Source organism: Dama dama, chromosome 12 (assembly GCF_033118175.1).
Source record: "Dama dama isolate Ldn47 chromosome 12, ASM3311817v1, whole genome shotgun sequence".
NCBI lineage: Eukaryota > Metazoa > Chordata > Mammalia > Artiodactyla > Cervidae > Dama > Dama dama.
Window position 1 is genome coordinate 77383261 of NC_083692.1, and position 72089 is coordinate 77455349.

The 72089-nt window shown below is 38.8% G+C and overlaps 8 gene segments (V, D, J or C); all 8 read left to right on the plus strand.

Moving 5' to 3' along the window:
• The first annotated feature begins 2288 nt into the window (after positions 1 to 2288).
• On the plus strand, positions 2289 to 3263 carry LOC133066996 (T cell receptor alpha variable 26-1-like). The segment is given in 2 exon segments: positions 2289 to 2328; positions 2773 to 3263. Coding segments are annotated over 2 exon segments (531 nt in total).
• A 16287-nt stretch (positions 3264 to 19550) lies between these two features.
• Positions 19551 to 27900, plus strand: LOC133066997 (T cell receptor delta variable 1-like). The segment is given in 3 exon segments: positions 19551 to 19658; positions 19867 to 20213; positions 27784 to 27900. Coding segments are annotated over 3 exon segments (513 nt in total).
• Positions 27901 to 27928: 28 nt separating this feature from the next.
• LOC133066998 (T cell receptor alpha variable 26-1-like) lies at positions 27929 to 31146 on the plus strand. The segment is given in 3 exon segments: positions 27929 to 28031; positions 28478 to 28873; positions 31067 to 31146. Coding segments are annotated over 3 exon segments (516 nt in total).
• A 97-nt stretch (positions 31147 to 31243) lies between these two features.
• LOC133066999 (T cell receptor alpha variable 22-like) lies at positions 31244 to 32008 on the plus strand. The segment is given in 2 exon segments: positions 31244 to 31295; positions 31482 to 32008. Coding segments are annotated over 2 exon segments (579 nt in total).
• Positions 32009 to 40565: 8557 nt separating this feature from the next.
• On the plus strand, positions 40566 to 41275 carry LOC133067000 (T cell receptor delta variable 1-like). The segment is given in 2 exon segments: positions 40566 to 40614; positions 40827 to 41275. Coding segments are annotated over 2 exon segments (498 nt in total).
• A 9284-nt stretch (positions 41276 to 50559) lies between these two features.
• On the plus strand, positions 50560 to 51201 carry LOC133067369 (T cell receptor alpha variable 23/delta variable 6-like). The segment is given in 2 exon segments: positions 50560 to 50666; positions 50811 to 51201. Coding segments are annotated over 2 exon segments (450 nt in total).
• A 4052-nt stretch (positions 51202 to 55253) lies between these two features.
• Positions 55254 to 55886, plus strand: LOC133067001 (T cell receptor delta variable 1-like). The segment is given in 2 exon segments: positions 55254 to 55329; positions 55546 to 55886. Coding segments are annotated over 2 exon segments (390 nt in total).
• Positions 55887 to 69558: 13672 nt separating this feature from the next.
• On the plus strand, positions 69559 to 70218 carry LOC133067002 (T cell receptor delta variable 1-like). The segment is given in 2 exon segments: positions 69559 to 69671; positions 69899 to 70218. Coding segments are annotated over 2 exon segments (369 nt in total).
• The last annotated feature ends 1871 nt before the right edge of the window (positions 70219 to 72089 follow it).

Here is a 72089-nt window from a genome sequence, read left to right on the forward strand (position 1 = left end):
CCATGGACAGAGGAGCCTGGTGGTCTACACTCCATGGGATTTCCCAGGTGAGAATACTGGAGTGGGTTGTCATTTCCGTCTACAGGGTATCTTCCTGGTCCAGGGATCGAACCCATGTCTCCCGCATCTCCTACACTGCAGGCATATTCTCACTGCTAAGCCATCTGGGAAGCCCCCTTTTAAAAGATTATATAGTAGTGCTACAGTGCTCAGTCGTGTCCAACTTTTTGAGACCTCATGAACTGTTGTAGACAGCCAGGCTCCTCTGTCCATGGCATTCTTCAGGCAAGAATACTGGAGTGCATTGCCATTTCTTCCTCTAGGGGATCTTCCCAACTCAGAGGCTAAACCTGCATCTCCGGCATCTTCTCCATTGGCAGGCAGACTCTTTACTCCTAAGCCACACCAGTGGGCTTTTGGCCTGGGTTTAGTTCTGCAGTTCACTTAGTCACTGGAGGGGGCTGCTGCAACTGAAAACTGTGGTCCTTTCTGGGAGAGGGAAAGGGAAACGTTTCCCTTGATGTGCCATTGAAAAAGGAAAAACGACATACTTCCATTCTCTTTCTCTTTTTTTAATGTTTAGATGTTTATTTTCATGTTCGAAAGGATGAGTTATCCTGTGGTTAGAATACCTTTATGCTGAACAACAAAGTCACTTTTATTTCTGAAATATTTCCAGAAAAAAAAAGAAAGAAAGAAAAAAGGAAATAGAAATCCAAAAGTAAGGAAGAGTAAGATCAAACTGTTCTGGTAGATTCCATCCACAGTCCCAACAGAAGCCCTTCCCTCTAAAGGCTGCGTCTCTAATTCAGTGCATTTTGCAATATCAGGTTCTGATGTCTCCCACCATAAATTTAGATATTTCTGAGCAGGATGTCTGTACATTTAAAGGCTACAGCTTTGCATGCTTTTATTTGGAAAGGTATTTATTCCAACACACCTTTCAGTGTTTTAGTATATTGCCTATTTTGCACACAAAAAATATCTGCTCTCCGTATCTGAGCATAACTTTTCCACCACCCATACTGGTCCTTTACATAATGGGTTACACGCGGTGTATTACACATAGTACAGTTCTGAGGGAGGAGATGGTTGTTGGGTTTATATACCACCTATCTTGCCATTTGCAGAGATTAGAATGGAGAACTGAGGCCATTTTTGAGTTGATGAGAGTAGAAAGATGATGAAGGAAGGATCCAGACGGAACCACCCTCTGTGGTCAGTGGAGCTGGAATGAGTGGTCTTCCCTGACAGAGACTTTACTGTGGTCCCAACATCCCAACACTGGGAAGATGTTACTCTCTTTTGACAGCTTGTACTTTATAACCCCTGGCTGAGGGTCCACTGCCAAGGGTTGTGGGCATCTTAGCCCAACAACCTAAGTCCTTTCCATGTACCTTCCTGACACTGCTTTCTCTGTTTCCCTCCTCTGATTATCTTTTCCCTTCCCTATTACTTATGCTTTTATCCCTTCCCCTGATTTTTTCTACCACTTACTCCCACCCTACACCCCACCCCGACTTTGTTTGCATTCCTTCCTGTCTTTCTCTCTGCTTCAGCATCTTTGGTGCACAGCGCCTATAAGCATGGGCATAGAGAACATGAGGATTAAAGATCACTCTTCAAGAAGAGTGAGGCGGACACCATCTGAGTCATCAGTTACTATATCAAGAACAGATGCTTTGAGAAATGTTTACCTAGATGGTGGTAGACACATGATTTCAAGGACCTTTACAGGAGCCCAGAATTCCAGATTGTATAGCTTTAGTCTCAACATTATTAATATTTTCTGTCCTCCAGAGAACATCATCGCCTGCTCTGGAGTTTCACACACATTTTCTGGAATGTGGATGCAAATTTTCATCTCCTTACAATACAGAGCTCAGTACAGCTTTCTGGTATTAATTAATGTTTTCCGTAAGCTTCATAGAACACCAGCCAATTTCTTTAAGGAACCAAATGATAGGACAATGGCTCTGGATAGACATATCATTGTGATTGGCGTTCCTTTTACAGAGCCAGACTTTAAACTTCACAGAGGATGGCAACAGACACCGTGTGAGTTGGGGATGTCTCTCCTTCTTTAGGGGCCATGCCTAAACCAGGGCAGGAAGACCTAGACAAGGAACTGCTTGATCATTGGCTGAAAGATCCTGGCAACAACACACTGATACCTGCTCTGGTTCTAAGTCTTTACCAGCAGTAGTTGTTCCTGTTCGGTGGAAACAAGCCCAGGAGCAGACACAAGTCTGAGCTGTGAGCCCTTGATCCTGGTTTGTTCTTGGAGTATGAGGCTGGTGACTGGAGTAACCATGTTTCTGACCTTGGGTAAGTGCTCTGTGTCTACAAGGGATGACTTGAGGGCACAGGGACATGAAGTATTATTTGCTCTCTGCTCTCCCTGTGCTCTATTCAGCCTTGTAATGATGGGATTGAGAACTGATCTATGCATTTGCTAGGGAGCACAAACTTCTACATGACAGGTTAAATCATAGCCATGATCCCAGAAGACCACTTAGCAGTAACCAGTTTGTAAGAAATCCCTGCGTTTACTGAGCAAAGGACCCATGAGATAAAGGTTATAGAGTCTCAGATTCTTGCATTGTGTCTTTGGTCTCTATATAATAAACACCAATGATATTTTGCAGGACATAGATAAAAACACTGGAATAGAGGGTAGGAATTATGGGACAGTTATGGGAATGTTGTATACTTGATCCACAGAATTACACTGATTTGTGGTCAGGGGCTTTTATTTTCTTGACCCTTTAGGGACTGTGATTAATGCTAAGACCACCCAGCCCAGGTCCATGTATTGTGCTGAAGGAGAGGATGTGAACCTGCCTTGTAACCACTCTACCATTGGTGGAGATGACTATATACATTGGTATCGGCAAAATCCCAATCAGAGTCCACAGTATGTCATTCGTGGCTTACGAGGCACAGTGAACAGCAGCCTGGTCTCTCTGACCATAGCTTCAGACAGAAAGTCCAGCACCTTGGTTCTGCCCCAGGTCACCCTGAGAGACACCGCTGTGTACTACTGCATCCTGAGAGGGGCACACGGGGCCAGATGGGGCTGCACCTGCACAGTATCTCTGGTGGGAAGGAGGGGGACACAGTGGGGGAGCAGTCACAAGAGCAAATCTAGAGTCATCTGGAAGGAGAGTCAGAGAGCAGTAAGAGATGAGGAAAATGAAGGGAAGGAAACGGAGAGAAGACGCATTAAGAAAAGGACAAGGAAGAAGTGCTTCATTGATTGATGTGGCTGCGACGAATTATGGGTATACTAAGAATCCTAATTGCAACATATAAATAAAGTGAGAAGCATTAGCAATTTTTCATGGTTCTTTCTCAAGTCAATAAAACGTTAGTTCCAATGTGTTAATCTTAACCTAAGAGTGAGAAAAATACAAATAATTCTCGTTCCAAAGACTTCTTTCATGTCTGACTCTTTGCCAACTCAAGAACTGTAGCCCTCCAGGCTTCTCTGTCCATGGAATTTTCTAGGCAAGAATACTGGAGTGGGTTACCATTTCCTTCTCCAGAAGATCTTCCCAATCCAGGGATCAAATCTGGTCTCCTTTGTCTCCTGAATTGTAGGCGGATTCTTTACCACTGTGCCACCTGGGAAGTGGTCCAATTTATTCTTTATAATGTCTATGTAGTACTCTGAAATGTTCTATTATTAACTACTTTTCCATTAATAAATATTTGTTTCTATTACTGTGCTACCATAAAGAGTGTTGTCTTTATACAGCTTTGTAGATTGACTTTTGTATATGTGGAAACATGTCTATTGTAATGGAATTTCTGAAACTGGAATGGCTGTTTGCAAAACAGGTGCATTTAAAATTTTTTTGATAAAGTGACAACTTTCCATTCAAGTGGTATAAACAATCATACTTCAACCAACAGGAAGTGGAAAGGTGCAGTTTGCATCTTCTAAAAATTGAGAATTATCAGCCATTTTCATTTTAGCAATCCAAATGTACTTTATCTATAGCATTTTACTGATCCCTAGTGCTTTTGAGCAATTTTTTTCTCTGTATATTGGCACTCTTTCATTCAACCTTGGTCACATGCTTATTCCCATCTTTTGACCATTTTTTCCATTAGATTAGTTTTATTTTTATTTGCTAGAATTATTTTGATATCTTACTTGATAATTCAAATTTTATATTTGTTAGTATGTTTTATTCTAACATACTACCATTTAGTTTTTAAATGATGTTGTTTTAGTTCTTATACTGTCAAATCTATCAAAAATTTCTTCTTGGCTTTAAAATTACTGTCTTTTTAGAAAGCCCTAAATGTGTCTTTTAATCTTTATTATCGTTTAGTGAGTTATTCTGAGACCTATGCCACCTATTAGAAAGCTAAGCCTCAAAGAGATTTTAAAAGTTGCCTATCTTCAGTTTTAATATGTCTTAGTCCAGCTGTTACATTTATTTTTAAATCTGCTAATGTCAAGCTCCAAAATCTTGGCATGTGTTACTCAATGTGGCCTCACTGGAAGCAATAGTAAGAAGAAATCCCCCAAATAATGAGTCAACTGGAAAGTCAGTGGAATGAATCACATACCCATCGCAGAAGGTGAAACATTTCAGGGCAAAATGTTCAAGTGTTAGAATAAAAAGCGTATGTTGTGACTCGAGAAAAGCAATAGTCCTTAATCTGTAAAGAAACATGCTAGTCCTCTAAATATCCAAATGGCAGTAGAACTATGTGTTACTGATTGTAGTAAGATTCTGAAACATCCTTAGCTCCCTATTAGTCACACATTTTCCCCAGGTGAAAAGATTTAGAGGAAATTAGAGCACAAGGCAGGAAAATAATAAAGAGGTATTCTGGTCCTTGATGTGAGCAGCATCACTAACATAATATTCTTAGATCATCAAAAAGACAGAAATCTATCCTCCTGTGTAGATGTGTACCTAAATGTAAATTGCTGTGTTTATCAGGCTTTGGAAATTGCTTTGATTCGTGAGTTAGAGATAAAAGAACAGATACTTGTACTGAAGTCCTGGAAAGTGCAATGAGAGGTGCTGTAGTACTTTCCAAATACCAGCATATCTCTCCAGTCACATATAGTAGGTATTCAATAAATATTTATTGAGTAAAGACTGATGATACTAATGATTACTAGGGATGCAATAAAAATTGAAAGGGTGAATTAGAGCTTCTATAAAAATAGAAAAGAGAGTCAACCTCACACAGATTTCATAATGAAGACAGGGTTGTATTTGAAAAATACTTATTTATTCATAAACTCATTAATCCTTTCCTTTTATTTCCATTTCTTTTCCTTCCTCCCTGGCTCTCTCTTTTCCTTCTTTCCTCTCTTTACTCCTTTTTCCTATCATTATTAGTGAAATAGGTCATGTGAAACTTTAGTTTATTCCAATACAAAATTCTTCCTTCCATTAAAATTCCCAGTATGATGTTTTTCTCATAAAGTGGTTGACACCAGATATTTTGAAAAATTAAAATTGTGTTTAACTAGAGTCCCCTGCAAAGAGGCATGGAATTCTCCCGATTTTAGAAAAATGGATGCAAAAAAATAGGTGTTTAGCTTTCAACTGGTATTCTCATTCAATTCATCTTCCATAACTATAAGCCAACAAAGGTGTTAAAAGTCCATGTGGTATTTCAGCAAACCCATGCCCATAGGAAGCACAGTGCTTGCCAACCCAAAAGTAGTGAACAGATTTTAAAAAGCCTTTTTTGATTTCTAATTTTTCATCTCTGTTCAGAAATAATCCTTTCCAAAATAAATAAATAAATAAATAAATAAAGTGCCGTTTTTATACCAAACGTGTCCTGCTTTAAAACGTTCTACTGAATTTATCTTTAGAAATCATAGAATTAATGAGTACTGTTTAATAGAACTGTCATTAGTTCTATCACTAATTCTACCAATAGAGATTCACCATGAGTATATGATCTCACAGGAAAATTAATAGGAGTTAGTAACTTGGAGCTCCATTGCCTCACTGTGTCTTAACTGCTTTTCCTACAGCTAATACATTAGTAAATTGAATCAGGAAAGATTGTTGGCAGTGCACACTGAGGATTCTAATGTTTCACAAATTCTACCTGTTTGCACACCTGAGGGACTGAATCTAAAGTTAGAAGAATATCTAATTTGTTCGTTACACCAGAATTGCATAACACTGGCAACATACTAAGTGATGTCTAAATTAACAATAACAAGTGTATACACAATACAGAACATAGAGAAGAAAGTATCCTGGGCACAAAGAGGATGAGAAAACTTCATAAAATAATTCATTTAGTAGTTAGAATGAAAGTTTAGAAAACTACATCACTCATGTAATAAATACATGATGACTATGAAAGGCAAAAAAAAATTTTAAAAATAGAAGAAAACCTGAAATAAAGGAGAATGATATGACCAGATGGAGAGGGTGACAAAATAAAATTTTGTGATAAAATTAATACTGTAAAGGTATTACATTAAAAATTGGAAAACATTTCCATCCATGTGCCAAGGATAAAGGATTTATAAATAGTAGTCAGAATGAAGATCTGAATGTAAGAATAATGCATGAAGTTAATAGAAAAAATTCAGAACTTGTTCATTCTTTGTGTTAGATACACATTTCTGAAACAGGACACAATAATCACTAAGCATCAAAACTAATTTATATTCACATATGCATTCACTTTTTGTCACTTTTCTGTACAGCAAAGATGGGCACAACATTGTAAATCAACTACTCTTCATTAAAAAAACTTATCTATATTAAAATTATTTCAAGAGTTAAAAGGATAACTAGAAAATCTATCAAAGGATAACTAGTGGATATATTTGCAATATTATTATTTTATAAAATTTAATATTGATGTTCAAAAATAATATATTATCAAACATTATCTATCACATATATCATCAAAGGGATCATTTTGATTTAAAAATATCTCTTTCAAATCAACAAGAAAGCAAGCAAATTGATAGAAAAGACCAAAGTCTGAAGTAGGTTTTCGACAACAGCAGATATTCAGATAGTCAATAAACATGTCATTCCTATAGGATACATAAGCTGACATAGCTAATTTACACTGGCAGAAATCAGAATACTGTTATATGCAGGGCAATATCATAAAGAGAGCACTGTAGGGCTGGTAAAGCTCTGTTTCTTGATCTGAGTGCTGGTTAAAAGAGTGTTGGTTATGTGAAAATTTACCAGGCTGTACCCTTATATTACATTTTCTTATATGACTATAATACTCCAATAAAAACTAAAACGATACATGATGACCTCCTACTAAATATAAGGTAACAATGAACTAAAACTGAAATTTCAGGTGCTTTCATTCTAGTCTTCCTTTTCTGCTCCTGAAATATTTAAGTAAGAACAGATTTGTGAAACAAGCATGACTTCTGACCAGGGGTAAGCCTTCTATTAATAGACCATAGATGAGAAATGTGTTATTGGTCTTTTTCATCTCTCCGGGATACAAATGTGACTTTTGGCCTTTGGTATGTAGTATCAGGACTCCCCTGGTGGCTCAGCGGTAAAGAATCCGCCTGCAATGCAGGAGCTGCAGGACTCTCAGTTTCGATCCCTGGGTCGGGAAGATCCCAGGAGAGGGCATGGCAACCCACTCCAGTATTCTTGCCTGGAGAATCCCGTGGACAGAGGAGCCTGGCAGGCTACAGTCCACAGGGTCAGAAAGAGTCCATAGAGTCGCTTCATGACTGAAGTGACTTAGCACGCATGCACTCATGTATTAGCAAGGTACTAACCCATTGATGGGGTCGCAAAGAGTCGGACACGACTGAGCGACTGAACCGAACTGAGCTGAACCCATTGACATTTGGCATTATTAGGAAAAGTAGAAAAATTTAGTGAATAGAAAAGGGTGATAAATCGCTCAGGATGCTTACATCTTACTGATTAGAACAGAGTTCAAGCTGATCTCAAGCTGTGAAAGTCTGGGGAAGGCATGCATTTTTGTCTAGAAACATTGCTGAAAAACAGAACATAGTAAGGATGAAGAAGTAAATCTACTTGTTGGCAATGAACAGTACCTGCCATAGCCTTTCACCTAAATATTAAGGTGAAAGTGAAAGTCCCTCAGTTGTGTCTGACTCTTTGAGACCCAGTGGGCTATACAGTTCATGGAATTCTCTGGGTCAGAATACTGAAGTGGGTAGTCTTTCCCTTCTCCAGAAGATCTTCCCAACCCAGGTTTCGAACTCAGGTCTCCCTAATTGCAGGAGGATTCTTCACCCCCTGAGCCACATGGGAAGCCCAAGAACACTGGAGTGGGTAGTCCATCCCTTTGCCAGCAGATCTTCCCGACCCAGGAATTGAACCGGGGTCTCCTGCATTGCAGGTGGATTCTTTGCCAACTGAGCTACCAGGGAAGCATTTAAGGGCTCTTGAAACACTGTGGCATTCTGTGCAGTCAATGAGATTTGTTAGCCCACATCTTTATCCTTAACATTGTCTCAGAATCTAGTGTGATTCCCATTTGCTGTAAAAACAGAAAAGGGAGTTCATCTTATCTTTGGATTCCAATGGCTGGTGAAATGGAAGAGAGAGGGGAACATTTATAAAGGAGCTTTGGAATGATTAACTTTACACTCCATGTTAGTTAAAGAAGCAATAGCCTCTGTGAAAATTCCTTCCACATGGCCTTAACTAAAAATTGACCATTTATAATACCTCTCTCTCTCTTGTAGTTGCTCCTAATTCTTTCTCATCTAAAACACTTCCAGTTTAGTGATGGGAACAGCATTCTCTTCACAACCACACCCGTGCAAAAATAGACTCTTGTCTTTGCTCTCAGTCTCAAACAGAGCCCTCAATCATGGACAGTCCAGGAAGGAGCGATTTCCATTCAGAACTGTACTTATGAGAAGAGTGAATTTGACTACTTCCCATGGTATCAGCAATACCTTGGTAAAGGCCCTGCATTCTTGGTAGCCATCCATTTGGTTGTGAATAAAAAGGAAGATTAACAGTTTTCCTCAGTACAGTGCTGAACAGCTCTCACTGCACATCACAGCTTCCCAGCCTGAAGACTCAGCACCTACTTCTGCAGCAAGTGCCGAGTGCTCCCCAGGCACCTGCAGCCTGTGCCCAGATCTGCAGCCCAGGATCCAGCCACACCCTGTTTTGTAGATTAAATACACATGCACACACACAATTTGTTTGTGCATAAGAAGGCTTAATATATTTAAGAAAATTAAAATTATACAGAATTTATTCTTTGATCAGTAGTGAAATTGACTTAGAAAATCAATAGCAAAAAGATATCTTTAGAAACTCCCAAATATTTGGAATTTAGGCAGTAAGTTTTAAAGTAACCCATAGGTTAAAGAAATAATTACTTGGCTGTTAGAAAGTATTTTGAAAGAAAATATAGTGAGAACATGTATACATATACATATTATGAGATACAGGTAATATCTCATAATATAATATCTCATAATAGACTCTGGTAAAGAATCTGCCTGCAATGCGGGAGACCTGGTTTCAATCTCTGGGTTGGGAAGATCCCCTGGAGAAGGGAAAGGCTATCCGCTCCAGTACTCTGTCCTCGAGAATTCCATGAACTGCATAGGCCATGGGGTCTCAAAGAGTCACACAGGATTAAGCTACTTCCACTTTCAATTTCATAGGTAATATTTTACATAGGAGGAGTTCATCTTTTTAAATACTTATATTTCCAAGAAAAATGCTGCAAAACAACTATCTAAGCTTTCAACAAAAAAGATAGAAGAACAAATTACAACTAATATAAACTGAAATAAGAAAATAATAAAAATGTCAAGTTGGTAAAACAGAAGGAAAATGATAGACATACCCATGAGATACAAAGTTAAGTTTGCTAAAATGATTAATAAACTATATATTCCTAGACAGAATTAGCATGGTAAAAAAAAGAAAAAACACAAATTAGAAATATAAAGAATGAAAAAGTAAAATATTGTACAGATGTTACAATGTTAAAAACATAGAGTCCCTCTGCTGTCTACCTGAAACTATCACAGCATTGTGAATTGGCTATACTCCAATACAAGATAAAAATTTCAATAAAAATGAATAAAAAGGGAAAATAAAAAATTATTAACAAGATAATGCTACTGACTCATCCCAAGTGGGGATGTGGGAAAGTGGAGAAATTTGATTTTTTGGCAAGGGTGCAATGACAATTCAATGCAGTAATGATAGTCATATGAACAAATGATTTAGGGACAATTGGATATTCCTAGGCAAATTAGTGAATCTTGGCCTAAATCTCACACCTTATACAAAAATTTGAGGAGAATCTCAAAATGGACTGTATATCCAAGTGTAAAATCTAAAACTCTAAACCTTTTTGAAAAAAAAAATCTTCAGGACCAAGTGTTAGACAAAACGATTTTTGTCATGATGTTAAAGCACAATCAATAAAAAATAAAATATTTCATCAAAAGTAAAAATGCTTGCTCTGTGAAAGATACTATTAAGAGAATGTAAAGGACAAACCACAGAATGGCAGGAAATATTTTCACGATGTATTTTCATCAAAGGATGGTGTTCAGAAAGCAATGAACTGTCTAATCTCAGTAGGAAGAAAACAAGAAGTCCAATTGGAAAATGGTTCATCCAAACATATCATGGAAGAGCTATGTGTTGGGGAAATAAGCATATAAACAGATGTTCAACATCATTAACCACCAAGGAAATGCAAATTAAAGCCGCAATGAGATACCATTCCACATCTTGCTTAATGGCTAAGATGAAAATTACTCATGATAACCAAGTTCTGGCAATGATGTAGAGAAGCTGGACCACTCACACATTGCTGGTGAGTAAATGGTGCAGTCATTCTGGAAGACAGTTTAGCAGTTCCACATAAACTTAAATATTCACTCACCTTACAACCCAGCAATCACACTCTCTTATGGGCATTTGAGTTTCTTACTTAGTAATTTCCAGGTATATGAAGCTGATCAATTACCTGGTCCTGTGCTCATTTTGCAGATTTCCAAATAACCCACCAGTTTAACATCATATTGGGCTTCTGTGATGCTCAGATGGTAAAGAATCTGCCCACAATGCAGGAGAGCTGTGTCTGATTCCTGGGTCAGGAAGATACCCTGGAGAAAGGAATGGCTACCATTCCAGTATTCTTGCCTGGATAATTCCATGGGCAGAGGAGCCTGGTGGGCTGTAGTCCATGGGATCACAAAGAGTTGGACATGACTTAGTGACTGAACAACAATAACATATATATGTATGTGTGTGTGTATATATATATATATATATATATATATACATACAATTAGATTGCTTCCTGCTCATCTTCGGATAATGAGGACCCATTAGAAATTGTAAAGATCAAATTTTATATTAAGAATTACAAGGCAATGTACAATTTTTCCCTGAGTTACTTATAGTAACTCATTCACCCTTTTCTGCCACATACTCTAGATGTACATCAGCCACTTTAAAATAAAACCATTTATGCTGCTATTAAGCTCTTTCCTTAATCTGAACCTTTGCGGATGCTGTCCTCTTTAGTCAGAGTGGTTTTTCCCAAGTGCTTGTTCAAAACACATATATGCACTCAACCTTTACAGCCCAGTTCAAGCAACATTACTTCTTATGTGAAATCTCAGAGGATAATATTGCTAACTTTTAATTATAAATATTCTTGGATCTGCTCCCCTCTTAAGATGGTTTGACAGGAATATTTGCTACTCGGGGCCATCTTATATTTATATTTATCCAAACTGTTTCCTACGAGGCATGAAGAGATTCCTTTTAGTCCACAAACCAAAGCACGGTCAGGTTCCCTTCTTTTCATTTAGCAGATATCTCCTTCACAGCACAAGCCCCGGAGATAGGCTACAGCAAATACGATGGTGTGAGCTGGGAAAGCGCGGCCTTCTCTAGGGGGTGACTGTTCTGTCTTGGTTTACATCCTTCTGTGTAAACTGCGGCAGGGCTCCTGATCTGCATGAAGACCAGGGAACTTTTAAAGCATCCCCAAGTGCTGCTCTAGACCCCTTGCTCTTCTAGGGTCGGAGTGGAGCCTTCACCAACATAGCATTGCTAGATTTGTCTTCATTTGGAGGTTCAAATCCAACATGCCTGAAAAGGAAGAGTTATCCCAGGGATGTGCATTTCAAAGAACTTTGTTAACTCATGGGCTTTTCCTTTTCCATTACATCCTAAACCTGCTTCTCTTTCTGTTTCTATATATAAAGTAATTCAGATTCAGATTTACTTTTGACTTTAAAGAAGTTTTGAGATTTCTACTGTTTGTATAATTACATGGCAACACTTCAAAGACATTAAGGATCCTATAGTGGGTTGGAGGGCGGGTCCCGAAAGATACACTCACATCCTAACCCACGGAAACTGTGAATGTGAACTTATTTAACAAAGAACTTTTTCAAATGGAATTAAGCAAAGGATATCAAAATCCAATCATACTGGATTATATTGGTGGGGCCTCAATCCAGTGACAAGTGTCCTTTTAAGAGACACACAGGTGAGAAGGCCTAGTGAGGTCTTTTTGATGGAGGAGGAGACTGGAGGTGTACAGTCACTAACAAAGGAGCACCTGGAACCACCAGAAGCCAGAAGAGGCAGGAAGGAGTCTCTCCAGAAACATTTGGAAGCAATGTGTTCCTGCTGACACCTTATCATCAGACTTCTGCCCTCCAGGTTGCAGGGAACCAATTCTTGTTTTTTGGAGCCATCAAATTTGTGATGATTTGTTATGGGAGAACTAGGGCTACTGGAGCTAAAACAGTTTTCAAAAGGTAGCATTTCTAAATAGCTGCAAGCAACTCCTGACTGTTTACATTCATGGAAGGGCACTTTTAAATTGCTCTTTGGGACATTTGTATTCAAATTCTCACATATGCAAACATATATATTTATTTATCATTCAGCAAATATTTGAGTAATCACTGTTTACCAGGTATTACTGGATCAGCAATTTTTGATCCAGTCACAGAGGGGCAGCATCTGCAAACATAGACCCTCCGTGGGGAAGATGGGTGGATAATAAGGTGGTAAATCTGATTGGCTGTCCCAAATTGCAGTCACTCCTTTCTATTTTCTTTCCAAAAGGCAGTATAGACCACATTTCTATAGGTCTGGAAGAAGCTGATACAAGGGAAACACTTTTAGGAGCAGGCAGATTCAGCAACTCTTTCTGAAGAGGAAGAAAAGGGAGATGCTACTGTTAGCACCAGTGTTGATCTTATGGATGCAAACATCACCTGAGTTTGGGGTGTCCCTGATTGCTCCTTGAAAATTCAGCACAGAGGAATCTTATCTGCAGGCCACTGTAGGAGGGGGATTTTCTGACGGAGAGCAGGATGTTGAGAAGAAAATGAAAACTAAAAAGTGGGAGATAGAGTTGGGGAGAGAGACATGGGAAGAAGGAGAAAATACACAAGAAGAATGAGAGAGACCATGACAGCTGAGAGAATAAACATCTAATCAGACTTTCTCTGTTACTTCTCACTGCTTTTCTGAACAGAAATGAATGGAAAACAGAATTCATTTTCCTGAATTCTTGCTCCTGCAAGAAGGAAAGAACTTCACCACATACTGCAATTCCTCAAGCACATTTTACAGTTTACAGTGGTATAAGCAGAGGCCTGGGGGAAGTCCTGTCCTCTTGATGGTATTAGCTGAGGGTGGAGAAGTGAAGATGGCGCAGAGACGGACAGATCGGTGTGGAGAGTCCAGACAGCACAGCTCCCTGCACCTCGCCGCTGCCCAGCTCTCAGACGTAGGAACCTACTTCTGGGCAAGGGGACAGTGCTCTGGAAGCACCTGCTGTCTGTCCCCAAACCTCACTGTGGGCTCCAGGGTCTCTCCTCCTCATCTCTCCTCAGAGCAGGGGCCAGAGAAAGCTGAAGTCATGATGTCTATGAAGAAATTGAATTTTTAATAAAAAAAAATCCCCAGACTCAGTGTCACTGAAGAATTCTGTCAAACGTTGAATTATACACAATTTCTTGCAGAAAATAGAAAGAAAATAATTCTTCACTCATTTTATGAGGCTAATATTACCCTGATACCCAAATCTGACAAAGACCATTAAGAACCAAAAACTACAGGGAAATATCTTTTATCTTGAAGATAGACACAACATTTCTGAAAATATTTTAGCAAGTTAAATTCATTGATATATAAAATGAATAATATACCGAGCACAAATGTAATTTCTCTCAAGGGCGCAAGACACTTTAATATTGAAAATCAATGGATGGAATTCACCATATTAACAGGGTAGAAAAGAAAAATCATATCATCATATTAACCTAGTCAGAAAAAAAGGATTTGCAAAAATTCAGTAGTCAGTTATGTTGAAAACTCTGAGCAACACAAGAATAGTGGGGAATCTCTTCAATAACTAATGGTATTCTTACTAGTAAAAGAGTATGATTTTCTCTAATAAAGAGAACAAAACCAGACAGAATGTCCATTCTTGTCACTCCTTCTGTACAGTGCTAGATGTTGGAGCCAGTGCAATAAAGAAAGTAGATGTAACAATCTTATAGAGTTGAAAGAAAAAGTGAAACTGCCACTATTTGCTGGTAACATGATCATCTATGTAGAAAATCCAAAGAATACACTCCTAAAATTATATTAGGGAAATCTAAATTAAAATTACAAAGAGAAACCACTTCACATCTATCACAAGGGCCAAAATTAAAATTACTGACAATATCAAGTTCTGGCAAGGAAGCAGAGAAGTTGGATCACTCATTCATTGCTGGTAGGTGGGTGAATGGCCCAGTCATTCTAGAAAACAATCCATGAGTTTCACATAAACTTAAATATTCACTTACTGAACAACCCAGAAATCACACTCCTGGGTATTTCTGCTTGAGAAATGAAAACTTTATGTTCACACAAAAATATGTACATTAGTACTGGAAATTAACCAGTGATCTTCACTGAATGAACAGATAAATATTCTGTAGTGCATTCACACAATGAAATATTATTTATACATCTTTCTCAACTTCAATACGGTTATTTTGCAATAAATCATTTTAAGTTGAAACAATAGTAAGTCAAAAGTTCATTTAATATGGGAAGGAAACCTAAAAAAGAGTGGAGATAAACATATGCATGTATAACTGATTCTCTTTGCTATACTGCAGGAACTGACATTGTAAAGAAACTTTACTTCAATAAAAATAAATTAAAATTAAAAAAATAAAAGAAAATCCATCTAATATTTTTAACCTAGCTTCCCTTGAAAGTGAAAGTCACTCAGTCGTGTCTGACTCTCTGTGACCCCGTGGACTGTCCATGGAATTCTCCAGGCCAGACTACTGGAGTGGGCAGCCTTTCCCTTCTCCAGGGCATCTTCCCAATCCAGGGATTGAACACAGATCTCCTGCATTGCAGGCGGATTCTTTACCAGCTGAGTCACAAGGGAAATCCAAGAATACTGGAATGGGTAGCCTATCCCTTTTCCAGAGGAACTTTCCAACCCAGGAATCAAACCAGGGTCTCCTGCATTGCAACAAATTCTTTACCAAATCAGCTATCAGGGAAGCGGTAGCTTCCCTTAAATGTAGCCAACAATTACATTAGCCTACAGTTGGAAAAAAATGTCTCACACAGTCTATTTTATACTAAAATGATGAAAATCTTATGAATGTGTTGAGTACTGCACTAAAAGTGAAAACCAAAATGGTTATATAGGTATGAAATGGCTGTAAATGTGTCAGTTGTTTACACTCATGATTTTGAGGCTGGCCAGGAGCTCAGCTCACTGCTGCTGCCCAGAATCACCAGGAAATATCATACTGCATGTTGCTAGCCCAGGAAAAGATAAAATTTCCATATTCCAGGTATGGTTTCTACTGAATGCATGCCACTTTCTCACTACTGTAAAGTCAAAAATCTTAAATTGAATTATCCTAATTAAGTTGGGGACAGTCTGTAGTGATTAAAAGGAAAAGATTATTGACATATGCAATAGTCTAGATGGATCTCAGGATGTTATGCTGAGTAAAAAATAATCAATCTCAGAGTCTACATGGTGTATGGTTACACTTACTGGATTATTATGATTGTATAAATAGTGTGATTCTACTTACACAACATTCTCAACAGGACAAAATACAGAGATGAAAGGAGATCAGTAGTGACCTGGACTGTAAAGAATTGCAGGCCTCGGGAGTGTGTGCAAAGAGGGTTTCTTTAGAGAGATGGAAAAATCCTATGTTGTGATTTTAATGGTGGTAACAGGAGCCTATACATGTGATAAAGTTTCACAGAGCTATGCATCAAAACCAGAGTGCATATAAAACTGAGGTATCAGATTACGATTTGTATTTTAATAAAATTTTAGCAATATCAATTTCCTGGTATGTATATGTAATTATTATATTACCACATATATTTTAGAATATCAAGCTGCTCCCCAGGCTGTTGTGGGCCTTTGTGGTCTCTTCTGCCTAGTTACAAATAATTGGAAACCAAGGCATCAGCAGTTTTCAAGGGTTGCAGTGGTGGGGATGGTTGGCAAAACAACCTAAAGTTCTTTAGGGTGATAGAATGGTTCTGTATCTTAATTTTAGTGGTAGTAATAAGAATTTACAGATGTGATCAACTTCACAACTATGCATAAGAAAGTGGATATAAAAACATGTGATAAATATAATATATTGATACATATATGTATTATCTTGGTGTTCCCCAGACTGCTCTGGGCATTTGTGGTCTCCCCTGCTTCCTTGTAAATAATTAGAAACCAGGACATCAGCTGCCTGTCACTCAGAGTTCAAATGGGACAGAAGAAGAGATGGTTCAACCTCATATAAACTCTCCTCCCTGCATCACTCATTAATGAGTTCTTTTGACCTTAAATTCTAAGAACTGGCACTGTTTTGGAGACTGTGTCTATACTTCCTTTTCTACTTGTTTGTTTGCTTTTGGTTCTTTTAAATTAATTCATCTATTAAAATGATGAAACCAAGTGGAAGATTGAGAGATACATACTTCATGATCATGTACAGTATACAAAACTTCAATCATTAAGTTCTGTGGTATTGACATATACTAAGTGTTTGAACAGGACTGGAAAAGGTCAGTTTTCATTCCAGTCCCAAAAAGGGCAATACCAAAGATTGTTCAAATTATTATGCGGTTGTGCTCATTTCACATGCTAGTAAGATTATGCTTAAAATCCTTCAAATAGCCTTCAGCAGTATGGGAACCAAGAACTTCCAGATGTACAAACTGTGTTTCAAGGAGGCAGAGGAGCCCGAGATCAAATTGCCAACGTTCATGGGATCATGGAGAAAGCAAAGGAATTCCAGAACAACATCTACTTCTGCTTCATTGACTACACTAAAAATTTTGTGTGGATAACAACAAACTGGAAAATTCTTAAGGAGATGGAAATACCAACCCACCTTACTTGTCTCCTGAGAAACCTGTATGCAGGTCAAGAGTAACAGTTAGAACCAGACATGGAACAACCAACTGGTTCCAAATTGGAAAAGGAGTACGTCAAGACTGTATTGCCAGTCCTCTTATTTAACTTATATGCAGAGTATAACATGCAAAATGCCTGGCTGGATGAATCACAAGCTGGAATCAAGATTGCTGGGAGAAATATAAAAAACCTCAGATATACAGATGATACCACTCTAATGGGAGAAAGTGAAGAGGAACTTAAGGGCCTCTTGATGAGTGTGAACGAGAAGAGTGAAAAACCTGGCTTGAAACTCAACATTCAAAAATCTAAGATCATGGCATCTGGTCCCATCACTTTATGGCAAATAGAAGGGGAAAAAGTAGAAGTAGTGACAGATTTAATTTTCATGGGCTCCAAAATCCCTATGGATGGTGACTAAAGCCATGAAATTAAAAGATGCTTGCTCCTTGGAAGAGAAGATATGACAAACCTGCAGGTGAGCTAAGTTGCTTCAGTCGTGTCCGGCTCTGCATCCCTGTGAACCGTAGCCCTCCAAGCGCCTCTGTTCATGAGATTTCCCAGGGAAGAATATGGAGTGGGTTGCCATGCCCTCCTCCAGGGGATCTTCCTGACCCAGGGATCAAACCCACATCTCTTATGTCTCCTGCATTTGCAGGCAGGTTCTTAAACACATGTGCCTCCTGGGAAGCTTAAGATGGCATATTAAAAAGCAGACACATCACTTTGCCAACAAAGGTCTGTATCATCAAAGCTATGGTTTTTCCAATTGTCATGTGTGGTGTGAGAGTTGGACCATAAATAAGGTTGAATGCTGAACAAGTGATGCTTTTGAATTGTGGTGCTGGAGAAAGCTCTTGAGAGTCCCTTGGACTGCAAGGAGAACAAACCAGTCAGTCCTAATTGAAATCCATTTTGAATATTCACCTGATGGACTGATGCTGAAGCTGAAGCTCCAATGCTTTGGCCACCTGATGTGAAGAGCTGACTCTTTGGAAAAACCCTGATACTGGGAAAGATTGAAGTCCAAAGGAGAAAGGAACAGCAGAGGATGAGGTGGATAGATAGCATCATTGACTCAATGGACATGAATTAGAGCAACTTTGGGAGATATTGAAGTACAGTGTAGCCTGGGGTGCTGCAGTCCATGGGGTCACAAAGTTTGGTTGTGATTTAGTGACTGAACAACAACAAAAAAGTGTTTAAAATGTGTAGATACCAAGTTTCGTAGGAGAACCTTACAGCATTATGTCACAGAAAGATCTGGTGTACTTATTTTGAATTTATTTTACAAACAGAAAAATAATGAGCCACTAACAAGGGAGACTGAACTCATTGGACCAATGACATAGAAACTGTGACATCAGGACAATTCCAGGACACATGGTCTAATAAATGCAATTCTGCTTGGGGAGGGGACAGGACCGAATATCCTGGTCTTCCTCAAAGTCTAATAAATAAGACTCAATTCCAAATTTCAAAAGAACATTTTATTCCTGTATAATTTCATTCAAAATTTAAAACTGAATAGACTCTGAAAGTCAGATGGACTGATTATTTTTTGTCATTTTATGGTGAAGTAATTTTATTTATTGAAAAACCTAAATAGAGTCACAAAACTCAATACAAAGACAGAGATACATTAATGATTTTGAATAAAATTTCCATTCACCAAGAAGCCTAAGATCTGCAAGTTTTTAAAAGAGTCATTAGATTCTGGATGGGGAAAAGTATAGGCTAAATGAATGACCTGTTAGTGGATTACCGAAAGTTTCATAGGCTATAGTAAATTATATCTTAAACAGAATGGCAAAACTATTTTGCTGAAGAATTATCAATGTATGTCAACTTGTCTAATATTCAGTTCTCCTCAGCTCAAATTTTAATACTGATTGCTTTTTTCATGCCTTCTTTCAGGATCTGCCTAATTTAACAACCTGGAAAAGACAATCAAAGTAAAGTTTTGTGGTGAGCCAGACTTTTTCCCATGCATGCACAGACCACGTGGTCTATGAACATGACCAACCTCACTTCCTGTCGGGGGGAGTCACACAGGTACCGGGTAGTATGTATATGTGCTGCCGGGCACTCAAAGACACTGAACTCTCAGCTTGAGGCAGAACTGAGCACATTTGTGTAGGGGAATCCATGCCTCATGCAGCTCTCCAGCCTGCTCTGGGTGTTCCTGGCCTTCACCTTCTCTGGTAGGGATGCTTTCAAACGTGGGTGCAAGTATTCAGGATGAAAGGACTGCACACAGGCACGTGGTGCTTCATAGGGACTTGGGGAAGAAAGGACAGATGGAGAAAAACAAGAATCTTATGATTTCAATTTTTTGTCTTTGGGTCCTAAATAGCTCCTACACTATTTTATCCACTGCTTCATCTTTGTTTTCTGATTTTTTCCCCACAGGATCTGCTGTGGCCCAGAAAGTTACTCAAGTCCAGCCAGATGTATCCAGACAAGTGGGGCAGTCAGTCACCCTGAACTGTCGGTATGAAACAAGTTGGACCGCTTACTACCTTTTTTGGTACAAGCAACCTCCCAGTGGACAGATGACTTACGTTATTCGTCAGGGTTCAGAAGTCACAAATGCAAAGAATGGCCGCTACTCTGTAAACTTTAAGAAAGCAGACAAATCCATCAGCCTCACCATTTCAGCCTTACAACTGGAAGACTCTGCAAAGTACTTCTGTGCTCTCCGTGAGCTCACAGTGCTTGAAGTAATAGGAAAAGCTGTACAAAAACCCCAGAGCTTAGTAAGAAAGAGCCCCCCTGCTGCAGGACCCCAGCTGAAATGCACACACACCCAACCCCAGACAAGAAATGATAGTCCTGTGGTTATTTAAGTTGTGGTCTGAATCGGAAGATTTAGTTCTAGTTAAAGGCACCTTCTACGTCATTTGGAAACAGGTGTCCAGAGTAACTTTCTATTAATATATTTGCTTGAATTTTTGACTTTAAATCAACTGTACAGAACATGTGTAAAGTTGTCTAAATTTGAAAACTTGCCCCATAATACTTTAAACTGGCAGTTTTACTTCATCACAAACCTGGGTCTAGTTGTGTGGAATCACCATCAAAACCATTTCCTTAGTCACTTCCTCTTAGACTTTGTGTCAGGGCACAATCAGAAAAGCAGACCATGGGTGATGTAGAATAAGAGATTAGTTCTAGGGATTAGAACTCAGGCAATGCCTAGAGCTGGTGGACGAGTCTGTACAAAGCTGTTATCTTCGTATCTGCTGTTGAGCCTGAATTCACTTTAAGTCAGCTTAGAGTAACATTGACACTTTTGAACTGTGGTGTTGGAGAAGACTCTTGAGTGTCCCTTGGACTGCAAGGAGATCCAACCAGTCCATCCCAAAGGAAATCAGTCCTGAATATTCATTGGAAGGACTGATGCTGAAGCTGAAATTCCAATACTTTGGCCACATAATGTGAAGAACTGAGTCATTGGAAAAGACCGTGAAGCTGGGAAAGGTTGAAGGTGGGAGGAGAAGGGGATGGAAGAGGATGAGATGGTTGGATGGCATCACTGACTCAATGGACATGAGTTTGAGTAAGCTCCGGGAGTTGGTGATGGACAGGAAAGCCTGGAACACTGCAGTCCATGGGGTGGCAAAGAGTCAGACACAACTGAGCAACTGAACTGAACAAAACTGAACTGAGGTTAACATTTGTAAAGCAAAGTCTGATGGGGACAAAAGCATGGACAAACTTTGACAAACAAAGTCATACTTGAACTATGAGGACAACTGGAACCCCACAAAGACTTGTCTGTCCCTCACCTCCTTCAGTCTCACGATAGTGGGTGACTTTGAAGAGAAGTGGGTATCATTTGCCATCTTGCTACATGCATAGTTGGCCCAAGACAAAGAAGATGAGGAGGACATCTAACGGGAAGTGGAGGAGTTGTGAGTCAACAATAAGTTGAGCTAGTTCAGCAGCAGCAATGTGTAGAAAAAGCATTTGCCAAAATCCAATAGTCAGCCATGGTGAAAACTCTAAGAAACACAGGAATAATGGGGAAGTTCCTCAACAGCTCTTAGTATGTTTACTGGTAAAAGACTGTACTTTTCCCTAAGGAAGGGAACAAAGGGAGGATATCCAGTTTAATCACTCTCCTTCAGCACAGTGCTGGATGGTGTAGCCAGAGAAATAAAGCAAATAAATATATAAACAATCTTTTAAGCCAGAAAGGCAGTCAGATTACCACTATTTTCTACCTATGTAGAAAATCCCAAAGAATATACCCTCCAAAACTCCTACAACTATTAAGTGGGTTCAGAAGGTCTCAAGATATATAAGATAAACACACAAAATAAAATGCATTTTTATATACTATCAGTAAACATGTGGATGCCTAAATTAAAAATATATTACTGCTTACAATGACTCAAGAAAGACCCCAAATCCTTAGGCATAAATCTAAGAAAATATGTACAGAAATTATACACAGAAAGCTACAAAACACTGGTACTTCCAAAAATAAAAATAGCCAATTATTCTAGCTATTATCCTAGAAAGATCAAATTTCCCCCAGTGGAGCTGCATAGGCAACTTTAGAGAAAATAAATTGATGGCACATGTATTATGGCATGCCTTTTTGGACTTGATTTTGTTTATTGACTTCTTTATTTTATCTTCATATCAACAGACCATTGTATCTTAATTACTGGGGCTTCATACGTGTTTTGAAATCTGGAAATGCAAGTCATGTTTTTCTTGTCTTATTCAAGGCTTATTCTGGGTCTTTGCACTTTCATGTAAATAATAGAGCAGCTTCTAACACAAGAGATTGAGGTAATTTGATTGGGATTGTGTTGAATTTATGAATTCATTTAGGACAATTGACATCTTAACACATGGAGTCCTTAGATCCATAACCTCTTTATTTATGTCCTCTCTAATTTCTTTCATTCATTTAGGTCCTCTCTAGTTTCTTTCGTTAGTGTTAAGATTTTTGTAGAGGACTTGTATTGTTGCTGTTGTTTAGTCTCTGTTGTGTCCAACTCTTTGCGACCCCATGGATAGTAGCCCGCCACGCTCCTCTGTCCACGGGATTTCCCGGTCAGGAATACTGGAGTGGGTTGCCCCTCCCCTCTCCAGGGGATCTTCCCAATTCAGGGGTATTTTCTACATGTACAAACATATGATGTGTAAATAAAAATAGTCCACCTTGTTAGCAGGTGGACTCTTTACCACTGAGCCACCTGGGAAGCAAGGCTACTTATAACAATTATATCTTTTATTTCGTATAGCTTTTTTACCTTAATTGACCTAAATGCCCAGCATCAAATCCAGAGCTAGGACTAATTGCATTAAGAAAATGCAAATACAGGGAATTAATTATGCCCTGAAATAGCCAGAACAGAGCTAGATACCTGTCAATATGAGAACAGATTTAGTTCAACAGCCAAATAAATGGTACCAACCTCTTGTTTGGGGTTTTGAAAACACTATTTCATTGAGCAGCCTTAGGAAATGGTCTTTCCTGACACTAGTGTCTGTAGGTGGCAAGGACTGGTCACCACTGAGTACCAGGCCATGATTTATGTTAGTTACCCCAGACCTCAGAAGTGAGGACATTTCTCATTTCCCTAAAATGCTATGTGATTTTTATCCCTCAAATCAAAATTATTCTAGAGTTATTGGAGAGGAATCAAGAAGAGGTCTTGCATACCTTATATTACATTTGTTCCCCAGTGTTTGGTAAATGACATTTTAATTGCATTTTCTAATGCTTTTGCTAGAATCTAGAAATAAAATTGATTTTTGTGTTTGGTGACTATATCAAGGCACTAATAGGTTCTAGTTCTTAAACAGCTTGTTTAGAGGTACTTTGTATTTTCTACATGTATAAACTTATGATCTGTAAATTAATATAGTTTTGCTTCTCCTTTTATTTTCTTATTTTTTGCTTCTCCTTTTAAAACTTAATATATCTTATTTCCTTTCCTGGTTTGATCCCAGGCCCTCCATTAGGACAGTGAATAGAAGTGATGAATAGTACATGTCTTGTTTGTGATCCTGTAGGGAATAATATTGACTTTGATATTTTCACTGATACCCTTTATTAGATTTGGGAACTTCTCTTTTATTTCTGGATTGTTGGGAGTATTCCAACATTAGCCTTTCATCAAATTCTCTTGATTTTTTAAAATTAAATTAAGTACATTATTTTGGTTTTCATCAAGCAAAGACAGATAACTTCATCTCATATGGTCAAGATAAAATCTAAAATTAAAAATTCTGAAAAGAGCCAATAGGTTAAAAAACTTATTTTTAGATTCTTCATATTTTGGTTTTCATTTTTTTGGTTTTCAGTATTAATTAAAATGCCACTTTGAAGTGTGTCATCAAATCATCTAAAAAATAAAGTCAAAGAAACTAAGAAGCAAAAACATTTTTTTTTCTGCCTTTTGGTAATATAATAAAATAATGTATTCCTACATAGTTTAAATGAATTCATTTTTAGTTGTTCCTATATTTTCTGTAGTAGTGGGTGTTGACTTGTGTGTGTGTGATCTGCCACAGAACAGACTACCAAAGAATAATTATGAATATTTGTTAAATATTTATATGGGAATAACATTTATACCCATATCAGTTTAATTTTCCTCCATCCTAGACTTGGGATGTTTGCCATCTGTTCTTGAATTTTGTCCATATAACCCTCTATTTATCCTGTTGGAGTCTTTTTTTTTAACTTGACTCCCATAGTATTGAAAGAATTCCTTTAGAACCATTTCAAGAGTTGTTCAGTATAACTTCTTTCACTAAGTTCATGAATAACAACTCATCTACTCATTCAGAAAACAGATAATTCTTGAGTGCTTTATCTGTACCAACCTCTCTCTATAAACACTGAATAACCTTTAAATATGGGAAGACAAAAGACAAAAGGAAAACTACAAAGAAGCCAGCAACTGAGGATCATAATGGGGGTGTGACAAAGAAAGGAGCCAGAAAGAATGAAAACAATTTGTGGAGTGGCATAGAACTAAGAAAACACAGATGAGTACAGAGGTCATACAACTAAGATGTGTGTATCTCAGTCGTGTCCAACTCCTGGGACACCATGGATTGTAGCCCACCAGACTCTTCTGTTCATGGATTTACCCAGGCAAGAATACTGGAGTGGGTTCAGTTCAGTTCAGTTCAGTTCCTCAGTCATGTCTGACTCTTTGTGACCCCATAAACTGCAGCACGCCAGGCCACCCTGTCCATCACCAACTACTGAAGTCTACCCAAACCCATGTCCATTGTGTCGGTGATGCAATCCAACCATCTCATCTTCTGTGGTCCCCTTCTCCTCCTGCCCTCAATCTTTCCCAGAATCAGGGTCTTTTCAAATGAGTCAGCTCTTCGCATCAGGTGGCAAAAGTATTGGAGTTTCAGCTTCAACATCAGTCCTTCCAATGAACACCCAGGACTGATCTCCTTTAGGATGGACTGGTTGGATCTCCTTGCAATCCAAGGGACTCTCAAGAGTCTTCTCCAACACCACAGTTCAAAAGCATCAATTCTTCGGTGCTCAGCTTTCTTTATAGTCCAACTCTCACATCCATACATGACCACTGGAAAAAACCATAGCCTTGACTAGATGGACCTTTGTTAGCAAAGTAATGTCTCTGCTTTTTAATATGCTGTCTAGGTTGGTCATAGCTTTCCTTCCAAGAAGTAATTGTCTTTAATTTCGTGGCTGTAATCACCATCTGCAGTGATTTTGGAGCCCAGAAAGTCAGCCACTATTTCCACTGTTTCCCCATCTATTTGCCATGAAGTGATGGGACCAGATTCCACGATCTTAGTTTTCTGAATATTGAGCTTTAAGCCAACTTTTTCACTCTCCTCTTCCACTTTCTCAAGAGGTTCTTTAGTTCTTCACTTTTTGCCACAAGGGTAGTGTCATCTTCGTATCTGAGGTTATTGATATTTCTCCCAGCAATCCTGATTCCAGCTTGTGCTTCCTCCAACCCAGCATTTCTCAAGATGTACTCTGCATATAAGCTAAATAAGCAGGGTGACAATATACAGCCTGACATACTCTTTTTCCTATTTGGGACCAGTCTGCTGTTTCATGTCCAATTCTAACTATTGCTTCATGACTTGCATGCAGGTTTCTCAAGAGCAGATCAGGTGGTCTGGTATTCCCATCTCTTTCAGAATTTTCCACAGTTTATTGTGATCCACAGTCAAAGGCTTTGGCATAGTCAATAAAGCAGACATAGATATTTTTCTGGAACTCTCGTGCTTTTTTGATGACCTAATCAAATCCCTTATGACTATACAGTGGAAGTGAGAAATAGATTTAAGGGACTAGATCTGATAGTCAGAGTGCCTGATGAACTACGGACGGAGGTTTGTGACATTGTACAGTAGACAGGGATCAAGACTATCCCCAAGAAAAAGAAATGCAAAAAAGCAAAATGGCTGTCTGAGGAGGACTGACAAATAGCTGTGAAAAGAAGGTGAAAGGCAAAGGAGAAAAGGAAAGATATCCCCATTTGAATGCAAAGTTCCAAAGAATAGCAAGGAGAGATAAGAAATCATTCCTCAGAGATCAATGCAAAGAAATAGAGGAAACCAATAGAATGGGAAAGACTAGAGATCTCTTAAATTAGAGATACCAAGAGAACATTTCATGCAAAGATGGTCTCAATAAAGGACAGAAATTGTATGGGCCTAACAGAAGCACATGATATTAAGAAGAGGTGGCAAGAATACACAGAAGAACTGTACAAAAAAGATCTTCATGACCCAGATAATCACGATGGTATGATCACTCACCTAGAGTCAGACATCCTGGAATGTGAAGTCAGGTGGGCCTTAGGAAGCATCACTATGAGCAAAGCTAGTGGAGGTGATGGAATTTCAGTTGAGCTATTTCAAATCCTAAAAGATGATGCTGTGAAAGTGCTGCCCTCAATATGCCAGCAAATTTGGAAAACTCAGCATTGGCCACAGGACTGGAAAAGGTCAGTTTTCATTCCAACCCCAAAGAAAGACAATGCCAAAGAATGCTCAAACTACTGCACAATTGCACTCATCTCACACGCTAATAAAGTAATGCTTAAAATTCTCCAAGCCAGGCTTCAGCAATACCTGAACTGTGAACTTCCAGATGTTCAAGCTGGATTTAGAAAAGGCAGAGGAACCAGAGATCAAATTGCCAACATCCTCTGGATCATTGAAAAAACTGAAGTGTGTAGCGATTTCCTTTTCAGGAGGCTATTCCTGATTCAGGGATCGAACCCCTATTGCCTACACTGCAGATGGGTTCTTTACTGACTGAGCCACCAGGGGTATTTATTTACCTTTCTATCTGAGGAACCTTTCAAAAGATTGACATCTGGTGGGAGTTTAGCTCTGCAGTTCATGTATTCAGTCACTAGAGTGGGGTGCGTCACTTGGAAACAGCGGGCCTTTCTGGCTATAAAGGAAAGGAAGTTTATGTTTTCCATCGATGTTACACAGAAAAGTTAAAAAAAAAAACACAAAAAAAAACGACAGAGTTTCATGATCTTTAGACAACTTGATTTTATAATCCTTTGTTGAGTGCATGTGGTCAAGGATTCAGGGAATCATAGCCTCTTAGTCTAAACCTTTTCCATGTACCTTCCTAAACATTGCTTTCCTATTTCCCACCCCTGGTTAACCCTTCCCTTCCCTATTCCTTACGCTCTTTTCTCTTCACTTCTCTTTCTCTGCCAGGATCATCCACTTCCACCCTTCACCACCCCAGAGAGTTCGCTCTCCCTTCCGTCTTTTCTCTCTGTCTCGGCCTCCTTGGTGCAGAGCACCTACACACACGGGCACAGAGGACATAAGGATTAAGGACCATTGTTCAAGGAGGACGAGAATACCATCCATGTCATCAGTTACTATATCAAGAACAGATGCACTAGAAATGTCTGCCTAGATGGAGACAGATGCATGATTCCAAGGACCTTTTCAGGACGCTGAGCTCCAATGTCCAAGCTCAAGACGTTTAGTTTTTTGTCTCAATGTTATTAATATTTCCTGTCCCTCAGAGCAATCACAGCCTACTTTGAAATCTCACATACATTTGCTAGAACATGGATGGGAATTTTTATCTCTTTACAATTCAGAGCTCGGTACAGTTTTCTGGGATTAAACAATGCTTTCCACAAGCTTCATGGAGCATCAGAAAATTTCTTTGAAGAAGAAATGATAGAACAATGGTTCTGGATAGACACACCATCATGATCAGTGTTCCATTTTCAGAGCCAGACTTTAAACTTCACAATGGATAGCAGTCCGCACCCTGTGAGTTGGGGATGTGTCTCTCCTTCTTTGCAGGATGTGACTAAAACAGGGGAGGAAGACCTGCTAGATGAGGAACTGCTTGATCACTGGCTGACAGATCCTGGCAACAACACAGTGCAACAGACACGTGCACTGGTTGTAGGTCTCTAACAGCAGCAGTTGTTTCTGTTCTCTGGAGACAAGCCCAGGAGCAGACACAAGTGTGAGCTCTGAGCCCACAGTCCTGGTTTGTCCTTGAAGTATGAGGCTGGTGGTTGGAGTAACTGTTTTTCTGACCTTGGGTAAGTGTTCTGTGTCTACAAGGGATGACTTTGAGGCCAAGGGATCGTAAAGCATCATTTGCTCTCTTCTCCTCTCCCTGTGTTTTATTCAGCATTATAACAATGGAATTGAGAACAGATCTATGCATTTTCTAGGGAGCACAAACTTCTACATGACAGGTTAAATCATAGCCATGATCTGGAAGAGACCTTAGCAGTAAGCAGGTTGGAAGAAATTTCTGGGGTTATTTATTGAGCCAAAGAACTTGGGATAAAGCCTATAGAGTTCTTAGATTCTTGCCATGTGTCTTTGGTCCCTGTATAATGAGTACCAATAATATTTCTCAGGACATAGATAAAAACACTGGAGTAGGAGGTAGGTCCAGTTCAGGGAGTGTTGTGCCCTTGATCCACAGGATTACACTGATTTGTTTTCAGGGGCTAATTTTATTTTCTTGACCCTTTAGGGACTGTGATTAATGCTAAGACCACCCAGCCCAGCTCCATGGATTGTGCTGAAGGAGAAGATGTAAACCTGCCTTGTAACCACTCTACCATTGGTGGAGATGACTATATACATTGGTATCGGCAAAATCCCAATCAGAGTCCACAGTATGTCATTCGTGGCTTACGAGGCACAGTGAACAGCAGCCTGGCCTCTCTGACCATAGCTTCAGACAGAAAGTCCAGCACCTTGGTCCTGCCCCAGGTCACCCTGAGAGGCACCGCTGTGTACTACTGCGTCCTGAGAGAGGCACAGTGGGACAGATGGGGCTGCACCTGCGCAGTATCTCTGGTGGGAAGAAGAGGGACACGGTGGGGGAGCAGTCACGAGAGCAAATCTAGACTCTTCTGGAAGGAGAGTCAGAGAGCAGTGAGAGATGAGGAAAATGAAGGGAAGGAGAAGGGAAGAAGATAGATAAAGAAGAAAAAGAGGACAAGGTTCTCTGATGAATCTGAGAAGAATTTTGAAGATTGTCAGGATCATAATTTTAACATAGCGATAAAGTAAGAGGTGTCAATAATTTTTATGACTCTTTCTCATGTCAATAAAATGCTGGTTTCAGTGTGCTAGTCCCAACATAAGAGGTGGGAAACATACAAATAATTCTCCTTGTACCAGAGGCATCTTCCATTAGGATCTAAGGTCAAGTTGAGACTCTGATATGTTATAGTTGTTCCACTTACCAGAAACAAACTACTCTTTCTGAGAAAGACTTGAAATGTTTTTTGTTGCTAGTCTAGAACATTCATATTTCCCATGAAGAAGTTTTTTGAAAGAAACAAAAATTAAGTGAATAATAATTTTTCACTTTCTAGGCAGGTCTGGAAACCCTGCCTTTATAAGGAGTTTTCATCAATTTGATAATCCCTAAGCAGCACACGGGGGTTCCCCGGTGGTTCAGCAGTAAAGAATCCATCTGCAATGCAGGAGCTGCAAGAGACCCAGGTTCAATCCTTGGTTCAGGAAGATCCCTTGGAGGAGGGCATGGCAACCCATTCCAGTATTCTCCCCTGGAGAATCCCATGGACAGAGGAGCCTGGCAGACTACAGTCTTTAGAGTTGCAAAGAATCTGACATGACTGAAGCAACTTGGCATGCAGGCGTGCAAGCACCACATGGGGCTTACCCTGGTGGCTCAGTGGTAAAGAATCTGCCTGCCAATGCAGGGGTCACAGGTTCAGTTCCTGGTTGGAGAACTAAGATCCCGCATGCCTTGTAGCAACCAGGCCTACGTGCTGCTACTACTGAAGCATCCTTGAACTGTCCATCTGAATGTTAGTGCCTGCAGATCACGTCACTTTCACTGCAGTGAAAATGTACAGGTCCTCATCTTCCATCCCTTTTACCCCCAAATCTACTGACAGAGAATCGATATTATTTACAGAGTCTGAGATAAGAGCACAAACGAAAATTATCTTTATATGGTTTCAAAAGCACTTATTTTCCTCTAAAATGGCCTACTAAAATTAAAAAGCAGAATATAAAACTAGTGATAAACAGTTTAAAAATGTATTTACCATAGAAATGTTAAAAAATAATTTATTTTAAAATTATAGCTGTTTTATTAAAATAAAACTATTACAATTCAATTTTCAATGTCTAGCTGGTGGTAAAGATAACACATATTGCTCTCAATGTAGGCTTAGTCTAAAATAAATATATATAACTTTTAAAGTCATCAGTACCATTTTTATAGAATCCATATATATGCATTAATATACAATTTTTTTCATCTCTTTCTGACTTACCTCACTCTGTTTCACATGCTCTAGGCTCATGCACCTCACTAGGACTGTCTCAAATGTGTTTTTTGATGGCTGAGAAATATTCCATTGTATATAAGTACAACTTCTTTATCTGTTCATCTGTTGATGGACCCTATTTGTAGGGCAAAAATAGAGATGCAGACATAGAGAACAGACTTTGGACATAGTAGGGGAAAGAGAGTGGGAAAAATTGAGAGAGTAGCACTGAAACATATGCTTTACCATATGTAAAACAGATGGCTAGTGGGAAGTTGCTGTGTGATGCAGGGAGCTCAACACGGTGCTCTGTGACAACCTAGAAGGTTGGGAAGAGGTTCAAGAGGGAGGGGACGTGTGTATACTTCTGGCTGACTCACATCCTTGTATGGCAATGCCAACACAATACTGTACAGCAATTATCCTCCAATTAGAAATAAATTAATTTTTAAAATAAATTTAAAAAATAATACTGGTTAATACAGCAAAGTGTTCCGGCCAATAGAAGCAACTTCCTATACTTTGCTGATTCATGAGCACCCTTCAGAACCACAAGTGAGAGCATAAGAGAAGCAATAGCTGGATCCTCAGCACATCTGGGAAACAATATTTCATTATGGAAGAATCTACTGCATCCATGCCATGTGAGAGGAAGACAGGGCTATACAGTTAACTTTTGCTTTCTTTTCCCTAAAATTCTCCGAAATTCCTAATCAGGGTCTGCCTTCTCCTAAATGTTCTGAAAAAATGTCCCTCAGATCATAAAATAATGATCTTTCTATTTCCCACTCTCACCTGCCCCTGGCCAGCACATTCTGCGGTGGAGGTTGCGGTGGAGGATGGGGTGTCCTGTCAGCGTCACCTGAGCAGGATTGGTTGGGTGAGCTGATTGGCTGCAGGAGCAGGAACGACTTATGTCACTCACTCCCTCAGGGTTTAGTTAGGTGTCTTGCAGTGAAAATGTCCCAACAAGAAGAGGAAGCATCATGAAGAGGCTAGCAGGCACTGTGCTGGGGCTTCTGTTTGCCCAGGTTTGCTGTGAGTTGGGCTGCCCCACAAGGAACCTGAAGGAGTGAGGCGCTGCTCTATTGTTGAGGGAGGGAGAGGAGCTGACAAGTCCTGCAGACTTTCTATCCTTATCATCTATGGGGATGGGGGGGCACTTTCAGGGTTTAGTAGGAGTTACAGTGACCCTCACAGTGACTGTTTCTCTTTCCTCATCAGGTGTGCGAGGGGAGGATGTGGAGCAGAGTTCCCCAGCCCTGAGTCTCCAGGAGGGAGCCAGCTACATGCTTCGGTGTAATTTTTCCACTTTCACACAGAGTGTGAATTGGTATCTTCAGAACCCTGGGGGCCGCCTCATCCACCTGGTTTACATCCCTTCAGGGACAAAGCAGGATGGAAGATTAAACGCCACGACAGTCCCTAAAGAAGGCTGCAGCTCATGGCACATTTCCTCTTCGTGGACCACAGACTCGGGCACTTACTTCTGTGCTGCGCAGCACGGTGCTCCCCAGGCACCTGCAGCCTCTACACGAACCCTCCCGGGGCTCAGCCCCTCCTCCAGACCCAGTCACACCGTGAGGCCCCACAGGGCATTTGCAGTGCTTCATGTTACTCACCTACATCACGGCAGTTTTATCCACCGATACTTTTTGGCCTACAGATTATGGACTTTGGTCTTTATCTTCCCTTCTCAACATGTATCTCCTTCTGCACTAGAAACTTCTGACTTGGAACTAGCAAAGTAGTTGATAGGAAGACAGAATTAAAATAAATATTTTACCACAGCTTCCCAGATGGCTCAGTGGTAAAGAATTTGTCAACCAATGGCAGAGATGCAGAAGACATGGGTTTGATCCCTGGGTTGGCAAAATCCTCTGGAGTAGGAAATGGTAATCCACTCCAGTGTTCTTGGGAAACACTGGGAAATCTCATGGACAGAGGAGCCTGGCGGGCTCCAGTCCATGGGGTCTCAAAGAGTTGGACTGATTGAGTGACTAAGTACACATGCTGAACTCAAAAATGTTAAAAAGTGAAAGGAATTAAATGAAATCACTCCAATAAAGATATTATCCAGCTTGTGAGAGGTTGGGGCCTACTGAAAGAATTAAAGCAGATATGAACTTAGAGTTCTAGTTGGTTGAGAAGAGCAGAAAAGGAACTTGAGCTGTCACTGAGCACTGATGCCAGAAACAATGAACAAGATACTGGGAGCATCATTTTGATTCTGTGGCTTCAACTAGGAGAACATCTAGGATATCTCATCAATTAGGCAGACTGAGAAAAGTGGATTACAAACAAGCTCATGCAGATAGAAACTCTAAGAAAGAAATAGGTGTCTGTGGATCTAACAACTTTTTATCTCTTTAAGTAGGGGTGAGTAGACAACAGAAGGAAAAAAGTGATCAAGAGCAGGTGAAACAGAGCCCTCAATCTTTGACAGTCCAGGAAGGAGAGATTTCAATTCTGAACTGAAGTTATGAGAAGGGTGCGTTTGACTATCTCCTGTGGTACTGGCAATATTCTGGTAAAGCCCCTGCATTCTTGATAGCCATAAGTTCAGTTATGAATGAAATGGAAGATGAAAGTTTCAATTTCCCTCAATAAGAGTGCCAAACAGCTCTTATTGTACATTGCAACTTCCCAGCCTGGAGACTCAGCCACCTACATCTTTGCAGCAAGTGCCCGGTGCTCCCCAGGCACCTGCAGCCAGTACCCAAACCTGCAGCTGAGCTGCAGCCACACCCTGCTGTGTAGATGAAATACACATGCACACACACGCAAAATCTGTTTGGTCATAAAAGTCTTAATATATTTAAGAAAACTGAAATTATATAGAATTTATTCTTCAACCAAAATGGAAATGATACAGAATATGTAGTACAAAGAGATGTCTGTAGAAACTCTCAAATATTTGGAATATATGCACTAACTTAAAAATAAACATAGGTTAAAGAAACAATTACTATGACTTTAGAAAATATTTGGAAAGTAAATATTGTGAGAGCACATTATATAAATATGTATGAGATGCAGCTAAAATAATACACAAAAGGAAATTTATGCTTTCAAATGCTTATGTAACTAAAGAAAAAAGGTTTAAAAACTATCATCTAGGCTTTCAGCGAAAGATAATAGAAAAGCAAATTAAACCCAACATAAACTGAAAGAAGTAAATAATAAACTGTTGGACTGGTGAAATACAAAGAAAGCTATAGAGATAGCTAGGAAATACAAAGTTAATTTTGTTAAAATGGTCAATAAGATTGAAATATTTCTAGGTAGAATTATCAAAGGAAAAAAGAAAAAAACAAATTATAAATATAAGTAACTAAAAAGAAAATTATTCTACAAGTTTTATAATATTAAAAGGGTAATAAAAGAATATAATTAACAAGTTTAGGTCCCTGAGTAAGTGTATAGAAGTAGATTTACACAAGTAGGGAAGATTTATTTTTTTGACAAAGTGCAAAGACAGTTCAATGGAGGTAACACAGTCTTATGAGCAAATGATGTTGGGATAATTGGATATTCTTGGGAAATAATTAAAACTTGGCCTAAATATCACACCTCATACAAAAATTTGGGTACAGCCTCAAAATTAACCATACATCCAAGTGTAAAATGTAAAATTACCAAATCTTTTAGGAAAAACATGAGAGTATCTTCATGACCTAGGGTTAGACAAAAAGAATTTTGACATGACACCAAAAGCACGATCCATAAACAAACTTAGATTTCATCAAAATTAAACATTTGCTCTGTGAAAGACACTGTCAAGAGAAGGAAAAAGATAAACCACAGAAATGACAGGAAATCCATTTTCATCAAAAGATTGTGTTCAGAATACAATGAACTCTCTAGACTCAGCAGGAAGAAAACAATCCAGTTGAAAACTGGACAATAGATTTACACAGACACTTCACCAGAGAGCTATGTGGTAAGGAAGTAAGCATATAAAAAGATGGTCAGGATAAGTCAAATATCTCTCGTAGTAAATGTCACATTGCACTGGAAAATATGTGGGTTATTTTCAAGTATCTTTTGATAATGATTTCTAGCATAATTCCACAGTGATTAGAAAACAGACTGTAGGATTTCAATATCTTTAAACCATGAAATTTTGCACCTTGTTTTATGTTCCTGGATATGTACCAGTGTCTCCTAGTTTATAGTCTATGGGACCTTGAATAGAATTTGCATCCTACTATTGTGTGAAAATTGCATAAATCAATTAAGTTGATTCTGAGTGACTTTCAGGTCTACTGTACCCTCCTACTTTTCTGTATATTCATTCTATTAATTTTTGAGAGTTTACCATTGAAACTCCAACCAAAATTTTTAATTTATTTACATAAAAAATAGTTGTAATATATAGTGGAGCTGTAGTTTGTGCTTTGTTTTCTAATGTATACTTTCATCATTTAAAAAATAAAGAGAAAAAAAGATGGTCGACATTATTAGTCATTAGGGAAATGCAAATAAAGCACAAAGAGATACTACTTCACATCTACCATAAAGACTAAAATTAAAAATACTGGCAATATCGAGTTCTGGCAAAGATGCAGAGATATTGGAGCCATCATATATTGCTGGTGGGTGAATGGTCCAGACATTCGGGAAAAAAGTTCAGCAGTTCCACATAAACTTAAATATTCACTTACCCTACAACTCTGCAATCACACTCCTGAGTATGCTTGAAAATGAAAAGCTTATCTTTATACAAAAATCTGTACATGAATATTAATAGCAGCTATATTTGTGAGGATCAAAAGCTGGAAACCAGTCAAGTATTCTTCATTGGGTGAATAGATAAATAAATCCACTGTAATACATCTGTACAATGACATATTACTTATAGATTTTTTTCAACTTATAATAGAGTTGTGCCTCAACAAACCATTTTCAGTTGAAAAATAACAAAAATGCATTTAATATACTGAATCCAGCCTACATTAAAGGTGCTCAACACTTACTTTAGCCTACTTACTTTTTTTTTACTTTAGTCTACTTACTTTGTCTTTAGGTGGGAGAAATCATCTAATGCAAAGTCTATTTATATTAACATGTTGAAAATCTCATGTAATTTATTGAGTACTGTACTGAAAGTGGAAAATAGAATAGTTGTATGATTACAGAATGAAGGTAAGTGTGTCAGTTTTTTACCCTCATGATCTCAGGGCTGGCCAGGAGCTCAGCTTACTGCTGCTGCCCAGATCACCAAAGAATATATAGCAAATGTTGCTAGCATGGGCAAAGATCAAATTTAAAATTTCAAAGTGTGGTTTCTACTGAATGTGCACTCAGCAGAATGTGCATCACTTTCTTACCACTGTAAAGTCAAAAATCCAAAGTCAAGACATCATAAGTTGGGACAGTCTGTAGTGACTAAAAGAAACAGACTATTGATACATGCAGTAGCTTAGATAGAGCTTCCGAGGTGGCTCAGTGGTAAGAATCTGCCTGCAATGCAGGAGACGGGGGTTTGATTCCTGGGTGGGGCAGAGCCCCTGGAGAAGGAAATGGCAACCCACTCTAGTATTTTTCCCTGGAAAATTCCAAGGACAGAGGAGCCTAGAAGTCTACAGTTAGTGAGGTTGCAAAAGAGTGGGACATGACTTAGCAGCTATAAAACAATAGCCTAAATGGCTATAACATCTCAGGATGTTATGCTGAATGAAGAAATAGTCAGTCTCAGATGCTACATGGTGTATGGTTACACTTATTAGATTATTATGATTGTATACATACTGTATACATACTGTATACATGTATACTGTATACATTATGTATGTATACATACATATATACATACATAATGTATACATACATACATTCTACTTATACAACATTCTCAAAAAAAAATTAGAGATGAAAAGGAGATCAGTGGTCAGGGTTAGAAAGAGCTGCAGGGATGGGGAGAGTATGCAGAGGGGATTTCTTTAAGAGACAAAACAATTTTGTGTAATGATTTTAGTGGTGGTACAAGAACCAATACATGTGATAAAATGTCATGGACTAATGCATCAAAACCAAAGAATGTATATAAAAACTGATGTATAAGGTTATGGTATTTTGATAAAATTTTATCAATATCAATTTCTTAATATATGTAATTATTATATTAGTATATATCTATATTTTATAATATCATGCTGCTTTGCAAGCTGCTGTGGTAATTCATGATCTGATCTCCTCTGCTTAGTTACAAATAATTTCAAGCCTAGGCATTCGTTGCCTGTCAGCACTCAGAAGTGAAATGAGAAAGAAGTGTAGATGTCTCAGATAAATACAGCCTATCCTCCCTGCTTCAGTCATTCATGAGTTATTTTGATCTTAAATTCCATGAACTGGCACTATTTTAGACCTGTCTGTATTTTATTTTCTACTTGTCTATTTGCCTTTGGTTCTTTTATATTAATTCATCTATTACAGCAATGAAAGCAAATGGAAGATTGACAGCTACATTCCACATGAACATGAAACAGTGCAGAGAACTTCAGTCACCAACTTCTCTGGTGTTGATAGGTACTAAGTGTCTACAGTCTGTAAATATTAAGTTTTGTAGGAGTGCATTATAGCATTACACCAGAGAAAGATCTGGCATGTTTATCTTTATTTTATAAAGAGAAATAATAATGAGCAACTGACAAGTGAGACTGAACACTCTGGACCAATGAGACAGAAAATGTGACGTGAAAATGACTTTAGGACAGATGATCTAATAAGTACAATTCTACATTTAGAGGTAACAGGATTGAATAGCCTGATTGCCCTCAATGTTTAATACATAAGATTCAATATAAAATTTGAAAAGAATAATATTTTATTCCAATTATAATTTCATTTAAATATACACCACTGAATACTCTGAAATTCAAATGGGCTGATTTTTTAAAGTCATTTTATGTTGAAGTGATGTTATTTATTGAAAAATCTAAGTGGAGCCCTGGAACACAGTGAAAAAAAAAAGAGGTACATTAATTCTTTTTTTTTTTTTTACATTAATTATTTTGTATAAGATTGCTATTCACCCAGAAGTCCTAAGATCTGTGAATGTTTTAAAATAGTCACTAGATTCTGGATAGAGAACAGTAAGTATAGGCTAAATGAATGACAAATCAGCAGATTACAAGAATATTTCTTAGGCTATACTAAATTGTATCTTAAAGAGGATGACAAAATTATTTTACTGAATCAATGTATGTCAAATATGGCTTCACAGCTGAATTCTAATAAAATTTAAAGAGATAACACCTATCCCACTAAAACTCTTCCAGAAATTTGCAGAGGAAGGTAAACTTCCAAACTCATTCTATAAGGCCACCATCACCCTAATACCAAAACCAGACAAAGATGCCACAAAAAAAAAAAAAAAAAAAGAGAGAGAGAGAGAGGGAGAAAACTACAGGCCAATATCACTGATAAGCATAGATGCAAAAATCCTTAACAAAATTCTAGCAAACAGAATCCAACAATGTATTAAAAAGATCATACATCATGACCAAATGGGCTTTATCCCAGGGATGCAAGGATTCTTTAATATCCACAAATCAATCAATGTGATACACCACATCAACACACTGAAAGATAAAAGCCATATGATTATCTCAATAGATGTAGAAAAACTTTTGACAAAATTCAACATCCATTTATGATAAAAACCCTCCAGAAAGCAGGAATAGATGGAACATACCTCAACATAATAAAAGCCATATATGACAAACCCACAGCAAACATTATCCTCAATGGTGAAAAATTGAAAGCATTTCCCCTAAAGTCAGGAGCAAGACAAGGGTGCCCACTCTCACCACTACTATTTAACATAGTTTTGGAAGTTTTAGCTATAGCAATCAGAGAAGAAAAAGAAATAAAAGGAATCCAGATTGGTAAAGAAGTAAAACTCTCACTGTTTGCGGATGACATGATCCTCTACATAGAACACCCTAAAGACTCCACCAAAAAATTTCTAGAGCTAATCAATGAATAAAGTTGCAGGATATAAAATTAACACACAGAAATCCTTTGCATTCCTATAAACTAACAAAGAGAAAACAGAAGGAGAAATTAAGGAAGCAATTCCATTCACCATTGCAATGAAAAGAATGAAATACTTAGGAATAAATCTATCTAAAGAAGCAAAAGACCTATATATAGAAAACTATAAAACACTGGTGAAGGAAATCAAAGATGAGTCAAATAGATGGAGAAATATACCATGTTCTTGGGTCAGAAGAATCAATACAGTGAAAATGAGTATACTACCCAAAGCAATCTATAGATTCAATGCAATCCACATCAAGCTACCAATGGTACTTTTCAGAGAACTAGAACAAATAATTTCACAATTTGTACAGAAATACAAAAAAACCTCGAATAGCCAAAGCAATCTTGAGAATAAAGAATGGAACTGGAGGAATCAACCTGCCTGACTTCAGCCTCTACTACAAAGCCACAGTCATCAAGACAGTATGGTACTGGCACAAAGACAGAAACATAGATCAATGGAACAAAATAGAAATCCCAGAGATAAATCCATGCACCTATAAGCACCTTATCTTTGACAAAGGAAGCAAGAATATACAATGGAGAAAAGACAATCTCTTCAACAAGTGGTGCTGGGAAAACTGGTCAACCACTTGTAAAAGAAAGAAACTAAAACACTTTCTAACACCATACACAAAAATAAACTCAATACAGATTAAAGATCTAAATGTAAGACCAGAAACTGTAAAACTCCTACAGGAAAACATAGGCAAAACACTCTCTGACATAAATCACAGCAGGATCCTCTATGACCCACCTCCCAGAGTAATGGAAATAAAGGCAAAGATAAACAAATGGGACCTAATTAAACTTAAAAGCTTTGGTCAATGAAGGAAACTATAAGCAAGGTGAAAAGACAGCCTTCAGAATGGGAGAAAATATAGCAAATGAAGGAACTGATAAAGAATTAATCTCAAAAATATGCAAGCAGCACCTGCAGCTCAAGTCCAGAAAAATAAACGACCTAACAAAAAAATGGGCCAAAGAACTAAACAGACATTTCTCCAAAGAAGACATACAGATGGCTAACAAACACATGAAAAGATGCTCAGCATCACTCATTATCAGAGAAATGCAAATCAAAGTCACAATGAGGTACCATCTCACGTCAGTCAGAATGGCTGCTATCCCAAAGTCTACAATCAGTAAATGCTGGAGAGGGTGGGAGAAAAGGGAACCCTCTTACACTGTTGGTGGGAATGCAAACTAGTAGAGCCACTATGGAGAACAGTGTGGAGATTCCTTAAAAAACTGGAAATAGAATTGCCATGTGACCCAGCAATCCCACTCCTGGGCATACACACTGAGGAAACTAGAATTGAAAGAGACACGTGTATCCCAATGTTCATCCCAGCTCTGTTTATAATAGCCAGGACATGGAAGCAACCTAGATGCCCATCAGTAGTCGAATAGATAAGAAAGCTGTGGTATGTATACACAATGGAATATTACTCAGCCATTAAAAAGAATGCATTTGAATCAGCTCTAATGAGGTGGGTGAAATTGGAGCCTATTATACAGAGTGAAGTAAGTCAGAGAGAAAAACACCAATACAGTATACTAACGCATATATATGGAATTTAGAAAGATGGTAATGATGACCCTATATGCGGGACAGCAAAAGAAACACAGATGTATAAAACAATCTTTTGGACTCTGTGGGAGAAGTTGAGGGTGGGATGATTTGAGAGAATAGCATTGAAACATGTATATTATCATATGTGAAAGAGATCATCAGTCTAGGTTCGATGAATGAGACAGGGTGCTCAGGGCTGGTGCACTGGGATGACCCTGGGGGATGGGATGGGGAGGGAGGTGGGAGGGGGGTTCAGGATGGGGAACACATGTACACCTATGGCTGATTCATGTCAATGTATGGCAAAAACCACTACAATATTGTAAAGTAATTAGCCTCCAATTAAAATAAATAAATTTTTAAAAATGTATGTCAACTTCTTTAATCTTCAGTTTCCCTCAGTTCAAACCTTTAATATTAATTGCTTTCTTCATGCCCCTTTTCAGGATCTGCCAAACATAAAGACCAGGGAAAGGAAACTAGACAAAATAAAGGTGTGTGGTGAGCCAGACTTTATCTATACACAGACCACGTGGTCGATGAACATGACACCCTACTTCCTGTTTAGGAGGAGTCACTCAGGAACCAGGTACTATGTATATGTGCTGCCAGGCACTTAAAGACACTGAAATCTTAGCTTGAGGCAGAACTTGAGCACATTTGTGTAGGGGAATCCACTCCTCATGCCTCTCTCCAGTCTGCTCTGGGTGTTCCTGGCCTTCACCTTCTCTGGTAGGGATGCTTTCAAACATGGGAGCAACGTTCAGGGTGAAAGGACTGCACACAGGCACGTGGTGCTTCATAGGGACTTGGGGAGGAAAGGGGGACTGGAGAAAAACAGACATCCCATGATTTCAGTATGGTTTGTAAATATTTGGGTCCAAAATGAATTTCTACATTATTTTGTTCGGTATTTCAGCTCTGTTTTCTTCTTTTTTCCACAGGATCTGGTGTGGCCCAGAAAGCTACTCAATATCAGCCAGACATAATCAGTCAAGTGCAGAACGTGGTCACCCTGAACTGTCGGTATGAAAAAAGTTGGAACGTGTACACCTACTGGATATTTTGGTACGAGCAGCTTCCCAGTGGAGAGATGACTTACCTCAATCGTCAGTATTCAGAAGATGGGAATGAAAGGGACGGCCACTACTCTGTAAACTTCCAGAAAGCACGTCAATTCATCAGCCTCACCATTTCATCCTTAAAGCTGGAACATGCTGGAAAATACTTTTGTGCTCTCTTGGAACTCACAGTGCTTGAAATAATAGGAAAAGCTGAACAAAAACCCCAGAGCTTAATAAGAGAGAGCCCCCCTGCTGTGGGACCCAGGTTGAAATGCACAGCTGCAGACCCCAGACAAGAAATAGTAGTCCTGTGGTTCCTTAATCTGTGATCTGGATCAGAAGATTTGATTCTAAATAAAAGCTTCTTCTATGTAATTTGGAAGCAGGTGTCCTGAGTGACTTTCTACTAATATTCTTCTCTTGAATTCCTGACTTTAAATCAATCATGCAGAGCATGTGTAACCTTGTCTAAAGTTGTAAACTTTCTCTATAATAATGTAAAGTGACAGTTTCACTCAACTACACTCACATCACAAACCTGGGTCTAGTTATCTGGAATCATCATGAAAATTACTTCCTTAGTCCTTTATTCTTAGACTTTTGTCACTTAACTTACAATCAGAGAAGCAGATCACCAGTGGTGTTGAATAAGAAATTGGTTACGAAGATTAGAACTCAGGCAATTGCTAGATCTGGTGGAGGAGTGTATACAAAGTTGCTATCTTTGTGTGTGGTGCTGAGACTGAATTCATTGTTAATCAGCTAGAGCAGTATTTGTAGAACAAAGTTGGGTATAGACAAAAGCATGGACAAACAGTGACTCATAAGGACATACTAGAACCATGAGCATAATGGAACCCACAAGACACACCAAAACTTGTCTCTGTCTCACCTCCTTCAGTTCCACAGTAGTGAGTGACCTTAGGAGATGTCGGTGTCATTTGGCATCATGCTAACATACCTACTTGATCCAAGACAAAGAGAAGATGAGGAGGTTTGGTGGGAAGTGGAAGGGTTGTGAATCAATGATAAGATGAGCTATCAGATCAGCAGCAACATTAATGAGTAACCATAGTCCTTGGAGCTCTGCACCAACCCCTAAAACATAAAACTGTGGCTGCTTCATCACAATGACCTTTCAAATGTCACACAAATTTCTTTTGTGGCCAGCCATAACCCAGAAAAATACGGGAAGCACATTCTGGGAAAGATGTTTCCGGTTAGTTAAGATAGATCAAAGCTGCTACAGTATCTTATTTGTTAACTTGACATCCAACTGTACCCTTTAACAGCTTTTGAATAAAGACCATAGCAAAACTATGCTTCTTGCTAATGTTGTTGTTGCTGTTCAGTCACTAAGTCATGTCTGACTCTTTGTGATCCAATGGACTGCAGGATCCTCTACCTCCCACTATCTTCTGGAGTTTGCTTAAATTCATGTCCACTGAGTTGGTGCTACCATCCAACCACCTCAACCTCTGCTGATGTCTTCTTCTTTTGTCTTCAGTCTTTCCCAGCATCAGGGTCTTTTCCAATGAGTTGGCTTTTCTCACCAAGTGGCCAAAGTATTGAACTTTCAGCTTCAGAATCAGTCCTTCCAATGAATATTCAGGGTTGATTTCCTTTAGGATTGACTGGTTTGATCTCTTTGCAATCCAAGGGACTCTCAAGAGTCTTCTCCAGCCCCACACTTCTTGCTAATATGATGCAATAATTCCTGATTCAACTCAAAACATTGTAAACATATATTGCGAAGATTATAGCAAGTTCATTTATCGCTTAGTGGGTGATGTTATTTTCTTTTCTACCTAAGACATACCCTCACATTGAATCCTGTATCTTCACTACTGAGATTCAACAGCATATAACATTGACTTATATTAGCATGTCTTATGTTACTACATGTAGTTAAATTGGAGAAGGGAGTTAAAATTGGTTACTGTAACACATAAATATATTATATCAAATTGAAAAACAAATTTTCATAAGTATTATTGTTCTTATTTCTGCAAATGACCTCATGATCTAGGAAAAATCAAGACGTTAATCTAGGGAAAATCAAGGGCAGGAGAAGATAGCGACAGAGGATGATATAGTTGGATGGCATCATCGACTCAATGAACACGTGAGTGAAAGTCACTCAGCTGTGTCCAAGTCTTTGCAAACCAGAATTTTCCAGGCCAGAATACTGAACTGATTAGCCTTTCCCTTCTCCTGGGGATCTTCCAACCTAGGGATTGAACCCAGGTCTCCCACATTGCAGATGGATTCTTTACCAGCTTAGCCACCAGGGAAGCCCAAGAATCCTGGAGTGGGTAGTCTATCCCTTCTCCAGTGGATCTTCCCGACCCAGAAATCCATATGGGATCTCCTGCATTGCAGATGGATTCTTTACCAATTGAGCTACCAGGAGACATGAATTTGAGCATATTCTGGGAGATAGTGAAAGACAGGGAAGCCTGGCATGCTGCAGTCCATGAGGTCACAAAGAGTTAACACAACTTAGTGACTCAACAACAACAACAACAAAAATTTAATATGGGAAAGCCTGAAAACACTCTTATCAGATTACAGTGGGAAGAATTCAACACTGGTAAGAACAGGGAGGAAACAGAGCACGAAATACTCAAGAAAGAATTTGTTCCAGTTGTTGACCTCCAGGTGATGTTGCAGAAACTTTAAATTTCACCTCTAATAAAAGCTCCATTTCACTCCTATGAGCTTCTGTACCTCACAGCTCACTGAGGTGTACATTTGAATAGGCTCAGCACCAGCAGCAGTAATTGTCAAGGATGCATTTCTTCCTGATAGTCACTAGAACTTGCTTATATTGGGGTCCTTTGAATCTCAGATTTCCCTTAATAAAGACTCAGCACCCTCTGGCACATTCCTTCCTGCTCCTCAGGGGAGATCTTCCACAAAATGGACCTCAACTTCCTTCCTGCATAGCCATGTTCTCTACTACCCTTCTCCTGTTGGGAATGCTCTTCATATGGAATCCTAACATCATAATCCATGCTCCTGTGTCTATAGAACAAACAGAGTTCTGATTGAAATATGAATAGAGACACTGTCCCATTATAGGTAGGCCTGTCCTGGTCTCACTGATTTGGCACTGATGCTGCAGGAGGAACTGGAGGCCAGTTAGTGACCTGCCTGACAGCCTCATCACTGGCTCTAAGGGGCCCCCTGAAGTGGAGGGGCAACTATACCTACCTGTAGTGAACTTCCTTATCTCTTCTTGTATGTCTAGACAATAGAGTAAGAAGGTAAAAAAAAGCTTTCTTTATCTAGCAGTGGCCTATAACCGGCATTCTAGGTTAAACACATTGCTTTGGCAAAGTTTGAAGTGACCCATTCAGGTTGCTCCTCTCCTCTCTTCTCTCTTCTAATTTAACTTCTCTAATGCCCACTGTGTGCATAATAATAATTATTGATTCCTAAGGTCAAGGTTATGGTTTTTCCAGTGGTCATGTATGGATGTGAGAGTTGGACTGTGAGGAAAGCTGAGCACCGAAAAATTGATGCTTTTGAACTCTGGTGTTGGAGAAGAGTCTTGAGAGTCCCTTGGACTGCAAGGAGAGCCAACCAGTCCATCCTAAAGGAGATCACCCACTGTCCTGAGTGTTCATTGGAAGGACTGATGCTGAAGCTGAAACTCCAATACTTTGGCCACCTCATGTGAAGAGTTGACTCATTGGAAAAGACCCTGATGCTGGAAGGGATTGGGGGCAGGAGGAAGGGCACGACAGAGGATCAGATGGCTGGATGGCATCACCGACTCGATGGACATGAGTTTGAGTAAACTTCGGGAGTTGGTGATGGACAGGGAGGCCTGCCGTGGTGCAATTCATGGGGTCTCAAAGAGTCGGACAACACTGAGCAACTGAACTGAACTGAACTGAATCAGCTTTATTTTTATACACTATTTCTCTACAGTTCCTTTAGTAAACATTTGCAATAATCTCGAACTGTCCATCTGATCCTTGTGCCTACACATAATTTCAATTTTCCCTCAGTGAAAATAAACAGGTCCTCATTTTCCATCCTTTTTACCTTGAAATCCATATACACAGAACCATTATTATTCATAGAGTCTGAGAAAAAAGCACAGAGTTGATTTTCATATGTTTTAAAACACTTCTTTTAAAATAACCTACTAGAGGTAAAAAGCAGAATACAAACACAATAACCAACAGTTAAAATATATTTAGTATAAAATAGATAACTAGTGGGAACCTGCAATATAAACACCCATACTGGTGCTCTGTGAGGAACTAGATCATTAGAGGGAGGCTCAAGAGGGAGGAGATACATATACAATATTGACTGATTCACGTTATAAGGCAGAAATGGACACAACAGTGTAAAGCAATTATCCTCTAATTAAAAAAATGATAAAATAAAATGTATTTAAACCTCAAATTTTATTTAAAATTTATTTTTAAATTATATGTTTTTAAATTAATTAATTTATTTTAATTGGAGGGCAATTATTTTATAATATTTTAGTGGTTTTTGCAATACTTTGACATGAATCAGTTTTAACAAAAATAAAAATAAAGCTATTAGTTTTAATAAAAATAAAACTATTTACAATTCTACTTTCAGTGCTCATCAAAAAAAAAAAATAATAAGACTCTTTATGTAGGTTCAGTCTAAAATAAATATATATAATTTAAAAGTAAACCTGTTTAATACTGCAAAATGTTCCATCCAAGACTGCTATGAATACTGTGTTGATTTGAGAGTACCCTTCAGAATCACAGGTGAGTGCCTAAGAGATGCCAAAGGAAAAAAAAAAAAAAAAAAGCATCTTGAGGACTCCTGGGAAATAATATTTCATTTTGCAAGAATCTCCTGCATCCATGCCAGCTAGATAATTGATTTTTGTTTTCTCTTCCCTAAAATCCTCCACAAATTCCAAATCGTGTCAGCCTTTTTCGCAAAGTTCTTAGAAAATGCTCCTCAAGTCCTAAACTAATGACCTTCCTATTTGCCACTCTCCTCACTCCTCTCTAGTCCATTCTGAATTGGTTAAGGTGGGAAGGTAGGGCTTCCTGTCACAAAGTGAGGGCATGAGCAGGATTTGCTGGGTGAGCTGATTGGCTGCAGGAACAGGAACATTTCCACAAGGGTTTATGACACTCACCCCCTCAGGGTTTAATTAAGTATCTTACAGTGAAAATGTCCCAACAAGAAGAGGAAGCATCATGAGGAGGCTAGCAGGCACTGTGCTGGGGCTTTGTTTGCCCAGATTTCCTGTGAGTTGGGGCTGCCTCACAGGGGCATCTGAAGGAATGAGGCACTGCTCTATTGTTGAGGGAGAGAGAGGAGCTGACAAGTCCTGCAGACTTTCTATCCTCCTCATTATCTATGGGGATTGAGGGGGGGAGCACTTTCAGGGTTTAGTAGGAGTTAGAGTAACCCTCATCACTGACTGTTTCTCTTTCCTCATCAGGTGTGAGAGGGGTGGATGTGAAGCAGTCTCCCAGTCCTGAGTCTCCAGGAGGGAGCCAACTCCACACTTCCCCACAGAGTGTGAAGTGGTATCTTAAGAACTTTGGGGGCCACCTCATCCACCTGGTTTACAATCCTTCAGGGACAAAACAGGATGGAAGATTAAAGGCCACCACAGTCCCTATAGAAAGCCATAGCTCACTGCACATTTCCTCTTTGCAGACCACAGACTCAGGCGATTACTTGTGTTGGGCAGCACAGTGTCCCCAGCACCTGCAGTCTGTACTCAAACCATTTTCAGGGCTTAGCCCTTCCTCCATCCACAGTCACATCATGAGCCCACCACAGAGCATTTGCAGTACTTAGCATTTCTTACCTACATTGGTATAGTTATAACCACAAACACATTTTAGCCCTCCAGATTTGGGATTTGGTCTTTTCCCTTCTCAATCTGTATCTCCTTCTACACTAGAATCTCTAGCTTGTAACTAAAAGAATAGCTGATAAGATGACATAATTAAAATAAATATTTTCCACAGTAAACCAGACTCCAAAACAGTAAACATTGAAAGCAACTAAAAGAATAGAGAAATCTCTCCGGTAAAGATATTATCCAGCTTGGTTGGGTGTCTCAAGGATGTTCAGGTCTGTCTCACCATGATGTATCCCAACAGGCAACGGCAAGCACTGGTATAACATCCTATGAGTGCAGTAAAGAGAACAAAAACTATTTGCTCAATGTTTAGTGTGAACTTGATCACTTACAAAATATTCCTTACAGTTCGGGAGGCAAGAAATCTAAAATCCATTTTGCTGTCTACAGTCAAGTTCTTGGCAGGGTTGATTCCTTCCAGATTCTCTGAGGAAGAATCTGTTTCTCTCCTTTTGTAGCTTTTGGAAGCCACTCGGATTCCATGGCTCAAGACCCCTTCTTGAATCACTCCAACATCTTACTTCCACCACCATGGCTCCCTCATCTCCTGGAATCAAATATCTTTCTGACTCTGTCCTATAAGGTATAAAAATTTAATGCAGAGAAATCTCAATTAAATAGAGCTGGCAGAAGAGGGGGAGCTCTCCTGACCTGTGGACATCACAGAGGGCAAAAGGAAGATGAAAGAAGCCCCTTCTACTCCGGTCAGGATGCAGTCGATGCAAAGTCAAGGGCACTCTGTTTACTGTCACCCTCCCAATTTCCATGTCTTCCCTATAAAAGCATTTCCTTTCCTTGTCCAGTGGGGACTTGCATGTGGCTCCTCATGGTTGCTGATCCAGAACTGCAGTCCTTTGGTGATCTCCAATAAGCTCATCTTTTATGGGGAAATACCTGGCAGTCTGCCATTTGCTCCTGTGTTTCTGTTTTTGTTCTATTTGTTCCTTTATTTTGCTTTGCTTTTATATATCACATATAAGTAAAAACACACAGTATTTGTCTTTCTCTGGCTGACTTATTTCACTAAGTATAATACACTCCATATCTATCCATGTTGTTCCATTTGGCACAATTACATTCTCTTTGTATATGTGATTAATGTTCCATTGTTGGGGGTGCCTGTGTGTGTATAGATAGATAGTTAGATGAAAGATCAGTATTTTCTCTATTCATTCATCTATGAAGGAACACTTAGCTTGGTTTTGGATCTTGGTTATTGTAAATAATGCTGTTTATAACATTTGGGTGCAGATACAGTTTTAAAGAGTTTTTATTTTCTGGATAAATACCCAGGAGAGGAATTGCTGGATTATATGGTAGTTATATTTTTAGTGTTTTGAGAGGAATCTCCATGATGTTTTCCATAGTAGCTGCAGAAATTTCCAACCCAGAAGCAGTGCACTAGGTTTTCCTTTCCTCTGCATCCTCAGCACATTTGTTATTTTTTTTTCTTTTGATGATAGCCATACTGATAGATGTGAGGTGACACCTCATTTTGACATAGATTTGCTCTTTTTCTGAATATTAGAGACTTTGGGTATCTTTTCATGTACCTGTTGGCTATATCTTTGGAAAAATGGCTACTCAGGTCCTAAGCCCATTTTTCAATCAGACTGTGTTTTTGATACTGAGGTATACGAAGTCTTTGTTTATTTTGGATATAAACCCCTTATTGTAAATATCTACTCCCATTCAGTAGTTTGCCTTTTATTTTTGTTGATGGTTTCTTTGTTGTGCATTAGATTTTAGTTTGATTAGGTCCCATTTATTTATTTTTGTTTTTGTTGCCCTTGCCTTTGAGACAGAAAAAAAATATTGCAAAGAGGAACGTCAATGAACATACTGTCTATATTTTCTTTTGCGAGTTTTAAGGTTTCAGGTCTTACATTTCAGTCTTTAATCCATTTTGAGTTTATATTTATATATGTTGTGAGAAAATGTTCTAGTTTTGGTCTTATCCTTGTAGGTGTTCAGTATGGTCAACACCACTTACTGAAGAAACTTATCTTTTCCCCATTTTAAGAAGCTGGATAAAGTCATTCAGAGTAATATCTCTGTATGGCCACAGAGGGGCAATGCTGCTTCAGAGAGGATTAACTTTTGTCCCACATACACAGATTCTTTAAGGAGCCAGAAAGCATCTTTTAAATATCTATCAAATCTGTATCTCCAACTTTGGTTCAATTTACCTCTATCATTCTTGTATGTATGTATGTATCCATCTATCTTCCTAAATAATATCTGTGTATATTTGTCTGTTTGAAAAGTATGACTTTGAAAGTTAGTATCTCTGTAAATAATATATGTTGTCCTTTAAGATTAAGGCTACATTAGTTTCTCTAATATAAATTTATAATGTTTTCACCCAGATACTTCCCAAACTCCAATCATACTGAGTTAATCAGTGCCAGAATTCCCTTACCCCATTCTTTACTAAGAAATCTAGTTGTGGTGTAAGTTCCAGTTCAAGCAGCTCCTCCATCAGAACTACTCTCTGACTGAGCCCAGAAGTGAGTCCATTATCATTTTCTTGGGTGCATCATATAGAAACACATTTCTCTTTTTTTTTTTTTTAAATTTTTTTTATTAGTTGGAGGCTAATTACTTCACAACATTTCAGTGGGTTTTGTCATACATTGACATGAATCAGCCATAGAGTTACACGTATTGCCCATCCCGATCCCCCCTCCCACCTCCCTCTCCACCCGATTCCTCTGGGTCTTCCCAGTGCACCAGGCCCGAGCACTTGTCTTATGGATCCCACCTGGGCTGATGATCTGTTTCACCATAGATAATATACATGCTGTTCTTTCAAAACATCCCACCCTCACCTTCTCCCACAGAATTCAAAAGTCTGTTCTGTACTTCTGTGTCTCTTTTTCTGTTTTGCATATAGGGTTATCGTTACCATCTTTCTAAATTCATTATATATGTGTGAGTATGCTGTAATGTTCTTTATCTTTCTGGCTTACTTCATTATGTATAATGGGCTCCAGTTTCATCCATCTCATTAGAACTGATTCAAATGAATTCTTTTTAACGGCTGAGTAATTTTATGTTCTAATGCATAAGCTTAGCTTGTGAAAGTGAAAGTGTTAGTTACTCAGTGGTTTCTGACATTGCGACCCTGCCAGGCTCCCTCTGTCCATGGGATTATCCAGGCAAGAATACTGGGGTGGATTGCCATTTCTTTCTCCAGGGGATCTTCCTGACCTAGGGAACAAACCCTGGTCTCCTGCTTGGCAGGCAGATTCTTTACTGTCTGAGCCACCAGGGAAGCTTAGTTAGTTATGACATATTTTGCCCCTTGTGTATTCTCAATGCACTTTAAGTAGTTTGCAAAAAAAAAAAAAAAGAGAGAGAGAGAGAGATAAATGCCCCCTACATACTAATCTTGTGACTTCTTCCCCATTGTAATATAACGTTATTCCCTATTAACACATCAAGTTGTCCTGATATATGATTTTTAAACTTCTAGGAGGTGTAAGGAAAGGAAGAAGGGGATAGTGTGGGAGAAATTCTAACATGTCTTTATCCGTTTAAGTTGGGAGAGCACATTTCTGATTCCCTATTAATTTGATTTTTGGTGACTGTAAATTAGCACCGAATGAGAACTAGTACTTTTGAGAGAGAGAGGTTTAAGTGAAAGTAATTGTGAGAGGGTGAGGCCTAGTGAAAGAATAAAAGCAGGTGTGAACTTAAAGTCAGAGTTCTAGCTGGCTGAGAAGCGCAGAAGAGGAACTTGAGTTGCCACTGAGCACTGATGCCAGAAACAATGGACAAGATACTGGGAGCATCATTTTTATTTCTGTGGCTTCAGCTAGTCTGTAAGTTGTTCCCTATGAAATTCTTCCCTAATTTCATTAATTAGGGGGACTGAGAAAACTGGATTACAAACAAGTTCATGCAGATAGAAACTTTAAACAAGAAATATGTTTTATGGAACTAATGGCTTTTATCTCTTTAAGCAGGGGTGAATGGACAACAGAAGGAAAAAAGTGACCAACAGCAGGTGAAACAGAGCCCTCAATCTTTGACAGTCCAGGAAGGAGAGATTTCCATTCTGAACTGTAGTTATGAGAACAGTTTGTTTGACTACTTCCCGTGGTACCGACAATATCCTGGTAAAGGCCCTGCATTCTTGATAGCCATACGTTCAGCTGTGAATAAAATGGAAGATGGAGGACTCACCGTTTTCCTCAATAAGAGTGCCAAACAGCTCTCATTGCACATCGCAACTTCCCAGCCTGGAGACTCAGCCACCTACTTCTGTGCAGCAAGTGCACGGTGCTCCCCGGGCACCTGCAGCTTGTGCCCAAACCTGCAGCTGAGGCTCCAGACACACCCTGCTGAGTAGATGAAATACACACCCACAGTTTGTTTAAGCATAAAAAGTCTTAGTATATTTAAGAAAACTGAAATTATACAGAATTTCATCAAAATGGAATTGATACAGAAAATCAATTGTTAAAAGATGTGTCTAAGAACTCCCAAACATTTGGAATACATGAGCTAACTTAAAAATAACCATGGGTTAAAGAAACAATTAAAATGACTTTAGAAAATATTTTGAAAGTAAATATTGTGAGAGCACATGATATAAACATGTATGAGGTGAAGCTAAAAATAATACATAGAAGGAAATTTATCTTTTTAAATACTTATATTACTAAAGAAAAAAAGTTGAAAATTATTATCAAGAGTTGCAGCAAAAGATGATGGACAAGCAAATTGAACTCAATATAAACTGAAAGAAGTAAATAATAAAATGTTGAATTGGTGAAATGCAAAGAATACTATGGATATAACTATGAAATACAAAGTCAACTTTGTTATTAAGATTAATAAGATTGATATATTCCTAGATAGAATTATCCATGGAAAAAATAAAAAAAAACCACAAAGTATAAATATTAATAATAAAAAAGAAAACTATTCTGAAGGTTCTATAATGTTCTAACGGTAATGAATGAATATCATTAACAAATTTATGTCACTTTGTAAGTGTATAGAGGTAGATCTACACAGGGTGGGAAAACTTATATTTTGAAAAAGTGCAAAGACAGCTCAATAGAGGTAACATAGTCTCATGAGCAAATGAGGTTGGGACAATTGGATATTCTTGGGAAATAATTGAAACTTGACCTAAACATCACACCTTATACAAAAATTTGTGTACACTCAAAATGAGCCATCAGTTCATTTTGGTTCAGTTGCTCAGTCATGTCTGACACGTTGCAACCATGGACTGCAGCACACCAGTTTTCCCTGTCCATCACCAGATCCCTGAACCTGCTCAAACTCATGTCCATCAAGTTGGTGATGCCATCCAATCATCTCAGCCTCTGTTGTCCCTTTCTTCTCCTGCCTTTACTCTTTCCCAGCATCAGGGTCTTTTCCAATGAGTCAGTTCTTTGCATCAGGTGGCCAAAGTATTATAACTTCAATGTCATCATCAGTCCTTCCAATGAATATTCAGGGTTCATTTCTTTTAGGATTGACTGCTTTGATCTCTTTTCTGTCCAAGGGACTCTCAAAAGTCTTCTCCAACAGCACAGTTCAAAAGCATCAATTCTTCTGCACTCAGCTTTCTTTATGGTCCAACTCTCACATCAATACATGACTAGTGGAAAAACCATGCCTTTGACTAGATGGACCTTTGTCCTTGTACCGACCTTTGAACTTTGTACCATGTACCGACAAAGGTCCATATTCCTAACCCAGCCTAACTTAACGATGCTCAACACTTACATTAGTGTACAGTTGGAAGAAATCATCTAACACAAAATCTATTTTATACCAAAGTGTTGAAAATCTCATGCAATTCATTGAGTATTGTACTGAAATTGGTGTGCTGCAGTCCATGGGATCGCAAAGAGTCGGACATTACTGAGTGACTGAGCTGAACTGAACTGAAAGTGGGGCTTCCCAGATGGCACTCATGGCAAAGAACTGGCCTGCCAATGCAGGTAACATAGCAGACTCGGGTTCAATCCCTGGATCAGGAAGATGCCCTGGAGGAGGACACGGGAGACCACTCCAGTATTCTTGCCTGGAGGATTTCATGGACAGAGGAGCCCACTGGGCTTCAGTCCATAGGGTTGCAAAGAGTCCGACATGACTGCAGTGACTGAGCACATATACACAGAAAGTGAAAAACAGAATGATTGTATGAGTACAGAATGAATGTAAGTGGGTTGGTTGTTTACCATCATGATCTCAGGGCGGGCCAGGAGCTCAGCTCACTGCTGCTGCCCAGAATCACCGGAGAATAATACACTACATCTTGTATGCATGGGAAAAGATCAAACTTAAAAATTCAAAGTATGATTACTACTGAATGTGCTCACTTTCTTACCACTGTAAAGTCAAAAATCCTAAGTCAAAACATCATAAGTTGGTGAGTCTATAGTGATTAAGAGAAACAGACTATTGATACTTGCAATAGCCTAGATGGAGATTCCTAGCTGCCTGCAACGCAGGAGACCCAAGTTTGATGCCTGGGTCAGGAAGATCCCCTAGAGAAGGAAATGGCAACTCCCTCCAGTATTCTTCCCTGGAAAATTCCAAGGACAGAGGAGCCTGGCAGTCTGCAGTACATGGGGTCTAAAGTGAGTACGACTTGACTTAGTGACTAAACAACAATAGCCAAGATGGATCTCAGGATGTTATGCTGAATGAAAGAAAAGTCAATCTCAGAGGCTACATGGTGTATATTTACACTAGTTGGATTATTAAGATTGTATATATGGTGTGATTCTACTTATACAACATTCTCAAAAGAACAAAATATAGAGCTAAAAAGGAGATTAGTAGTTACTGGGGTTATAAAGAGTTGCAGGGATAGGGAGGATATTCAAAGAGGGTTTCTTTAGAGAGATATGTCATGATTTTAGTGGCAGTACAAGAACCTATATATGTGATAAAACTTCACAGAGCTTCCTATCAAAACCAAAGAGCACATGTAAAAACTGATGTATAAGATTATGGTCTGTATTTTGATAAAAATGTCATCAATATCAATTTCCTAACATATATGCTATTCTTATATGAATATATATCTGTATTTTATAACATCATGCTGCTGCACAGGCTGATGCAGTCATTCATGATCTCCTCTGCTTAGTTACAAATAATTTCAAGCCCAGGCATTAGTTACCTGCCAGCACTCAGAAGTGAAATGGGATGGGAAAGTAGCTGTCTCAGATAAATACAAACTCACCTCCCTGCTTCACTCCTTTGAGTCATTTTGATCTTAAATTCCATGAATTAGCACTGTTTTAGACCTTGTCTGTATTTTTCTTTTCTACTTGTCTATTTGCCTTTCATTCTTTTATATTAATTCTTCAATTACAACAATGAAACCAAATGGAAGATTGAAAGCTACATTCCACATGAACATGAAACAATGCACAGAACTTCAGTCACCAACTTCTGTGGTATTGACAGGTACTAAGTGTCTGCAGTCTGTAGATATTAGGTATTATAGAGCGCATTATCGCAGTACATCAGAGAAAGATTTGGCATGTTTATCTTAACTTTATTTTACAAAGAGAAATAATAATGAGTGACTGAGAAGTGAGACTGAATGCTCTGGATCAATGAGACAGAAAATGTGACATTTGGATGATTCTAGTATGCATGATCTAATAAGTACAATTCTACACTTAGAGACAACAAGATTGAATAACCTGATTGCCATCAAAGTCTAATACATAAGACTCAATATAAAGTTTCAAAAGAATAATATTTTATTCCAGTTATAATTTCATTTAAATATACACCATTGAATAGACTCTGAAATTCAGATGGACTGATTTTTTAAAATCATTTCATGTTGAAGTAGTTTTATTCATTGAAAAATCTAAGTAGAGTACTGGAACTCAGTTAAAAAAAAAAAAAAAGATGAGATACATTAATTACTTTGGATAAGATTGCTTTTCACCCAGAAGGCCTAAGATCTGTAAAGGTTTTAAAATAGTCACTAGATTCTGGATGGAGAAAAGTAAGTATAGGCTAAATGAATGACCAACCAGTAGATTACAAGAATGTTTCACAGGCTATACTAAATTATATCTTAAACAGGATGGCAGAATTATTTTACTGAATAATACCAATGTATGTCAACTTGTTTAACCTTCAGTTTCCCTCAGTTAAAACCTTTAATATTAATTGCTTTCTTCATGCCCCTGTTCAGGATCTGCCAAACTTAATGACCAAGGAAAGAAAAGTAGACAAAGTAAAGGTTTGTAGTGAGCCAGACTTTTTCCCATCTGTGTACAGACAAGCTGGTCTATGAATACGACAAACCCCACTTCCTGTATGGGGGAGGAGTCACACAGGAACCAGGTACTATGTATATGTGCTGTCAGGCACTTAAAGATGCTGAATTCTTAGCTTGAGGCAGAATTAAACACATTTATGCACAGAATCCATGCCTCATGTCACTCTCCAGCCTGCTCTGGGTGTTCCTGGCCTTCATCATCTCTGGTAGGGATGCTTCCGAACATGGGTGCCAGTGTTCAGGGTGAAAGGACTGCACACAGCCACGTGGTACTTCACAGGGATTTGGGGAGGAAATGAGGACTGGAGAAAAGCAAGCGTCTTATGATTTCAATTTGGGTTGTAAATATTTGAGTCGGTCCAAAATTAATTTCTGCATTATTTTTTCACTATTTCAGCTCTGTTTTCTCACGTTTTCCACAGGATCTTGTGTGGCCCAGAAAGTTACTCAAGACCAGCCAGACATAATCCGGCAAGTGGGGCAGTCAGTCATTTTGAACTGTCAGTATCAAATAAGTTGGTCCACATATTACTACTCCATTTATTGGTACAAGCAGCTTCCTAGGGGACAGATGACTTTCCTTATTCATCAACATTCAGAACACGGGAATGCAGGGAATGGCCGCTACTCTGTAAACTTCCAGAAAGCATATAAATCCATCAGCCTCACAATTTCAGCCTTACAGCTGGAAGACTCTGCAGAGTACTTTTGTACTTTAAGGGAGCTCTCATATAAGTCAGAATACTCACGGTGCTTGAAGTAATGGGAGAAGCCGTACAAAAACCCCAGAGCTTAAAAAGAGGGCTCCGCTGCTGCAGGATCCCAGCTGAAATGCACACCTGCAGACCCCAGACAAGAAATGGTAATCATGTGGTTGCTTAATGTGTGGTCTGAATCAAAGAATTTAATTCTAAATTAAAGCTTCTTCTATGTCCAGAATAACTTTCTACTGTTTACATTCTCCTCTTGAATTTTTGACTTTAAATCAATCATACAGAACATGTGTAAAGTTGTCTAAACGTGCTCCAAAGTTAATTAAAAGTGACAGTTTCACTAAAATACACTAACATCACAAATCTGGGTATAGTCATCTGGAATTGTCATGAAAATCATTTCCTTAGTCCTTTCTTCTTAGACTTGTGTCACTTAAGGTACAATCAGAGAAGCAGATCACCAGTGGTATCAAATAAGAAATTAGTTATGAAGATTAGAACTCAGGCAGTTGCCAGATTTGGTGGAAGAGTGTATACAAAGCTGTTATCTTCATATCTGGTGTTGAGACTGAATCCATTGTTAATCAGCTAGAGCAAAGTTAAGGAGAGACTGAAGCATAGACAAACTGTGACTCTTAAGGACATACTAGAACCATGAGGGTGATGGAACCCACATAGACACACTAAAACTTGTGTATGTCTCACCTCCTTTGGTCTCACAGTAGAGGGTGAGTTTAAGAGAAGTGGGTGTCATTTGGCATCATGCTACATGCATCCTTGGCCCAAGACAAACAGAAGATGAGGAGATTTGGTGGGAAGTGGAGGGGTTGTGAGTCAACAACGAGCTATCAGATCAGGAGGAGGAACACGTGTGAGTAACCATAGTCTCTGGAGCCCTGCACCAACCCAAACATAAAAACTGTGGCTGCTTCATCACAATGACCTTCCAGATGTCACACAAATATCTTCTGTGGCCAACTCTAAGCCAGAACAGTATGGAAAGCACATTCTGGGAAAGATACTTCCAGTTAGTTAAGATAGATCAAAGTTGCTACAGTACCCTCTTTGTTAATTTGCCATCATCTGTACTCTTTTAACAGCTTTGGAATAAAGACCATAGAAAAACTATGCTTCTTGATAATGTTGATGTTGCTGTTCAGTCACTAAATCGTGTCTGATTCTTTGGGATCCCATGGACTGCAGCAAACTAGGCTCCTCTATCCTGCCAAGCATGGAAAGAGAGAATAACTATAACTGAGGATGAAGGATAATTTATTAAAATTATTAAATTTGAATTTCAAAAGGGATTAACTTTATGGAATGTCAGTTATACCTCAATAGAGTTGCTCAAAATAAATAAGACTTTGTTCTGTCTCACCGGTGTCACAGTCCAGGAATCAGTTCAGTTCAGTCGCTCAGTCATGTCCGACTCTTTGCAACCCCATGATACCACAGCATGCCAGGCCACCCTGTCCATCACCAACTCCCGGAGTCTACCCAAACCCATGTCCATCAAGTCGGTGATGCCATCCAACCATCTCATCCTCTGTTGTCCCCTTCTCCGCCTGCTTTAAATCTTTCCCAGCATCAGGGTCTTTTCAAAGAAGTCAGCTCTTTACATCAGCTGGCCAAAGCATTGGAGTTTCAGTTTCAAAATTAGTCCTACCAGTGAACACCCAGGACTGATCTCCTTTAGGATGGACTGGTTGGATCTCCTTGCAGTCCAAGGGACTCTCAAGAGTCTTTTCCAATACCACAGTTCAAAAGCATTAATTCTTTGGCGCTCATTGCTAAGGATGCAATAATAATAATGCTAAAGAAGGTGAAGTTAAACAGTTCTATGATGACCAGCATTTCTCATGATGTACTCTGCATATATGTTAAATAAGAAGGGTGACAATATACAGCCTTGACATAATCCTTTTCCTATTTGGAACCAGTCTGTTGTTCCATGTCCAGTTCTAACTGTTGCTTCCTGACCTGCATACAGGTTTCTCAAGAGGCTGCTCAGATGGTCTGGTATGCCCGTCTCTTTCAGAATTTTCCACAGTTCATTGTAATCCACACAGTCAAAGGCTTTGGCATAGTCAATAAAGCAGAAGTAGATGTTTTTCTGGAACTCTTGCTTTTTCGATGATCCACCGGATGTTGGCAATTTGATGTCTGGGTCCTCTGCCTTTTCTAAAACCAGCTTGAACATCTGGAAGTTCGTGGTTCATGTATTGCTGAAGCCTGGCTTGGAGAATTTTGAGCATTACTTTACTCGCGTGTGAGATGACTGCAATTGTGTGACAGTTTGAGCATTCTTTGGCATTACCTTTCTTTGGGATTGGAATGAAGACTGACCTTTTCCAGCCCTGTGGCCACTGTTGAGTTTTTCAAATTTGCTCGTATATTGAGTGCAGCACTTTCACAACATTAAGTTTCAGGATTTGAAATAGCTCAACTGGAATTCCATCACCTCCAGTTGCTTTGTTCGTAGTGATACTTTCTAAGGCCCACTTGACTTGGCAATCCAGGATGTCTGGCTCTTGGCGAGTGATCACACCATCGTGGTTATCTGGGTCATGAAGATCATTTTTGTATAGTCCTTCTGTGTATTCTTGCCACCTTTTCTTAATATCTTCTGCTTCTGTTAGGTCCATACCATTTCTGTCCTTTATTGAGCCCATCTTTGCATGAAATGTTCCCTTTGTATCTCTAATTTTCTTGAAGAGATCTCTAGTCTTTCCTATTCTATTGTTTTCCTCTATTTCTTTGCCTTGATCACTGAGAAAGACTTTCTTATCTCTCTTTGCTATTCTTTGAATCTCTGCATTAAATGGGTATATTTTTCCTTTTCTCCTTTGCCTTTCACTTCTCTTCTTTTCACAGCTATTTGTAAAGCCTCCTCAGACAACCATTTTGCCTCTTTGCATTTCTTTTTCTTGGGGATGGTCTTGATCCCTGCCTCCTGTACAGTGTCATGAGCCTCCTTCTGTAGTTCTCAGGCACTCTGTCTGTCAGCTCTGATCCCTTGAATCTATGTCACTTCCACTGTATAGTCTTAAGGGATTTGATTTAGGCCATACTTCAATGGTCTAGTGGTTTTCCCCACTTTCTTCAGTTTAAGTCTGAGTTTGGCAATAAGGAGTTCATGATCTGAGCCACAGTCAGCTCCCAGTCTTCTTTCTGCTGACTTTATGGAGCTTCTCCATCTTTGGTTGCAAAGAATATAATCAATCTGATTTCGATATTGACCATCTGGTGATGTCCATGTGTAGAGTCCTCCCTTGTGTTGTTGGAAGAGGGTGTTTTCTATGACTGGTGAGTTCTCATGGCAAAACTATTAGCCTTTGCCCTGCTTCTTTCTGTACTCCAAGGCAAAATTTGCCTGTTATTCCAGGTATTTCTTGACTTCCTACATTTGCATTCCAGTCTCCTATAATGAAAAGCACATCTTCTTTGGGTGTTAGTTCTAGAGGGTCTTGTAGGTCATCATAGAACTGCTCAACTTCACCTTCTTCAGCATTATTGGTCAGGTACAGACTTGGATTACTGTGATATTGAATGGTTTGTCTTGGATCTGAACAGAGATCATTCTGTCGTTTTTGAGATTGCATCCAAGTACTGCATTTCAGACTCTTCTGTTGAATATGATGGCTACTCCATCTTTCAATGCTCACCAAGTGACAAAAAATAATATCACTCTTTATGTAGGTTCAATTAAAAAATATATATGTATATATAATTTAAATGTAAAGTTGTTTAATACTGCAAAATGTTTCAGGCAAGACTGTTATGAATATTGTGTTGATTCATGAGCACCCTTCAGAATCACAGGTGAGTGCATAAGAGATGGGGCGGGGGGGGAACGATCCTGAGAACTCCTGGGAAATAATATTTCATTTTGCAAAAATCTCTTGCATCCATGCCAGTTATGTAATTAATTTTTGTTTTCTCTTCCCTAAAATCCTACACAAATTCCAAATCTGCCTTCTTTATGATATTCTTAAAAAATGCCCCTCAAGTCCTAACATAATGACCTTTCTATTTCCCACTCTCACTCCACTCCTCTCCAGTCCATTCTGAATTGGTTGAGGTGGGAGGGTGGGCCTTCCTGTCATAAAGTGAGGAAGTTGGGTGAGCTGATTGGCTGCAGGAGCAAGAACATTTCTGCATGGACTTATGACATTCACCCCCTCAGGGTTTAGTGAAATATTTTACAGTGGAAATGTCTTAGTAAGAAGAGGAAGCATCATGAAGAGGCTAGCAGGCACTGTTCTGGGGCTTTTGTTTGCCCAGGTTTGCTGTGAGTTGGGGCTGACCCACAGGGGAATCTGAAGGATTGACCAGCTTCTGTATTTTTAAGGGAGAGAGAGGAGCTGACAAGTCCTTCAGACTTTCTCTCCTTCTCATCATCTATGGGGGTTGGGGGGGTGCAGTTCCAGGTTTTTGTAGGGGCTATGGTGACCCTCACCTGTGATTATCACTCTTTCCTCATCAGGTGTGTGAGAAGTGGATGGTGAGCAGAGTTCCCCAGTCCTGAATCTCCAGGAGGGAGTCAACTCCCCGTATTGGTGTAATTTTTCCATTTCTACACAGAGTGTGAATTGGTATAAGAACCCTGGGGGCTGCCTCATTCACCTGGTTTATGTTCCTTTAGGGACAAAACAGGATGAAAGATTAAATGCCACCACAGTCCCTACAGAACGCCGCAGCTCACTGCACATTTTCTCTTCACAGACCACAGACTCGGGCACTTACTTCTGTGCTGTCCAGCACACTGCTCCCCAGGCACCTGCAGCCTCTACAGGAACCCTCCCGGGGCTCAGCCCCTCCTCCAGCCTCAGTCACACCATGAGGCCTCCGTGGGGTCACCATAAGGCATTTGCAGTACTTAGTATTTCTTACCTACATTGGTACAGTTATAACCACAAACACTTTTTAGCCCTCCAGATTTGGGACTTGGTCTTTTCACTTCTCAATCTGTATCTCCTTCTGCTCTAGAACCTCTAACTTGTAATTAAAGGAATAGCTTATAAGAGGATACAATTAAAATAAATATTTTTCCAAGTATGCTGGACTCCAAAACAGTAAACATTGAAAGCAACTAAAAGGAGAGAGAAATCTCTCCAGTAAAGATATTATCCAGCTTGGTTGGGTGTCTCAAGAATGTTCAGGTCTGTCTCACCACTATGTGTCCCAACAGGCAACTGCAAGCACTGGTATCCCATCCTATGAGTGCAGCAAAGTGAACAAAAAATATTTGCTCAATGTTTAATATGAACTTGATCACTTACAAAATATCTTATAGTTCTGGATGCAAAAAATCTAAAATTTGTTTTGCTGTCTACAGTCAAGGTCTTGGTAGAGTTGATTCCTTCCAGATTCTCTGAGGAAGAATCTGTTTCTTTCCTTTTGTAGTTTCTGGAAGCCACTCGGATTCCATGGCTCAAGACTCCTTCTTGAATCACTCCAACATCTTACTTCCACCACCATGGCTCCCTCATCTCTTGGAATTAAATATCTTTCTGACTCTGTCCTATAAGGTATGAAAATTTAATGCAGAGAAATCTCAATTAAATGGAGCTGGAGAAAAGGGGGAGCTCTCCCAACCTGTGGACATCATGGAGGGCAAAGGGAAGATAGAAGAAGCCCCTTCTTCCCCGGTCAGGACGCAGTCAATGGAAAGTCAAGGGCACTCTGTTTACTATGACCCTCCCAATTTCCGTGTCTTCCCTATAAAAATATTTCCTTTCCTTGTCCAGTGGGGACTTGCATATGGCTCGTCATGGTTGCTGATCCAGAACTGCAGTCCTTTGATGATCTCAAATAAACTCATCTTTTATGGGGAAATACCTGGCAGTCTGCCATTTGTTCCCTGTTCCTGTGATTCTGTTTTTGTTCTATTCTATTTGTTGCTTTGTTTTGCTTTGTTTTTATATATCATATATAAATAAAAACACACAGTATTTGTCTTTCTCTGTCTGACCTATTTCACTAAGTATAATACACTCCATATCTATCCATGTTGTTCCATTTGGCACGATTACATTCTTTTTTATATTTGATTAATGTTCCATTGTGGTGTGTGTGTGCACCTGTGTGTCTGTGTCTGTGTGTGTATGGATAGATAGTTAGAGGAAGGATCAGTATTTTCTCTATCCATTCATCTGTGAATGAACACTTAGCTTGGTTCTGAATCTTGGTTATTGTAAATAATGCTGCTATAAACATGCTGCAGATACAGTTTTGAAGAGTTTTGGTTTTCTTTGGATAAATACCTAGGAGTGGAATTGCTGGATTATATGGTAGTTATATTTTTAGTGTTTTGAGAGGAATCTCCATAATGTTTTCCATAATAGCTGCAGCAATTTACAACCCAGCAGCAGTGCACTAGAGTTTCCATTCCTCAGCATCCTTACCACACTTGTTAATTTTTTTTTCTTTTGATGATAACCAAACTGATAGATTTGAGGTGACACCTCATTTTGACATAGATTTGTCATTTTCTGAATATTAGAGACTTTGGGCATCTTTTCATGTACCTGTTGGCTCTCTCTTTGGAAAAATGGCTACTCAGTTCCTTTGTCCATTTTTCAATCAGACTGTGTTTTTGATACTGAGGTATATGATGTCTTTATGTATTTTGGATATTACCCCTTGTTGCAAATATCTACTCCCATTCAGTAATTTGCCTTTTATTTTTGTTGATGGTTTCTTTACTGTGCATTAGATTTTAGTTTTATTAGGTCCTGTTTATTTATTTTTGCTTTTGTTGCCATTGCCTGAGAAAGAAAAAAATATTGTAAAGAGAAACGTCAATAAGCATACTGTCTATATTTTCTTTTGTGAATTTTAAGGTTTCAGGTCTTACATTTCAGTCTTTAATCCATTTTGAGTTTATATTTATATATGTTGTGAGAAAATGTGCTAGTTTTGGTCTTTTCCTTGTAGGTGTTCAGTATGGTCAACACCGCTTACTGAAGAAACTTGTCTTTTCCCCATTTTAAGAAGCTGTGTAAAGTCATTCAGAGTAATATCTCTGTATGGCCACAGAGGGGCAACGCTGCTTCAGAGAAGCATACACAGATTCTTCAAGGAACCACAAAGGATCCTTTAAATTTCAAATGTTTATCTCCAACTTTGCTTCAATTTGCATCTCTCAATCTTCTATGTATGTAGGTATCCATCCATCTACCTAAATAGTATCTATGTATATTTTAGTCTAACAGTTTTAAAAATATAGTTTTGAAAATTAATATTTAAATTAAATTAAATATTTAAATAAATATTAAATCTTTAAACAATATGTTTTGTCCTCTGAGATTAAGGCCATATTAATTTCTCTAATATAAATTTATAATATTTTCATCCAGATACATCCCAAATTCCAATCACACTGAGTTAATCAGTGCCAGAATACCCTTACCCCAATCCTTACTAAGAAACCTAGTGGTGGTGTAAGTTCCAGTTCAAGCAGCTCCTCCATCAGAACTACTCTCTGACTGAGCCCAGAAGTGAGTCCATTATCATTTTCTTGGGTGCATCATATAGAAACACATTTCTTTTCAGTAGCTTTTATCTGAATGTACTTGAGTATTGGGAGTGGGTAGGCTGAAGATTGCTACTTCTGTCTCTCTCTGGAATGAGACCCAAGTATGACCATTTAGTAGGCACAACTATATATATATTGAAGACATTCATCAATGAGTGAATAAATAAAAGAGAAAACACACCAAAAATTCAACAAACAATAAGACATCCCCTTAGAGAGCTGGAGTAGATGGGATTAGATTGAGGAGTGGGAGTGGTTATTATTGTCTTTTTGAACTGTGATGATGTTTTTCTTTGATAGTGTCTGAGATGACATCAAATACAGAGACCACAAACTCTTCTTTGTGCTTAAAAAAAAATGAGCTCCTTAATTTCTGTCTCTATCCCCTGATGTGTTGACATCAAAAGCCAAATTGACTCTTCACATTTTTGTATTTTCCTTGTGAGGATAAGGTGTAACTCAGGATGAGAACTACCAAAAATGTTTCTTTACTGAGTGATCATGGTCTCAGATCTTCTGCATTCTGCAGAATTTTCCTAGCCAATCTTATCCCTTTGGAGATCAAATGTCCTCCAGAGCAGATTATTCCAGTGCTTCTCAGTTTATTTTCTCCATGCATATTCTTGGAGACATTTTATTTGCCTGATTTATATTTTAGAAGAAATATAAATTGAAATTGATCTAATTATATTTTATTAATTCTTAGGATCATGTAAAGTGTAGAAACATTGAACAATCATGTTAAAATTTAAGTTCCATCAGGGCAAAAGGACTATGTATCTTTATGTTCTGCTCCATAAGCTTTGCGTGAATGATATATTATGCCCCTTGTGTATTTACAATAGACTTTAATTAGTATTTGTAATAAAAAAAGAAATACCCTGTTATGCTAATCTTGTGAATTCGTGCGAGGCCCTCTCTTTCCTTTTGTAAACTAATCCTATTCCTATTAAAACATCAAACTCTCCTGATATATGATTTTTAACCTTCTAGGAGGTGTGAGGAACAGGAAGAAGGGGATGGAGTGAGAGAAATTCTAACCTGGTCTTTATGCTTGTAAGGGGGGCATTTCTGATTCTCAATGAATTTAATGTTTGGGGATTCTAAATTAGCACTGAATGAGAAGTAGTACTTTTGAGAGAGATAGATTTGAGGAAAGCACTTATGAAAGAGTGGGACCTACTGAAAGAATAAAAGCAGGTGTTAGCTTAAAGTCAGAGTTCTAGCTGGCTGAGAAGAGCAGAAGAGGATCTTGGGTTGCCACTGAACACTGGTGCCAGAAACAGTGGACAAGATACTGGGAGCATCACTTATGATTCTGTGGCTTCAGCTGGGCTGTGAGTTGTGGGGGAGAAACCTAGGATATCTCATTAACTAGGAGGACTGAGAAAATTGGATTACAAACAAGTTCATGCAGATATTCTTAAAAAAGAAATATATTTTATGGAATTAATGGCTTTTATCTCTTTAAGAAGGGGTGAATGGACAACAAAAGGAAAAAAAGTGACCAAAAGCAGGTGAAACAGAGCCCTCGGTCTCTGACAGTCCAGGAAGGAAAGATTTCCATTCTGAACTGTGGTTATGAGACGAGTGCATTTAACTGCTTCCTGTGGTACCAGCAATACCCTGGTAAAGGCCCTGTATTCTTGGTAGGCGTAGGTTCAATTGTGAATGAAATGGAAGAGGGAAGACTCACCGTTTTCCTCAGTAAGAGTGCCCAAAGCTCTCATTGCACATCGCAACTTCCCAGCCTGGAGACTCAGCACCTACTTCTGTGCAGCAAGTGCACGGTGCTCCCCGGGCACCCGCAGCCTGTGCCCAGACCTGCAGCCGAGGCTCCAGACACAGCCTGCTGAGTAGATGAAATACACACAGACACACAATCTGTTTCTGCATAAAAAGTCTCAATATATTTAGGAAAACTGACATTATATAGAATTTATTTATTGACCAAAATGGAAATGATATGGAAAATTAAGTGCAAAGAGACATCTCTAGAAACTCCCAAATAGTTGGTATATATTTAAAATCTATAACTTTAAAACAACCCTAGGTTAAAGAAACAATTACAATGGATGCTAGAAGATATTTTGAAAGTAAATGTTGTGAGAGCACATTAAATATGAGGTGCAGCTAAAATAATACATAGAAAGAAATTTATCTTTTTAAATACTTATATTACTAAAGAAAAAAGGTTGATAAACTACTATTAAGGCTTTTAAGAAAAGATGATAGAAAAGCAAATTAAACCCAACATAAACTGAAAGAAGTAAATAATAAAATGTCTAATTGGTGAAATACAAAGAAATCTATGGAGATAACCATGAAATACAAAGTTAATTTTGTTAAAATAATTAATAAACTTGATATATTCCTAGGTAGAATTATCAAAGGAAAAAAGAAAAAATACAAATTATAAATATAAGAAATAAAAAAGAGAACTATTCTGCAGGTTCTGTTACATTCTAAGAGAATGAAAGAGTATCATTAACAAGTTTATGTTAGTGAGTCATTGTATAGAAGTGGATCCACACAAGTCAGGAAAGCTTATTTTTTGACAAAATGCAAAGAAAATTCAATAGAGGTAGCAAGGTGTTTTTTTTTTTAATTAATTAATTTATTTTAATTGGAGGTTAATTACTTTACAATATTGTGGTGGTTTTTGCCATACATTGACATGAATCAGTCATGGGTGTACATGTGTCCCCCATCCTGAACCCCCACCCCACCTCCCTCCCCATCCCATCCCTCCGGGTTGTCCCAGTGCACTCGCTTTGAGTGCCCTGCTTCATGCGCTGAACTGGGACTGGTCATCCATTTCACATATGGTAATATACATGTTTCAATGCTATTCTTTCAGATCATCCCTCCCTCGCCTTCTCCACAGAGTCCAAAAGTCTTTTCTTTATATCTGTGTCTCTTTTGCTGTCTCACGTATAGGGTCGTTGTTGCCATCTTTCTAAATTCCCTATATATGCATTAATATACTTTATTGGTATTTTTCTTTCTGACTTACTTCACTCTGTATAATAGGTTCCAGTTTCATCTATCTCATTAGAACTGATTCAAATGTGTTCTTTTTAATTGCTGAGAAATATTCCATTGTGTATATGTATCACAACTTTCTTATCCATTCATCTGCTGATGGACCTCTAGGTTGCTTTCATATCCTGGCTACTGTAAACAGTGCTGTGATGAATACTGGGGTACACATGTCTCTTTCAATTCTAGAGTGGTAACATAGTTTTATGAGCAAATGAGATTAGGACAATTGGATATTCTTGGGAAACAATTGAAACTTGATCTAAATATCACACCTTATACAAAAATTTGAGTATAGTCTCAAAGTGAACCATACATCCAGGTATAAAGTGTAATATTACAAATTTTTAGGAAAAACATAAAGAAAATATCTTCATGACCCAAGTCTGGACAAAAAGACTTTTGACATGACCCCAAAAGCATAATCCATTTAAAAAAAACAACTTAGATTTCATCAAAATTAAAAATGTCAGCTCTGTAAAAGACACTACTAAGAGAAGGAAAAAGATAAACAACAGAATGGAAGGAAATAGTTGTAAATACATTTTCATCAAAAGACTGTATTCTGAATACAATGAACTCTCTGAACTCAGCAGGAAGAAAGCAAACAATCCAGTTGAAACCTGGACAAAAGATTAACACAGACACTTTACCAAAAAGCTATCTGGTAATTAAATAAGAATATAAAGACATGATTAGCATTATTAGTAATTAGGGAAATGCAAATTAAGCCACAAAGAGATAACACTTCACATTTCTCACAGGCTAAAATTAAAAATACTAACAACGCCAAGTTCTGGCAAAACTGCGGAGAAATTGGATCACTCATACATTTCTGGTGGGTGAATGGTCCAGCCATTCTAGAAAAAAGTTCAGCAGTTTCACCTAAACTTAAATATTCACTTACCTTATAGCTCGGCAATCACACTCCTGGGTATTAATGCCTGAAAAGTGAAAAACTTAAATTCATTCAGAAATCTGTACTTGAATATTCATAGCAGCTCTATTTCTGATGATCAAAAACTGGAAACTAGCCAAATGTTCTTCACTGGGTGAACAGACAAAAAATCCGCTGTAATACATCTGTAGAATGCCATATTATTTATAGGTTTTTCTCAACTTGCAATAGAATTGTGCCTCAATAAACCATGTTCAGTTGAGAGGATCATAAATGGAAAATGCATCTAATATACCTAACCCACTGAGTTGAACCCAGTCTACCTTAAAGGTGCTAAACCCCGACATTAACCTACAGCTGGGTGAAATCATCTAACACAAAGTCTATTTTATATTAAAGTGTTGAAAATCTCATATAATTTATTGAGTACTGTACTGAAAGTGGGGCTTCCAAGGTGGCTCTAATGGATAAAGAACCTGCCCGCTAAAGCAGAGACATAAGAGATGCAGGTTAAATCCCTGGATCAGGAAGATCCCCTGGAGGAGGGCACAGCACCACACTCCAGTACTCTTGCCCGGAGACTCCCGTGGACAGAAGAGCCTGGTAGGCTCCCGTCCATACCATCTCAGAGTCGGACACAACTGCAGGAACCTAACACACACACTAAAAGTAAAAAATAGAATGGTTGTATGAGCACACAGTGAATGTAAGTGTGTCTGTTGTTTACCCTCCTGATCTCAGGGCTGGCCAGGAGCTCAGCTCACTGCTGCTGCCCAGAATCACCAGGGAATGTTATACCACATGTTGCTAGCATGGGGGAAGATCATATTTAAAAATTCAAAGTATGGTTTCTACTTTCTACTGAAAGTTCATCACTGTCTTGCCACTGTAAGGTAAAGAAATTCAGAGTCAGAACATCCTAAGATGGTAACAGTCTGTAGTGATTAAAAGAAACAGACTACTGATACATGCAATAGCCTAGATGGGGCTTCCCTGGTGGCTCAGTGGTAAAAATCCGTCTGCCAAGCGGGAGACGTGGGTTTGATCTCTGGGTCAAGAAATCCCCTGGAGAAGGAAAAGGCAACTCTCTCCAGTATTCATGCCTGGAAAATTCCGTAGACAGAGGAGCCTGGTGGGCTACAGTCCATGGGGTCACAAAAGAGTCAGACAGGACTTAGAGACTAAACAATAGCCTAGATGGATCTCAGGATGTTATGCTGGATGAATAAATAGTCACTCTCAGAGGCTACATGGTATATGATTACATATGGTATATGATTATTATGATGCTTACATAGTGTGATTTTGCTTAAACAACATTCTCAAAGGCACAAAACATAAAGATGAAAAGGAGATGAGTAGTTAGCAGGGTTATAAAGAGTTGCAGGGATAGGGAAGGTATTCAAAGAGGATTTCTTTAGAGAGATGAAACAATTTTGTGTCATGATTTCAGTGGTGGTACAAGAACTTATACATGTGATAAAATTTCTTAGAGTGATGTATGAAAACCTAAGAGTGTATGTCAAAATTGATGTATAAGGCTATGATATTTTGGTAAAATTGTATTAATATCAATTTCTTGATAGATATGAAATCAATATCAGATTTCAAAAGAATAATATTTTATTCTGGTTATAATTTCATTTAAATATAAACCACTGAATAGGCTCTGAAATTCAGATGGGCTGATTTTCTAAAATCATTTCATGTCATAGTAATTTTATTTATTGAAAAATCTAAGTAGAGCCCTGGAACTCAGTGAAAAAACAAAAGAGATACAATGATTATTTTGGATAAGATTGCTTTTCTCCCAGAAGGCCTAAGATCATGAATGTTTGAAAACAGTCAGTAGATTCTGGATGGAGAAAAGTAAGTATAGGCTAAATGAATGACCAATCAGTAGATTTCAAGAAAGTTTCATAGGCTATCCAAAATTATATCTTAAATAGGATGGCAAATAATTTTACTGAATAATTACCAGTGTATGTCAACTTGTTTAATCTTTAGTTCCCCTCAGTTCAAATCTTTAATATTAATTGCTTTTTTCAAGCCCTTTTCCAGGATCTGCCAAATTTAATGACCAGCAAAACACGAGTAGACAAAGTAAAAGTTTGTGGTGAGCCAAACTTTTTTCCTCCTGAGCACAGACCAGCTGGTCTAGGAACATGACAAATGGCACTTCCCGTCTAGGGGAGGAGCCACATAGGAACCAGGTACTGTGTAAATGTGTTGCCAGGCACTTACAGACCCTGAAATCTTAGCTCGAGGCAGAATTAGACACACTTGTGCTGGGGAATTCATGCATCATGCCGCTCTCCAGTCTGCTCTGGGTGTTCCTGGCCTTCACCTTCTCTGGTAGGGATGCTTCCAAGCATGGATGTGAGTGTTCAGGGTGAAAGGACTGCACACAGACATGTGTTACTTCACAGGGACTTGGGGAGGAAAGGAGGATTGGAGAAAAGCAAGCATCTTAGGATTTCAGTTTGGTTTGTAAATATTTGGGTCCAAAATTAGCATAATTTCTACATTATTTTGTTCACTATTTCAGCTCTGTTTTCTGGTTGTTGTTTTTTTTCCCACAGGATCTGGTGTGGCCCAGAGTGTTACTCAAGACCAACCACACAGACTCAGTGAAGTGGGGAAGACAGTCACCCTGAACTGTCGGTATGAAACACGTTGGGACATGTTCTACTACTACATTTTTTGGTACAAGCAGCTTCCCAGTGGACAGATGACTTACCTTATTCGTCAGCATTCAGATGATGGGGATGCAAGGGACGGCCGCTATTCTGTAAATTTCCAGAAAGCTCATAAGTCCATCAACCTCACCATTTCAGCCTTAGAGCTGGAAGATTCTGCAAAGTACTTCTGTGCTCTCCGGGACTCACAGTGCTTGAAGTAATAGGAAAGGCTGAACAAAAACCCCAGAACTAAATAAACGAGAGCCCCCCTGCTGCAGGACCCCAGCTGAAAGGCACACCTGCAGAGCCCAGACAAGAAATGGTAACCCTGAGGTTGCTTCATCTGTAGTCTGGATCAGAGGACTTAATTCTAAATAAAAGCTTCTTTGATGTCACTTGGAAGCAGGTGTCCAGAGTGACTGTCAACTAATATGTTCTCCTCTTGAATTCTTGACTTTAAGTCAATCATACAGAAGATGTGTAAAATTGTCTAAAGCTGTAAAGTTGCGCCATAATAATTTAAGGTGACAGTTTCCCTAAAATACACTCACGTCACAAACCTGGGTATAGTTATCATGAATCATCATGAAAATCATTTCTTTAGCCCTTTCTTCTTAGACTTTTGTCCCTTAAGGTACAATCAGAGAAGCAAAACCACTAGTGGTGTCGAATAAGAGATTAGTAATAAAGATCAGAATTCAGGCAATTGCTAGGTCTGGTGAAAGAGTGTATACGAAGCTGTTATCTCAGTATCTGGTATTGAGACTGAATTTAGTGTTCGTCAGTTGGAGTAATATTTGTAGAAGAACGTTGGATAGAGACTGAAGCATGGACGAACTGTGACTCAAGTGACATCCTAGTACCATGAAGATAATGGAGCCCACAAAGACACACTAAAACTTGTCTATGTCTCACCTCCCTCAGTTTCAGAGTAGTGGGTGACCTTAGGAGAAGTAGGTGTCATTTGGCATCATGCTACATACATACTTGGCCCAAGACAAAGAGAAGATGAGGAGATTTGGTTGGAAGTGAAGGAGTTGTGAGTCAACAATAAGATGAGCTATCAGATCAGCAGCAACATGTATAATTAACCATAGTCCCTGGAGCCCTGCACCAACCCGCCAAATATAAAAACTGTGGCTGCTTCATCACAACAACCTTCCAAATGTTAGACAAGTTCCTTCGGTGGCCAACCCTAAGTCCGAACAATATGGGAAGCACATTCTGGGAAAGATGTTTCCAGTTAGTCAAGATAGATCAAAGCTGCTACAGTACCCTCTTTGTCAACTTGTCATCCATCTGTACTCTTTTAACCACTTTTGAATAAGGATGATTGGAAAGCCATGCTTCTTGCTCATGTTGTTGTTGCTGTTCAGTCACTAAGTCGTGTCTGACTGTTTGTGATTCCATGGACTGCAGCTCACCAGCCTCCTCTATCTTCCACTACCTCCCAGAGTTTGCTCAAATTCATGTCCATTTATTTGCTGGTACCATACAACCGTCTCATCTTCTGCTGCCCTCTTCTTTTGCCTTCAATCTTTCCCAGCATCAGGATCTGTCTTTTCCAATGAGTTGGCTCTTCTCAACAAGTGGCTAAAGTATTGGAGTTTCAGCTTCAGCATCAGTCCTTCCAATGAATATTCAGGGTTGATTTCCTTTGGGATTGACTACTTTGATCTCCTTGCAGCCCAAGGGACTCTCAAAAGTCTTCTCCAGCACCACACTTCTTGCTATTATGATGCAGTAATTCCTCATTCAATCCAAAACCTTCTAACCTTATCCTTCAAAGATTAGAGCAAGTTCATTTATCCATTTGTAGGTGGTGTTATTTTATCTTCTAGCTAGCCACACTCTCCCACTGAATCCTGTATCTTCACTACTGAGATAAAATAAGATATAAGATTGAGTTACGTTAACAAACCTTCCTTATGTTACTAAATGCAGGAAAATGAGAGGGGGGAGTTAAAAATTGGTTAATATAATACATAAATATATTCATATAAAAATGAAAAACAAATTTTTATAAGTATTATTGTTCTCATTCTTGCAAATGACCATATGATTATAGCTTGTATTTATAATGACCTCTTCC